The 72089-nt window shown below is 40.9% G+C and overlaps 2 protein-coding genes across 2 annotated transcripts; both read left to right on the top strand.

Moving 5' to 3' along the window:
- The first annotated feature begins 8709 nt into the window (after positions 1-8709).
- Positions 8710-35966, top strand: LOC110686592 (protein DEFECTIVE IN EXINE FORMATION 1-like). The gene is made up of 13 exons (XM_021863197.1): positions 8710-8991; positions 9087-9197; positions 10273-10355; positions 10583-10700; positions 10796-10956; positions 11641-12290; positions 12363-12433; positions 16803-17059; positions 31845-32026; positions 34443-34726; positions 34826-34943; positions 35075-35257; positions 35355-35966. The coding sequence occupies exons 1-13, from the start codon at positions 8846-8848 to the stop codon at positions 35670-35672; spliced, it is 2682 nt and encodes an 893-aa protein (XP_021718889.1). The 5' UTR covers positions 8710-8845; the 3' UTR covers positions 35673-35966.
- A 20297-nt stretch (positions 35967-56263) lies between these two features.
- LOC110686580 lies at positions 56264-57085 on the top strand. Its single transcript, XM_021863190.1, has one exon. The coding sequence runs from the start codon at positions 56264-56266 to the stop codon at positions 57083-57085; it is 822 nt and encodes a 273-aa protein (XP_021718882.1).
- Positions 57086-72089: the final 15004 nt, after the last annotated feature.

Consider the following 72089-nt stretch of genomic DNA (forward strand, 5'->3'; position numbering starts at 1 on the left):
GTGTGGCAGGCTGGCTGGGGCTTGTTGCCTCGTTGCCCAGCAGCACGCACAAGCAACTCCAGCAGCCCTGCCATGCACCTAGCACTACGGCAGCACGCTGCTCCCACTGCCACACAGCAGCCTCTCAAGGCACACCCCTGTGCGCACCATAGGCAGCCACATGTGGGCTGCTAGGCAGCCCGGCTAGCCTTGGTGGCGCTTGGGTGTTTTTGCCTTGATTTGCGTGCCATTTCTCGGGATTTTAATCCCGATTTACGTGTGACATAAAATTAATCTAAATTTATTTTAGAATTAATTTAAGGGCAAAAATGAAAATAAAATAAGTCCAACTTAATTAAATTCAATTTTAACGGTGCACATGCCTAAATTATCCAAAAATTCATTTTTGAAACAATTTAGGTCTTCCTTTATGCTTGAAATTGAAATAGCTATGTCCATAATTAATTTAGCCAATATGTAAATTAATAATGGATTTGACAAATGGGAGTTGGAAAAATAAATTAACCATCTAATGATAAAAAAAAAAATTCCAACTTTCATACTTGTGTAAAATAACAAGATTACATCTTCCAATATGAAGATTAATCAAAATTTTACTCAAAAGTATTTGAACTTCATGGATTTTAATCAACCAAACATGAAAAATCCAAACTTTGTTCAATATGGAATTTAGGGTTAGAGTTCCAATCATTTAAACCTTTAAAGATTAGAACTTTAACATACTTGGGAACTTAAAATTACACATTTACATCAAACATTCACACATTAATGCCATTTATTTGCATAATTGTGAAAAACCAAGTTTGTGTGAAAAATAGCATATCAACTCAAGCACTAATTATAACTCCATAATTATGTTTCAGAATGTCGATTCCACCCAAAAACCACTATTTTTGAGCCAATATCTGGGTTCGACAGCCAAATCGATAAAAATACGAGTTTTAAAATTAATTAAAATGAGCTTCTAATCTAATTAGAAAAGCAAAACCAGAAATTAAATCTTACTTTTAAACACCTTAATTAATAAATAATTAAAAAAATTAAAAGGAGCGTGGCTCCGATACCGCTGTTGGGTTTCGTAGTGACCCACACTACGCGGAAAGAAACCCGCCAAGACCCGCCCCCATAATAAATGCAATTAACAAGCAAAACATAATTAAACACAAGAAAGGATAAAAGATTATACCTTTGACGCGTGCTTCGCTCAACAATGAGCTCTTACTTGAACCCCGAAAATACGAGGTCTCCAACGGGATCGTACCCTCAAACCCGACCCGAGCGTCCTAAGTCTCGAAGGTTAGTCGAGACACGGACAAATAAAACTATGAGTTTTACGAATCAAGGTTTACTCAAATCAAGAGTTACCTTTTAATTCCACTCAAGGTTATTCTTTCCCAAATACCCAAACTTTGGTATTTATAGGGAAATGAACCCTTGAACTTCATTTCCCAACCAATGTGGGAGAATGAATAATTTTGATAATTAATCAAAATAAATTAATAATCAAATCAATCACAATGCAACAAGTGTCAAGGAGAGAAAGAGAGTTAGGTGAGGACCAAAGGCTTGGGGGGGGGGACCATTGCCTTGATCCCCAAGCCATTGCTCCAAGCAATGGTCCCCTCATGCAAAACCGGCATAGGAGGGATGCTGGGCTGGCAGCCAGCGAGGCACACACGCACACGCACATACGCAAGTGCCTAGCCATGCGATAGTGTTGTGCATGGTGTGTGTGGCCTGCGATGGTGCTGTCATGCCATGCGAAGGCTGCGATGGGCTTCCTTGTGCACCTAGCACGCATGGCGCGCCTAGCACACCATGGTGCGCCTAGCACACACATGGTGCGCCTATGCTTGCGATGAGCTAGCCTAGCTTGGCTACGGCTATGCTCGTACTTATTGGTTGTGATTTTGCGACGCTCGGTCTCGACGCCTTAGGCTCGATATCCGACGTCTATATTCGTAAAACTCCGTCGACTCAATAAATCCTTCGGATTAATTCGTCGTCTCGGATCGGTTGTTCGATTGGGTTCGACCCGAAGGGTTCAGTTAAGATTAAGGTGTAATATTAATTATACCTTAATATTACTGATCGGAAGCGGCCTCCACCTAGGCATTCCGATCATTTGACCTTACTGAAGAATTACCTTTGTAATAATTCTGAACCCTCTATCAGAATAATACACTTGTTGGAAGGACACCATTCCTTTCAGGATGAGTATGCTGCAAGGTGTATTAAGTCGATTTTTGCTCTTTGATTTGGGCCCAATATATTACTCTACATCTGATTAGGAGCAACTTTTGGGAGAGTTTGAGTGGAATTAGGTTTTGTTGCTTATATAAACCCAATTCACGATTTTGTAGTGATTAGCTTTTCATTATTATTTTTAGTTCTTTTCTTAGTTTCATATTAATTCTTAGATTATGTAGCTTTTGTGAGACTTAGTAGTTTTAGTCTTAGTTTAGTTTTGTTTATCATTAGTATTAGTTTTAGATTTTAGTTGCAGTTGACTTTTGGTTTGTTATTATGAGTTGATTATTACGGAGTATTATTTTCTTTAAGTTCTTTTTATTATTTTTTCATATTTAGTTTATTATTATTGCTTTTAATCATGCTTTGTTTAATTGTTTTGATTAGTTTAGATTTAAATATATGCAATTAGTTAATTTCTAGGGTTCTTGCGGGATCTATAATTAATATGAAGGGATTAATTATTTTGGTTGATTATTGATATTGCATGATAATTTCTTATTGAATTGTTTTAATTCTTTACAATTGGATTATGAATCGAGCAGATGTGATTTGATTATAAAAGTATAGCAATATTGAATTGATAAATCGAGCAGATGTTAATTTGATATTAAAGGCTATTTTCAATATGAACTTAGATTTAGTAAATTGCGAGAGCCTGTTAGATCTATGTTGATTAATAAATTGAGACAGCCTGTTAATCATGTTATTTGCAATATCGATTGTTGATTATTATGTTTTATCTCGTAGTATTAATTATTGGTGAACCTGTGATCCTAGACTTTTTATTATTGATATCTTAGTTTAATTCATACAAACCCTTATTTATTTCTTGATAATTTATATTATAATAATTAATTAGGAATAAAAGAACGCTGTTTCCCTGTGGATTCGACCCTACTTCCCTATCTATTTTAGTTAGTAGTTTTAGGAATTACTTTTGATTAAGTGATACAACTTTAGCCTGTCATGTGTAGGCTTAATAATATAATTAATTAAGTAGATGATATCATTCGTTGTTTAGATGATATGATTAATTAATTAAATGGTATCATTTATTGTTTAGATGATATGATTAAATGTTTGGATGATATCTTCAAATGTTTAGGTTGGATGTTATGATTAATTGATTGAATGAAATGGTTATTTGTTTAGATGATATGATTAATTGTTTTGGTCATATTGTTAACTGTTTGGATGATATGACTAATATTTTAGATAGTATGAGAAATTATATGGATGATATCATCAATAGGCTGTATGATATCATCTATTGTGTCTATGATATCATCCATCATTGTCTAGATGATATCCTTTATTGTTTCTATAATATCTTCTATAAGCTGGATGATATCATCTATACCATCCATTGCTCGGATGATATCCTCTATAAGCTGCATAATATCATCAATAAGCTATATGACATCATCTACTGTGTATATGATATCATCCATTGCCTGGATGATATCATCCATAGGCTGGATGATATTCTCTATTGATTCTATGATATCATCTATCTATAAGCTAGATGATATATTTATAGGCTAGATGATATAATCTATTATGTCTATAATATCATCCATTGTCTATAGGCTGGGTGATATCCTCTATTAATTATATGATATCAAGGAAGGGTTGTTTTGACGCTTGCCTCACGAAGCTATTGGTGAAGCAAGCCTCACGCAATACCTTCTCATTGATTTATAACCCCTTACAATTCACTTCTTTGTTCGATTTTTCTAAGGTTCCAATTCTTCTTAGGGTCTTTTTTCGGGGTTTTTTGGAATCCCTCAGAATACAGGTCTTGAATATAGCCGGACGATCGCGAACACCTGCAAAAAAATGAATATTTCATTTGACGGAATATTCGCCTCCGACGATCAAGTTAGTGATCGAAAAACGAAGTAATTTAAAGAGAGGAAGTAGAGAGAAGTTGGAGCAATTTAATACTCTTGAATGAGATGTCTCTATCCACCCCTCCCATCATAAATGATTGGGGTATTTATAGGGGTGGGAATGTGTGCCATCTAGGGTTTGATGACCTAGAATGGTGTGCTCTAATAGGCGGCGCAATCAGGTAAGGACAAGTGTCCTTTGGGGGTGTCGTTTTAGCGTTGTTTAGGGTAAAAATACCCTATGCCACGTGGCCCAGTAGTATGATTACACGTGGCAGCCCACTAGAGGCCCAACGGGATCCAATTAGATGCTGACACGTGGCAATATACCCCCAATGGGGGAGCAGATCCTCATCTGCTATAAATAGGGGAAAGATCCTCATTTATTACCCATTTAGAAATACATACACTAAACCCGAGCAATATTAATTGCGGAATCTCCTTGAATCAGGGAGAAATACCTATTTACTATCCGCACTATTACCATCCGGAATCATACTAACTTGATCGTCGGAGGCGGAACTCCACCCAACCGGAGTTTCGTGGTTTTGCAGGTACAGAAGTCAGGCGCGCATACTCAGTATTGTAACTCTCCCGAGGGACTCCAAAAACACCCGAAACATTTGGTGCCGTCTGTGGGGAGAGTACTATTGAGATGGCATCTGATGCTGTACCGAATGCAGAGGGCAGCCGGCCTACAGCTGACCCTGAGGTCCATACGGACCATGAAAGTGGCAGTGGAGATGACTACAATGTCGAAACCTACATGGCCCCAGACGGGTCATTCCGCTCTAGGCGCACCCGTTCCAAGGAAAAGAAGGAACGGGGCCAAGACAAAGCTTGTCCCAACAACCTAGGCGGCAAGCACCCTGGACAACCCCAGGCGGCGGAGGGTGCTGCCTCCGTCACCAGAGAAGTTGGACCAGTTTTTGGTGGTCGAGGAATTGACCGCCTACAACCTTATTCTGGGCCGCCCCACCCTCAACGAGTCCAAAGCTGTCATCATCCCCTCTCTTATGATGATCAAGTTTCAGAGGGATGACAGATCAGTGGGTGCCCTAAGCGGGGACCAGAAGACGGCTAGGGAGTGTTACCTCTCAGACGTCAGGCCGACTGTTACTGCAGCTGTTCATAACGAGGAACCCGCTGACCTCGAGGACTCAGAAGCCGCGCCTGCCCCCAAGGCAGCCGGCAAAAAGCGAAAGGCGGACCAATTGGCCCCCGCTAGAAAAACAAAATAGTAATCACTAGCCAGGGAAAGGCCGGATGACTCCCGACCCCAGCCGGCTGGTGAGAGCATTGATGTCGTCCTGGACGACAGCCGTCCTGACAGAACGGTCAAGAATGGGACGGTAGCTTTTGAAAAGTTGGGGGCAAACCTGCTCCAACCTTTGAGAGAATTCAAAGACATTTTTGCCTTTGAAGTGGAAGAGATGCCAGGCGTCAGCCCGGATCTAGCTGTCCACAAGTTAGCTGTTGATCCCAAAATAAGGCTGGTTAGGCAAAAGAAGAGAGATCATGGCAAGGAGAGGTCTTAGGCGGCAGCCGCCAAGGTCAAAAAGCTCCTCGATGCTGGGTTCATTCGGCAATGCTACTATCCGGATTGGGTAGAAAATGTTGTTCTTGTCAAAAAGCCGAATGAGACCTGGCGGATGTGTGTGGATTACACAGATCTGAACAAGGCGTGTCCGAAGGATAGCTATCCGCTTCCTAAGATTGACAGTCTAGTTGACTCTACAGCCGGTCATGCCTTGATGAGCTTCATGGACGCCTCCTCAGGCTTCCATCAGATTCCCCTGTGGAAGAAGCATCAGGAGCTTTTTGACCTTCGTCACTGATCAGGGGCTCTATTGCTACACGGTGATGTCGTTTGGGTTGAAAAATGCGCCTGCTACCTTCCAACGAATGATAAACACGGTTTTCATCAATCAAATTGGAAGGAATTTAGAGGCGTATATTGATGACATGATAGTCAAATCCAAGCTTCAGGCGGATCACCTAGCCGACCTCCGAGAAACCTTCACCACCCTCAGGCGGCACAAGGTCATGCTTAATCCCAAGAAGTGTGTCTTTGGTGTTGAGTCTGGGAAGTTTCTCGGATTTCTGATTGATCAAAGAGGCATAGAGGCTAACCCGGAGAAGGTACAGGCGGTGATTGACATGAAGTCACCCCGCACAGTCAAAGGAGGCCCAAAAACTTACCGATTGCCTGGCGGCATTAGGAAGATTCCTTAGTCGGTCAGGTGACAAGTGCCTTTACTTTTTCCAAGCAATCAGGAAGAGGTCTAGATTTGAATGGGGAGAAGAAGCTGAGGCGGCATTTCAGAGGTTAAAGCAACACTTGCACTCTTCAAAGGCTGGTAAGCCCCCTGCCTCAGCCATATACTCAGAAATACTGAACTTCGGTACCCACTGATTGAAAAATTTGGGCTGGCCCTTTACAAAGTAGTCAAGCGGTTGAAGCCTTACTTCTTGGCTCATCCGGTGATTGTCTATACTGATTAGTCACTCAAGCGTCCAATGACTATTATAGAGTCATCCGGCAGAATGATCAAGTGGGCTGTTGAAATGTAAAGCCTGGAGATAACTTTTGAACCTAGGCGGGCAGTGAAAGGTCAGGCGTTTGCCGACTTCATTGTTGAAATGACTAGGCCGGCACAGCCGGAGAATACCGATCAGGTTTGGAAGTTATTCGTAGACGGAAGTTCTACCTCGAAACGCTGTGGTGCAGGCGTAATTTGTAAGTCTCCGGAAGCAGACACGTACGAGTATGCACTACGGTTCAAGTTTTAAGCTTCAAATAATGAAGCTGAGTATGAGGCCCTGCTAGCCAGTATACGCATGTGTAAGGCAGCAGGGGCAAGAAAGGTTGACGCCTGCTCTGATTCCCAACTGATCGTTAGCCAATTCAATGGTTACTACGAGGCCACCCATCCGGCAATGATCAAATACCTTTAGGCGGGGACACTTGACGCGTTTCATCTAAGTCAGGTGCCCCGGTCAGAAAACAATTAGGCGGATGCTTTGTCCAAACTGGCCTCATCCGCCACTTGTGATACGCCTAGGTCAGTCTTCTAGGAGGTCATGGAAAAATCACCACCTTCTGCCTCGACTTTTCAAAATTCGAATCCAAGAGAGAGGCGGGAAGCAAATCAACCGTCGCCTCCCCTGTGCTTGACACCTGTCACTGGTGACACGTGGCTACGCCACGTCACACCTGTGAGGGGCAAATGTTTAGGGTAAAAATACCCTATGCCACGTGGCCCAATAGTATGATTACACGTGGCAGCCCACCAGAGGCCCAACGGGATCCAATTGGATGCTGACACGTGGCAATATACCCCCAATGGGGGAGCAGATCCTCATCCGCTATAAATAGGGGAAAGATCCTCATTTATTACCCATTCAGAAATACATACACTAAACCCGAGCAATATTAATTGCGGAATCTCCTTGAATCAGGGAGAAATACCTATTTACTATCCGCACTATTACCATCCGGAATCATACTAACTTGATCGTCGGAGGCGGAACTCCACCCAACCGGAGTTTCGTGGTTTTGCAAGTACAGAAGTCAGGCGCGCATACTCAGTATTGTAACTCTCCCGAGGGACTCCCGAAACAAGCGTCTTTCTCGAGATTTGGGCCTCCTGATGTAAGGAGGCCTTTCTCTCATTCAGGTGCTTCCATGTTTTGCCACGTGTCATCTTCTTATTGGGCCACATGTGACTATTGGATTGGGCCACGTGTCAGGGGTATTTTTACCCTAAACGAGGCCTTCCAAAGGAAGGTTAGTGAGGTATGAGTAAATGCATAAGGGGCATAGGGGTCATTTCATGTAAATGCATATTCTGAATTTAGAGTGTACCACTAGGCGATCAATAGTATCATTGGATGATCAAATAGTAACACTGAACATTCAGTGGTACTACGTATGAATGTAGTGGTACTATATATTCATTCTAATCTTTATACAATGTAATGCAACAGAACATAAATTACAAGAAAGATTAATTCTAATCGTGCATTGTACAAGGATAACCTAATTTTTAATATTACGAATGTTCTTTATAACTGAAATTCAATCATGGTCCCAAAATAATATCGTCATCAACCATAACGATCCTGAATTAAAAAAAACATACATAATTAGTAAACGATACTTAATATTCAAAGAAAAAAATAATTTAAATACGACATGATAATAAACATAGAATTTGTGCGTCACTCATTGTCTCAAAGAACCTACGAGCCAAATTCAAAGAACATTATTTGTATTATTGAAACCCAAAAAAATCTTTAATCAATGTATGTTAAGGAACAAAAGCTATAATGTAAAGAACATAGTTCATAACTAATGAACACTGTGATCAAACTCAAAGAACATATTATCAAACACAGATATATTCTTTCCGCTTTTTTTTTTTAAACGGGTGCACCCGGGTGACCGGGTATACTATCCTATATTCACATACTCCATAGTATTATTGAAAGCAAGTAGCTTTTGTCAAAAAAAAAAAAAAAAAAGAAAGTAAAGTACAGTAGCTGAAGTGGAATTATTTTTAGGCATTACACAAATATAGGTATTTGGGAAGACCTTTAAAATTTCCGCTTTTCCTTAGTTAATTTTTTCCTTCTCTCAAAGTCTACATTCAAAGAGATCACAAGGAAGTAGTGAGGGAGAGTTGAACAAAAGCCGGATGAAATTCTCAGCGATATTATGCTCGCTGAATTTCTTGATTTTGTTCGCTATAATAAATTCGAGTAATGTCACTGCGCAACAAGAATCAAAAAACAAGTTCAGGGAAAGACAAGCCACTGATGATTCAGCCGGTTACCCAAACCTGTAAGCTAAAGAATTGTTTATCGATTTCCTGCTTATTAATTTGAATGTGTTGTGAAAATGGTTGAATTTAACATTTATTTATATTATATTTTTAGGGATGAAGATGAGTTATTGAATACGCAATGCCCCCGGAATTTGGAATTGCGCTGGCAGGCAGAAGTGAGTTCTAGCATATATGCAACTCCATTGATTGCAGATATAAACAGGTTATTTATATCTTATGCTTTCTTTTTATATTGTTAGCTGCAATTGTTTTTTCTAGTATTTTGCACTAAAAGTTTGGATCTATATATTGAGGTAGAATGCTAGGTTTACCCTAAATTGAACATTATTTGGTCCTATTAAATGTATTTTCACGAATTATGCTTGAAAATAGATTTTGTTGGTAGGGCCGTTTGGTTTGATGTAAAACATTTTCAATGAAAAAGGGAAAACCACAATTGCAAATTAGTTTTACTTTGTTTGGTTCCTTACAAGAAAAGTTGTAGAGAAATTAGAAATAGGAGTAGAAAGGTGAGTGTGGGTAAGAGAAAAGTAAAAAGAAGGTAAGGAAGAGGGAGGAAAATGTGGTCTCCCTTGTTATGTAAAGGAAAATGTTTCCACCATCAAAGATGTATTTTCCAGAAATTGGAAAAATCGTTTTCCAACCCTTCACAAACCAAACCAAAGAAAATAGGAAAACATGGAAAAATCATATCCATGAAAACCTTTTACACCCAACCAAACGGGGCCTAAGTTGAAAACTAGGCCTTTTTTTTTTTTTTTTTTTTCCACATTATAAAACAAGTTTAAGGTGTAGTAGGGTATCTAAGCTTACAGAATTTGATTCAGAGCTGTTCAGGATTTATTGATTCAGCTTTGAGCGCTGAATTCAACTTAAGTAATATCAGTTCAAGACTAATAATTTCGAATTTCCAATAAAGTTTAATACCTGATAAGGTCAGGTCGATTCAATTTAGTTTAACGTTAGTAAGTTTAAACTTTAAATACATACTAAATTAGGTGGAAAGATGAAGGCCTTAGAATGGAGTCCAAGGACAGGTAAAATCTGAATTTAGTATAGATAATGTCCAATTACTTTTTTGAGGAATAAACATAGATAACTGACAGTAAAATTCAGGGAAAAATTTGGTTAATCACTCATGGGGGATGTGGTTTCTAATTAGTATGATTTGGCTAATCTATTTAGAGACCCAACTGGAACTTATGGGTCTCTTTTATCGTCAGGATGGTTTCTTTAACAAATAAATTTGACTAATTATCTCTACTTTGCTTATGCAGTGATGGGAAGTTAGATATTGTGGTTCCTTCATTTGTTCATTACCTAGAAGTGTTAGAAGGATCTGATGGGGATAAAATGCCAGGTTTGTGTTTCACTTATTGCAATCCTCTTTTCAATATTATAACTGTACAGTTTTCATAGTTCTACACATGTCTTAAAGCTATATTTATTTATTTATTTAATTATTTATCTTCCTTTTCTTTATTTAGTTATTTTGATTTTGTGTTTGCTGTTTAAAACATCTGGTATTCCTTATATATTTTCTGATTACTCTGACACGCACCCTACTTACTTGGATTAACTTGTCAGGGTGGCCTGCTTACCATCAGTCAACTGTTCATGCCAGCCCTCTTCTTTATGATATTGATAAAGATGGGATTAGAGAAATAGCCTTAGCTACATACAATGGTGAAGTGCTCTTTTTCAGGTGAGTTGTATCATCATTCTAATGAGTTTATCTTTCTATAGTGGAGATCAGAGGATGCAACATTCTTTTATCTCATTTGGGTTTGTTTTCTACAGAGCTTCTGGCTACCTGATGTCGGATAAATTGATTGTACCTCGCAGAAGAGTTCCTAAAAATTGGTATGAGGGATTAAATCCAGATCCCGTTGATCGCTCCCATCCTGATGTTGATGATCAGCAGCTTATCCAGGAGGCTGCTGAAACAAACTTAGTGTCGCGTGAGTTACTGTAACTTCACCAGGATATATTATTGATGCTCTTTTTTTTCGTTTTAATCACCAAACCTCTCACTTACCATCCATTCTAAACTTTCTGCTGATGCTTGTGTTATGGATCTACATATACTTGTATATGTTACTTTATAAACCACTGCAGTGTTGGTCATTTTTTAAATTCTTGATAGTGTAATAATTGTTTGAGATTGCTGTATGGTAAGACGGGTTGTAACATACTTTTTGTGATCATTTAGCGCATTTTGAGGTGATTTTCATCAGTAAATTGAGTGGCATTTTTTGTCTCATGCTAGAATTTTCTTCATCAATATGATATGAAGTTTAATGTATGGTTATACAGAAATTTTGTTTCCCTATAAAACTTTATCACGAAGTGGTCGAAAATTTCACTCAACTTGTTTAGGAACACGGTAGCACATGTTATGATTGATTTCTTATCACTATTATGATTATTTTCTTTGTGGTGCTATATGGTGAGTCTTTTTCTGTCTGGTTACAGTACAGAAATTTGGTGACAGGATGTAAGGACATTATGTTCTATTAGATCTATATATTTATTTATGAATTTAACTACAGTACCTCAACAAGGGGTATCATAGATGTTTTTCTTCTATCTTTTTTCCCCTTATATTACCATTGAAACTGACACATCTATGTTCACAATTGTAGATTTAAACACAACTAAGATGGGATCTAATGTACCTGAAATTTCATCAACTGGTGGGCATCCTGTAATGATCAATGAATCTATGCCTCATAGAGATGGGAAAAATGATAATCAAGGAAATTCATATGTTGATGTTCCGAAGACCATCAATGTATCCCTTGATTCTGGATCAAGTTTGGATGTATTGAATACATCATCTTTGAATGAGGGCAAGTTGAATGAGAGCCAAGAAACAATAAACCTTCTGAACACAGTGACTGATTCTTCTGAAAATACAGGGTCAAATGGTACTGCACTTTTGGAAAATGGAGCAATCAGTTCTTCGTCACCTAATGAGTTGGGTGATAATATGAAGACAGAGAACAGGCAAAACTCTAGGAGACGACTGCTGGAAGATACTGCTTTTAAAGGAGCAGTTGGTGGCAGTGAAAATGTTCAAACTGCAACAGTGGAGAATGACGATGCCCTAGAAGCAGAAGCAGATTCCTCTTTTGAATTATTTCGTGGTAGTGATGAACTGGCAGATGAATATAGCTATGACTATGATGATTATGTGGATGAGAACATGTGGGGGGATGAAGATTGGATTGAATCACAACATGAGACCGTGGAAGACTATGTCGATATTGACTCTCATATTCTCTCTACTCCAGTAAGCGCAATCACTATATATTTTTTAGGTAATTTATCATAATCAGATGTCTTAACAATTAATTCACCTCAGGTCATTGCTGATATTGATAATGACGGGATATTAGAAATGGTGGTGGCTGTGTCGTATTTCTTTGATCGTGAGTAAGTACTATAAAGAATACTTTTTACCATAGCTTTAACATATATGTGTGAGCAGTTGAACTGTTGGTGGTTGGTTGTTGTATGTGTCTGTCCATCTGCATATTGCTATCAATTCAATCTTATGTTTGGCATGGTTAGTGGTTGGTTTTTGTATGTTTCTGTCCATTTGCATATTGTTATCAACTCAATATAAAGGTTGGCATGTGTGTATAAGCCCCTTTATTGGCTAAAAAAACTTGAATAGGAGACAATACAGTTTATAAATAATCATAACCTTGACAAGAAATGAGTTCTTGTTAATCTCTTTCTTCTATTTGCTGTCTGTTGATAGCAGACGGCAGAGTTATTGAATTGTAATTGTTCTGAACATGAGAGTAAAATGGTAAAAGTTTATTAATTTTTGCTGTTGGTATTGGCATTAGTGAGCTGTAACAGCTCATAATTGTCTCTCTTCACAATTTGTTTTTAAAAAAAACCTATGATAACTTTTGTTAGTGAAACTGAACGAATAATAAAAGAGATTTTCCCTTGGGATGTCTGTCGTAAAGAAAAAATGGATGGACATAAACTTTTTGATTGAGAGTTAAGGGCATAGCTCTTCTGGTTTTGGCATACATAAACAATGCCTTTTGTTAATTTACTCTATATTCCAAATGTAATAAAAAAGGTAAGTTTTTTTAGTGAAGGCTGTGACTGTGTAACATCTACTAATTAATTGATACTCCTATTCTTGTGACACTACCAAATAATAAAATGCTAGGGATACCAATCCCCTAAGGCTGGCATGATCTTGCTATCCTAGTAAAATGGTCTTAACATCATCAAATCAAGGGATCCAATATTTGTCGTCCATGGATAGAGATATAAAAAAGGGTGTAAAAATTATCTTATCATATGTTATGTAATACTCCTTTTGTTCCTTTTCGTTTATGTATTCAATTTTGGGTGTGCCCCTTTATACTTTACATTTCCTTTTATAAATATATATCATCTATTCCTTAGAAATATGTGTGCATCATTAATTTTGTATCTATTTAAATCAGTGTTTTTAATTTTTTATTCATCCAATATTCTTGTTACATTTTCCAAGACTCCCATTTAATTAGAATATATTAATTTAAAAAAAAAATAACCGTGCATCATACCAAACGTAAAAAACAAAAAGGAAAGAAAGGAATATTAATTATTAGCTTATAATATGTTATGTAATTTATATATTTAGCTTATCATGTGTCATATAACAAGAGTGCAATCATACGATCTTTATAAGCATCCTCTTCCGAACGACATTTCGTAGAATTCATAAAGACCATACCTTCTTCCATAGGATTTCAAGTGTAAAGAATTATTAGATGTTAGATTTTATCTAAAGTACTCATTTTTATATGTTTCCACACGATCACACTGTTAACAAATACAAACTTTTGAATCAAGTAATTTCTTATAATTTAATGAATATCAATTCTCACTTTGAAACTACATATGTCTATATTTTTCGAGTTATATCAAAATTAGTAGAAATCTCTTCTGGTTAATGTAAGGAACTCATAAGTCTTCCATCAATCATCTTAAATGTCCTAAATAAATTAACTGTCATCTCCTCAAGTACATAATTGGCTTTGGGCAAACACCTGGAGACTACTCACTTTATTTCATAAATACAGTTTAAACTAAAAAAAATAACTATCAATATCAATGTCATCCAATATAATGGATTCAACAATATAGTACAATATGACTATGAAAAGCATATAAGGGATTGAAAAATCAGAAAAAAAGAGGGTAATAACTCATTGAAAATTCCAAATTTGAGGAAAGTTGTCAACAATCCAAGCTACACCCTTCTCTATGGTTTCTCACTCTCACTAGAATTCAGGCCTTAGGGGCAATATTAGGACAATTGAATCGCAAAACTAGGTGGGTGAAAGAAGAAATTTGCACAAGTGCAAACTGCATGGATCATGCAAACGTTGCACATGTGAAACTTTGATTGAGTTGGATATGGAATAAGCCATGGTTCATTTATGGTTGAACACATCATTTTTAAATTTTTTTTTTTAAAAAAAAATTTGTTTTTGTTTTTTATTTTTGTGAAAAATCAACAAGTATAACCCTACCTTTAGCAAGTTTTCTCAAAATAGTCTGAACTTGCAAAAATCCGGAATACCTTTTAAAGCTATCTTCTTAAAATGGTCCAATTGACCTACAACCTAAACTATTGGTAACTTTTTTATTAATACTTTTATTACTCATCTTTTTATTTTCTCTCTCTTCTCTTCAGCCACCTACGCCCCTACACCACTGCACCACCAACCCACCCTGAAACCCAGCCAACCCTCTGCAACACCACCACCCAACACCAACCTTCAACTAATATAACCACCATCTACCAACAGTTCCACCATTAACCACCAAATGCCAACCCTTACCTAACCACAGCACAATCAACAACACTGACCCTTCGTCGCCATTAACAAAACAAACTCTAGCCCCAACCACCATAATGCAATGAACTACACAACCAAATTATTGATTAAACAGAAATAACAGAAATTTATGGAAAGACGAGATTGATTGATAAATTAAAAATGTTCCAAGTTACAAAATTAATGGCTTTAGGCCATTACTCTCTAAATGCCTAAATAGTAATTTCTGAATGATTGTTTCTTTGCTACTCCCCTTCTGTATAAAGGCCTAACTATCAACAGTACACAAATACAGAGCTTTAGTTACAACTTTACAACAACTACTACTACTTGTCTTCATTTCACAGGCCAAAATAACAGCTGGCAACTGCTGCAGCTTTAGGGTGTTGTCATATGTTTTTATGGTGCGTTATGCTTTGCCTTGTGCCTGTTGTAGGTGTGGATGTGTGGATGAAAGGTGGCCCTCCTTGAGTCATTGCACATGAGCACAATCAGCCACGAAACCTCACCCTAAAATTTTAACAAAAACATTGTCCCTTGCCCACCATTAGCAACCTGAACTCCTACCCCAACTACCACGCAACACCACCCACCACAAAACCTCAACTTAACCTTCACTCAACCACCCCAACACAGCCCAAAATCGGACATCCCTGTGGATAAATTTGAATGTGGTGGTATCAAATCTGGAACCACTAGCGAAATCCGACCACCATAGGCCATTTTTGTTGAGTGATTGGTGGTGGTTTCGAATTCCATGTTAGTTTGGGTGGGTTCGGTGGGAGTGGAGAATGTGTTTGGTGGCTTCAGTGAGATTGAAAGGGCTAGGTGGTGGTTTGGGAGAGAATAGAGAAAGTGGATGGTAGTTTCGCTGAGGTTGGTGAGGTTCGGTGGTGGTTTCGATAAGGGTAGAGAGGATGGATGGTGGTTTTAAGGTTGGTGAGGTTAGGTGGTGGTTTCGAGATTTATGGTGGAGGCTTTGGTGACGTATGGTGAGATCAAGTGGACGCTTCAGAGGCGATGATGAGGAGTTGGTGTTTTTGGTCAATGTTCTGGCAAGGCTTTGGAGAGGGAGGAGGAGGAGGAGGAGGAGGAGGTGGGAGGGATGGGATGTTATTTTTATTAAAATCAAAATTAAAAGCTAGACCAATTAGAATGAAACACGTGTCATGTTCCCTGCTATATTGGTTGCAATCAAGTTAAAGACCTTTTAAGAAGATAACCCTAATAGTTGGGATTATTCCCTGATTTTTTGAAAGTTCAGTCCATTTTGAGAAGACTTGCAAAAGGACGAGATTGGGGGGGGGGGGAGGAGGAGGTGTGAGGGACGGGATGTTATTTTAATTAAAATCAAAATTAAAAAAAATGCTAGACCAATTAGAATGAAACACATGTCATGTTCCCTGCTATATTGGTTACAGTCAAGTTAAGGACCTTTTAAGAAGATAGCCCTAACAGCTGGGATTATTCCCCGATTTTTTGAAGTTCGGACCATTTTGAGAAGACTTGCAAAAGGACGAGGTGGGAGGGAGAGGAGGAGGAGGAGGTGGTGGGAAGGGCATGCAAAAGGCGGGATTATTCTTTTGAATTTTTCCTTTTTTTTTTTTTTTTTTTCAATGTTTAAATTTGGCTCTGCTTTAGCTTCTGTTTAAGAGTTTGTTTCTGGTTTTAAGTAGCATTTATAGGGTACAAGAATATTTCAAAGGATGATATATGATTTATATTTGTAAAACCAACTTTATCAGTTTCTGTTTCAATGCAATGGCCGATGCACTTTTTTAGTCATTTGCATTTTTTATCAATTGAAATGTTCTCATGCATCTGGAAGTTTTCAGGATAAGCGAGTTCCAGTAACTTGTCTGTACACATGAGTCTCTTTGTTTATTCACATGATATGTATATCATCTGCTTATATTAGTGCTCTGCTCTGGCTAAGTTGACAGTTATTATGACAAACCGGATAATGCAAAAGATTTGGGTGGTATCGATATTGGAAAATATGTGGCTGGGGGCATCGTTGTCTTCAACCTTGACACAAAACAAGTTAAGTGGACTGCAAACCTGGATCTGAGCACAGATTCAACTAAATTCCGTGCTTACATATATTCTTCACCAACTGTGGTCGATCTGGATAATGATGGGAATCTAGACATCCTCGTTGGAACATCGTTTGGATTATTCTATGTGCTTGACCATCACGGTAAGATCTTCGTTTTACTTTACCTTTGTATGGTTTTTTGTGTTTCCACATATGCGTAATCTGATTTTTTTTGTTATGGAATTTTTGATCAAATTTGCATATTCTTAAATTAAGCACTCTCCTTTTGGAGGATATAGTAGGAATCTTGTGATTGATTTTGGTTAAGTTGATGAGATGGCAATTCTTCAAAGAAACGGTCTTTCTGTGCAATAATTTTTTTTTTTTTTTTTTTTTTTTTTTGAGATCCATTAGCATATCCATGTATCTATAGTTATTAAATGCATATTAAAAATAAAGATCTGATTGTAAGGAGATTTATTAATTAATTATCATTAGAAAATTATTGTTGGTTTAGCTAGTTTGTTAGAACTTAAACTGTGTATTAACTACTTGGTTGTTTTAAGACATTAGTTTGCAACTTCTTATTTTCGTACTTGATTTGTTGTTTGGTCAGTTTGACTAAATTCAGTTCTGCAATTCAATCTTAAATTGAGCTTCTCACCCACTTAGTTTTTCTCTCTCCACTTTTCATGCTCCTTAATCTCCTTGCAAACTGGATAAAAGGAAAGAGGGAGTAGCTGTATACCATAACAAGAGTCCTAATCGAACCTTGGAATTACAACAAGAATTGAAGTAGCTAATATGCTAAACTACTACTCCCTCCGTCTCATAATACAATGCTTCTTTGGATTTTTATACGGGAATTAAGAAAGTTGTTGATTCCTTAAAACTACTGATTAATAGTACATATGTGCATGTGGGGTTAGCGAGAGAGAGAGAAAGAAAAAGTAGGTGGAAATAATTGAAGAGATAGAGAGATAAATTGTTGGAAATTGATGTTAAAAGTACCAAAAAGAGAAGGAAAAAATATGACAACTCATCAAAAAATTGAATTTTATTCTAATTTATATAATTTTAGGCAAATACAATATCCCTGGAATAGTCAGCACCATTGATATTGAGCTTTTCACGCCTTATAAGTTAATTAGTTGGTATCTGTTATGTTTATGAAGGTCAAACAGTCTTCATGAAACCTGGATGTTTATTAGTCTAACAGATTGAACTAAACAATTTTTTCTAATGAACCAAACTAGATACACTCTATTTAGGTGATTTAAGAGTTTCACCTGCCCTCATAAGCTTTATCACAAAATTTTAAATTCCATATATCTCTATACGCATAAATAAATTAACATCCCCAGGTTTTAATTCACATAGAAAATCTTCACCTAGTTTGACTAACACCGCTAACTAGGACTTGGACTAAAAACGAATTAAGATGATGACCTCCCATACTAAAAATGAACACCAATGCCCTGGTGGACAATGTGATGGCAAGAATATCACGTGCCATGTGTGTGAAAATTGAATAACAATGTCCATTACTACTCCACCAAGATAAATCATCTACTCCCTCTATTTCAGAATGACACGGTCAAACTTGGCATTACACGCCAATGCATTGGTTTGGTCATATTATAAAACCTTATATTAATGCCTTTTTAAGAAAATATTTCATGATGAAATTTGTTTTTATTACATTACAAATAAAGTTATGGTCAAAGTTAGTAAATGAATTTTTTTTTTTGGAAAAATTGATAAAAATAATCCCAACTTTTGTCCGTTCGCTCAGAATAATCTAAACTTTGGATTATTTTTAAATAATCCGAACTATAGGGGTCATTCGCTCAAAATGGTCCCAAGGGATAAAAAGGTTTTTCTTTTTTTTCTCTTTTTTTAAGGTTTCAATGACACCTATTAGCACGTTATAGGTTGAAAAAAAATTAAAAACAAAACAGAAAAAATAAAAATCCCACACCCAACACCAGGTTACCGGCAGCCCCCTAGGCGTACGCAACCCCACCGGCTACCACCACGGTTGCGGCGGCAACCCCCTAGGTAGGGATGTCAGTGGGGCGGGTCTAGTAGGAGACCCGCCCCATCCCCGCCCCGATGGGGCGGGGATGGATCTAACTTTGGCGGGTCGCGGGGCGGGATGGGTCTAAAATCCATACTCGCCATGGGTGATGGGGCGGGGGTGGATTTTAAGTAATACCCGCCCCGCCCCGCTTGACCCACCCCATACCCGCCCCGCTCCGCCTGACCCACCCCATACCCGACCCATACCCGCATTATACCCGACCCATATGCAATGTATATAATAACATTCAGCAAAAAAAAAAAAAAAAAAAATTACTGACTAATGAAGTCTCTAGACACTAGACTTTTAGAGCAAAAAAAAAACCCACACTCATTCAGCCATTCTCATTCTCAAATCTCAACCCTAGCCGACACACACTACTCTCTCCTCTCACTTCTCTCCTCTCAACCTCAAATGCCCAGATCTACTAACTAGTAGTACTGCGCCCCACCCCACCGCAACTGCCAACTTTGACAGCGCCGGCCGACCTGATTTTGCTGCCGGTAAAGTTCGTCACCGGCTTCCGACTTCGTTCTAACTTCTCCAAGTCTACACTTGAATTAATTTACAAGGTATATAAATTTTTCCTTATTGTATATAGATCGACGATTCTTCACCAAAACCCCCTCACCACCAGCGTCGACTCCACCTTCGGCTTCGATTTCATCGACGATGGCGGCTCCTGCTAATTTCTATCGTCCAATTTCTTTGCTGAATTTCATGTGTTGTATATCATTGGTAATATTCAGAATTTTCACCTTGAATATTTCCAATTAGCTTTTGAATATTCAAAATTTTAGTGATTGTTTCACTGATGTATTGTTCAAAATTAGTTCATATTTTCGGTAATTTTATCTTCTTTTCAATCTAATTTTTCTGTTTTTATCCATGTATGATCAATTTATTTTGATTAGTTGATTTTAGAAAAATTAGATTCTCCAATTAGTTGGTTTTTAGGATATTACGTTCATAGATGATGTTCAGTATATTTTGATTAGTTTGATTTTATAAAAATTAGATTATCCAATTAGTTTATTGTTAGGATTTTGGGTTCAATTTGGCGGGTATGGGGCGGGGATTTGGCGGGTATGGGGCTGAGACGGGGATGGGGCGGGGGTGGTTTTGGAGTTAGACCCGCCAGGGCGGGGATGGGGATAATTTTCGGACCCGCCGTGGGGAAGGGGGTGGGGATGAAAATGTGAGGCGGGGATGGGGATGGGAATGCCAAAACCCGCCCCGCCCCGTTGACATCCTTACCCCTAGGCCTAGCCAGGTCCCCCCGCGGCGCCCAACCCCTGCTCCGGCGCCGTCGACGCCCCTCCCCCAATTCTTCATGCCAATTCCTCACTTTTTGCTATCAACCCTAACAATTTTCCCCCAATTTTAGAGTAATTTCTGAATTAATCTTCGTTGAATCATCAATGGCTTCGTGGTCGTTATCCTTCATATGAGTCGCCGTCGTCTAGATCGCCGCTGAGAATTTCTCGATCTCACCTCAACGATATTCTCATCGTCGCTGCTTGTGGGGACGATTTGGGTGATTGGGTGGTTGTGTTGGAGGAGGCGCGACAAGCTTCTTGTGGTGGCGATTTGGGTGGGCTGTTAAAGGTTGGGCGACAGTAGATTGTTGCGGGGCTGCTGCAAGGTGGTTTCATGGTGGTTGTGGTTGATGCGCGTTTGTGTGTTTGTGGGCTGCACGACGGAGCTGGCGGTGTACATGGGTGATTGGGTGTCTGGTTGCCGGTGGGGATGGAGGTTCCGGGAAAGGGTTCTGGTCGTGAGTGGTGGAGAGGGTGGTCGTGAGTAGGGTTAGGTTTATTTATTTATTTATTTTTTAATTTTTAAAGTTTTTTTTTAGTTTTTTTCCCAACCAATTACGTGATGACACGTGTCACCTTAACTTGTTATAACAATTTAGGAGACTGGTTGGGACCATTTTGAGCGAATGAGTGTCAAAGTTCGGATTATTTAAAAATAATCCAAAGTTGGGATGGGATTATTTTGAGCAAACGACTCAAAGTTGGGATTAATTTTATCAATTTTTTCAAAAAAAAAAAGTAAATCTAACATGTCAATTATTAGGGAGTATATCTTCTTCCTCCGCCCTTAATTGTTCATTTAGGTACTTATCAAGCTCACTCCTCACATACCTACGTGTCTCTTTGAATCTTTAAGCTTTATCCTTTACATTTTTCATGTAGTCGCCACCCTTTCTAATATAATCATCATCATGCTCTTTATTAATTTGGTCATCAGTTTATTAAAAAAGCTCTATTCATCAATATAAGTGAACTCTTTCACGTCATTGGAAAGCTTACCCTTTTCTTTCCTTATACATGTCTTCTAGTGTCGATTCAACAATTGAATTTTTTGAGTGAAGATCAAGAATAACGACGTTCTAAATTAACAATTTCATTTTCTACACACTCCCTTAGTGTTTATCGAACTTATTTTTTATTGCAATAGCCTTAGCATAAATATCTAAATCCAGAATTTTCTATATCTATGTCATGAATAGAAGTAAACTTAAATTAACCTATATTTTTTATATTTATGACTAACCTCCCAATCCTTAGAAGATTTAGGAGTCGTTTCATGCTTCTTCAAATCCCCTCCACTAGGAAGAGATATACTACTAAAAATATGCTAGAATTTCAAAGTCGTATCTAACATTGTGTAGGTTCACCGAGGAGGAACATCAAAAGGCAAAGAAGCTTTGCCATCTATATTACCCTTTTTCAGGAGAATTCTTAATGTATTTCACAATATTTCTAACTCTATTAATGCATACCCTATATTCTCTATTGCCATCCCATGCGATAAGATAGGCGATACATCTAATGTGAATATATTGTCCGTTACTATCACATCCATTACTTTAAACCATTTTTTTCAAGTGTACACAAGCAAGATCATTAGAGCTGATGTGGATTTAAACCCCTTAACTTAATAAAGAATCTAAAATCACACAAGTAACACAAGCCTTCCGAATTTCCTAAGAAAATCGAACAATTTAAGAACAACGAACCGGATATGACTTTGAAAACGACCACTCCTGGAACGAATTCAATGCCTATTCAAACTACCTAGACCACTCCTGGAACTAAGTATTTTGATGAACAAAACTTACACTACTCCTAGAACTAAGAATTGAACGTTCTAGTTATCAAAACAACTCCTTGAATTGAAAACTAGCAAAGAAAAGTTTAAACAAAGTTAAACAATTTGTATTGAAATTAATCTGAATTTCTTATCTATCTAAAGCCACGAAAATTACCCCCTATTTATAGACATAGGAGGCAACTAATTCTACTCCTACAAGGATTAGGACAAACCCCTAACCTTGTTCCCCAAGTATCCTAACTAGAATGTCTAGGCATGAGTTTGTTCTTCCTTTTGCTTGGAAATCTTTCTTTCCTCGAGTGTAACCAAACAAAATCTCTCGTGAATGTAGGCTGCTTGCGCTTCTTATTAGACTGAGCTTTGTACAAGTTATTCATCTTCTCAATTTTTGCCCTAACTTGTTCACATGTCTTATTGAAAACTTTAAGCCGCTTCTTAGTATCAATATGAATGTCTTCGTTGTTTAATGGTAGAAAATCAATAGGCAAGAATGGTAACACCATAAACAATTTCAAAAGGTGATTGTTGAGTAGTAGATGAAGGAGAACGATTATAAGCAAACTTCGCATGGCAAATCGCATATCCTAATCCTTTTGAGTCTTACTAACCAATCCTCTTAGCAAAGTACCTAAGGTTTGATTTGTGACCTCGGTCTGACCATCGTTTTGTGGATGATGAGTAGTACTTAACATTAGCTTTGTTCCAAGAAGCCGCCACAAACACTTCCAAAAGTGACTAAGGAACTTTGAATCTCGATTCGAAACTATGGTTCTAGGAACTCCATGAAGACGAACAATTTCCTTGAAGTATAAATCTGCTACACGTTTTGTGCATTGGAATAAAGGGAGCCATCTTCGAAAATCTATCAACTACAACCATAATAGCATCCTTTCCCCTTTGGGTTCGTGATAGTCCAATGATGAAATCCATGCTAACACTATCCCAAGGACAATCAGCTACCGGAAGAGGAGTATATAAACTCTTAGAAAAAGAACTCTTCGCCTTTTGACAAGTAGCACATCTCGAGATCACACTTTGAACATCTTTAATCATCTTTCGCCAATAGAAATACTTACTAAGCATGTCAACTGTTTTGTGAACACCAAAGTGACTCGTAATTGCACCATTATGTACTTCTCTAATAAGTAACTCACGCACACCACATTCTGGAATACAAAGTTTATTTCCTCGAAACAAGAATCCATCTTGTAGAACAAAGTTGCGTGAGAGATCCTTGTATTCTTGCGCAAAATCCGGGCAGGTTGTGTATAAATCAAGTATGTGATCAAAACCAATAATTCTAGCATCCACCATAGCTTACAAATAAGATCTTCTTGACAATGCATCGGCAACAATATTTGCCTTACCTTCCTTGTATTTCGAAGAAAAGATAAAGGATTGTAGAAACTCAACCCATTTAGCATGTCTATAATTCAACTTTTGTTGTCCATGAATAAACTTCAAAGCTTCATGATCCGAATGTAGCACAAAAGGCTTTGGTCTTAAGTAATGAGACCAATGATCCAAGGCACGAACACTAGCATAGAACTCATGATCGTAGTTAGAATAATTCAACTTTGCGCCACTTAGCTTCTCACTAAAATAAGAGATGGGCCGTTTTTCTTGGATTAAAACCGCACCTATACCCCACTTGCATCACATTCAACTTCAAACAATTTATCAAAATTTGGCAAAGCTAAAACTGGAGTATGACACAATTTTTCTTTGATGGTTTCAAAGGCTTGCTGTGCCGCATTAGTCCACAAAAATTCCCCTTTCTTCATCAATTCCGTGAAAGGTGCCATAATAGTAGAGAAGTTTTGAATGAACCTTCTATAAAATGATGCAAGACCATGAAAACTACGTGCTTCACGAATGTTTCTAGGCACCACCCAAGTAGAAATAACAGCTACCTTTTCGGGATCCACTGAAATACCCTTCCCCGAAATAATATATCCAAGAAAAGAAATACTAGGGACCATGAATGAGTATTTTTCAAGTTTACCATATAGTTGTTGTTCTCGTAAGGTCTCAAATAATTTTCTAAGATGAGAAATATGCTCAATTCTATCTCTACTATAGACTAATATATCAATGTAAACGACAATAAATTTGTTTAAGAAGGGTTGAAGTACCTCTTTCATGAGCCTCATAAAAGAGCTAGGCGCATTGCAAAGACCAAAGGGCATAACCATCCACTCATATAGACCTTGCTTAATCTTGAAAGCCGTCTTCCATTCATCTCCTTCTCGGATCCTCATTTGATGATAGCCACTTCTAAGATCAATCTTTGAAAATATGGTAGAACCATGTAACTCATCAAGCATGTCCTCAAAATAGGCATAGGAAAACGATACTTGATAGTAATATTGTTGACCGCTCTTGAATCAATACACATTCGCCATGTACCATCTTTTTTTGGAACTAGTAAGGCTTAGGCTTGAACTGCACAAGGGCTCATGCTTTCATGAACATAACCTCTTTCAATCAACTCTTCTATAGCACACCTATATGCTGGCTTATTAGGTAGAAGAGCTCCGGGAATAAGATCAATAGCATGCTCTATTTCACGCAAAGGAGGTAAACCCTTAGGTAATTCATCCGGGAAGAAAACATCCTTGAACTCTTTTAGTAATTCCCCTACATGCTTATCCGTTGAAGAACTAGTAGGTTGCATCTCTTTCACCACCAAAACAAAAACCGTAGCTCGCTTTTAAACTTCTTTTTCAAAGTCCTTAGCATTCAAGAACACATTCAAGACTTGCTTCCCCTTTTCTTTATCTTTAACGCGGCATGGAATAGGAGTTAAAGGAAGAAGTTTGATCCTCTTGTTTCCCACCTTGACCGAATATGTGTTGGACACACCATCATGTGTCACTTGTCGATCAAATTGCCATGGTCTTCCTAAGAGAAGGTGACAAACGCTCATAGGGATAACATCACACCATTACTTTTCTTTGTAATTGCCAATGGAAAAGCTCACCAAGGCTTGTTTCTTCACATGAAGTCCCTTCGAATCATCAAGCCAACTCAACTTGTATGGTTTTGTATGATCTCTTGTAGGAAGTTGGAGTTTAGTAACCATCTCTGTAGACGCTACATTGGTACACGAACCACTATCAATGATCACCCTACATCACCTACTTTGCAACGAGTATGAAACAAACTTTCACGTTGAGATTTGTTGGGGGTAGCTTCGACATGAAGGATCTTCCTTACTACAAGTATATTATCATCACTTTCGGGAGAAGCCTCCTCCTCTTCTTCTTCATTAGTGTGCATTACCTTATCTCCGAATTCTTCATCTTCACACTCGAAGGTTATGTGTTCCTCTTCTTCTTCCATTTGTCGATATTGCTTTATTGTAAGAGCCTTCTTCGTAGGACATTAATCCGACCTATGTCCCTTTCCTTGACACTTAGAAACACCTAATTCGGCTTTCAAATTCTTCTTTGGACACCTTGACGACCTTCTTGTCTCCATTTTTCGAACTTTCTCCTTTGTACACGTTGGAACTAGTTTTGATAGGTTTGTTGAAAATATTGTTTGTCTCGGTTCCTTGTGAGATCTTGGTACTAAAACGTTTTGCACAAGTGTTCTTATCTTCGAGCCAATGACTTTCAATCTTCAAAGCTAGTTTGCACACATCATTGAATGACTCGTAAGTACTCAATTCAATCTTCTTAGCAATAGGTCGATTAAGACCCTTGAGGAATCAAGCAATCCGCAATGGTTCTTTCTCCTCTAAATCACAAAGAGAGGTTAGTTTATCAAATTCAGCAATATATTCATTAACACTCTTAGTATCTTGTGACAACATAGTAAGTTTCACGTATAAGATTTGTTCGAAATCATGTGGAAGGTATTTAGAACGAATCTTCTTCTTCAAAACCGTCCATGTCTTGATCTTATCCTTCCCTGCTTTAGCACGTCGAGCCTTTAAATTATCGAATCAAAGTCCCGCATTCTTTGTGAGTCGATATAAGCAATTTTGAAACATTTAGTATCATCAAAACCCTTATAACATGAAATTTTCTCTAATTGTCTCGCACTCTCACCCACTCAAGAAAATCTTCGGGGCTTCCTAGACCCGTAAAATCATCAAGATACCTTTATCATCGATCTTATGCTTATTATTATCATCATCATCACTACTAGAAGCATCACTATCACTATCATCATGTTTTTTCTTCTTTTTCTTGTTATCAAGCGATAATCGTGAGAAAGCATTAAAACATTCTTCCGTACTATCTTGTAACCTTGCGAAATCATCCGCGAGTTTTTTTGAAACTTCCTCTATAATTATGTGAAACAAACAGACTTAAAAGACCCCAAAACACACAGGAATAACCCACAAAAATCACAGCACAACTTGGAACAAAATTGCACACAAAGAGCAATAAGTATCAAATAGGACCAAAACTGACAGAGTTGCAGAAAACAGTCCAGTTTAATAGCAAAAAAACTCGAAAAATTCTGAAATTTTACAGGTAGAATTAGACAAAATTTCACCCAAATTCAAAAAAAGAATCACCTAAAAAGACCTCATAATGAAGGAGAACGAGCCTTGACGGAAAAACTGTTTTTCCGAGAACAAGTGCGATTTGAATGAGCTATAAAACGATCAAAAACCCTACCAATTTGATGTGGATTCAAACCCCTTAACTTAATAAAGAATCTAAAATGACACAAGTAACACAAGCCTTCGAATTTTCTAAGAAAATCGAACAATATAAGAACAACGAACCGGATATGAATTTGAAAACGACCACTCCCGGAACGAATTCAATGCCTATTCAAACTACCTAAACCACTCCTGGAACTAAGTATTTTGATGAACAAAACTTAGACTACTCCTAGAACTAAGAATTGAACGTTCTAATTATCTAAACAACTCCTTGAATTGAAAACTAGCAAAGAAAAGTTTAAACAAAGTTAGACAATTTGTATTGAAACTAATCTGATTTTCTTATCTATCTAAAGCCACGAAAATTACCCCTATTTATAGACATAGGAGCAACTAATTCTACTCCTACAAGGATTCCTAACCTTGTTCCCCAAGTATCCTAACTAGAATAGAATTACTACTTCTAACTAGAATAGGAAAACTTATCCTAATCCAACTCTAATTAACTAACTAAAAACTTTCCTAATAACCTTAGGAAGTTTATAACAACTAAATAACAGAAATTTAATCTTATCCTAAGTGCTTAAACCAAGAAAAACCTTTTCAAGTTAAAGGTAAAATCTTGCAAGCAAAACTCTAGAGAAAACTAAGGATGGAATTTCTTCCATTTCGTATCGCCGCTGTCAGACCACCGCACGCGCCGCCACTAAGGACACGCGCCCTTACCGGCGTGTAGCTGGGCTCATGCCGGAGCCAAGGAGCCGGCGCGTGGCACCCTGGTAACAACTCCCTTACTTCTTCCTTGATAACCAAGCAAGTGACCCATCCTTGACTATTGGACTCAAAATCAATGTAATTGGTTCTTCAAAAGAATTCCCCTTTTGATTCACATCAAGAGCTAGCATTGTCAACCGTGATAATACGAGCTTATCGTGAATATCCCAATTTTTTGTACATGCCTTAATTGCTCTTCCAATGGGCAATGGCCTCCCATTTGTGACTATCGTTGAAAAAATTATTATTATTTATTTATAGGAAAAATTGCCATGATTAATCCCAATTTTGCCTCATCCGCCTAAATTAATCCCAACTTTGGATTATTTTTTATTAATCTGAACTTTATACTTCTTCCACTCATAATGTAGGTAATTTTTTTTTTTTAAAGTTTAATATACACATGTCATGTGATTAGACAAAAAAAAAAAAAAAAAAAAAAAACCAAAACCAAAACCAAAAGGTTCAAAACCACGTTCACCCCCACTTCACAACCACCTCCCCTTTCCCCTTAACCAAAACCACCTTCACCCCCACCGCACAGCCACCTGCCCCCTCCCCCCTCCCCTGACTACGACAACCCATCGGCGACTGCAGCACCCTCCTTCCCTGACTAGAGCGATTCTGACCCTTCCTTCACCGGCCGTAGCGATCCCTCGACCCCTCCCTAAACCCTAACCCCCCACCGCCGCCGGATGAATCTAGCAAAATCCCCAAAATCCCAACCCCCAAATCCCAAACACTTACCCTAATATTATAGGCAGCAAAATCCCCAAACAATTCCTTGAGGCTTCGTTGTCACCGCCAGCAATTCCCCAAAATCCAGCAACCGTCGTCCTCGAGGCTTCGCCGTCACCAGCGACGATGGTAAAGGGAGGAGAGAGAGAAAAGGAAAAGGAGGTTGATCTATGCGGCAACGATGGTCAAAGGGAAAGAGGAGGGTGGTTTGGCAGCGCCGGAACAGAGGGAGGGGAAGGGGGTTTGGGCGGCGGCCGGAAGGGGGTCGGGCTGGCCTTGGGCGGCAGCAAGCAAGCCATGGGTGGTTTTGGTTTGTTTGTTTGATTTTTTTTTTTTTTTTAAAATTTTTGACTTTTATCTATTTCTTTTTAATTTTTTTTAAACCAATCATATGCTGACACGTGTCTTGTAACCTGTAATATTAGATTGGATGACCGGTTGTGACTGTTATTGGCGGACAGGGTATTAAGTTTGGATTAATATAAAATAATCCAAAGTTGGGATTAATCATGACAATTTATCCATATTTATATTATTTATTTATTTTTTAGCCAAACCAATCACTAGCAATCAAACGGTTTGTATGACATGTGCCTTTTGAATTGACATCCAAGTCAACATTGGTCACATAAATTCTCTCAAACCTAGAGAAGGGCGTTATGGGTAGTCTAGTATTATTATATTATTAATTATTAGATTTTTTATAAATAGAGAGAGTTGCCACCTGTGCACATAAGACAAAAGCTAATGTAAAATTATCCTAAGGATTGAATTGGTGTATATAAATAAAGAGAGATGAGAAAGGAGGTTAACATATTATGAGATACTCCATCCGTTTCAAAATGATCTTCTCACTTGGAATCTTTTGTGTAAATTAAGGTAAGGGAAAAATCATGAAAAAAGTACATTTAGACCATTCAAGTACAATGAGACCATCCTTTTTTGGGATAAAGTACATTTAGACCACTTATTATTTTAGAATAAAGTACGCTGGGTCCATTTTTTGGATTAGGACCATTAAAATGAGGTAAATATGGGAAAATAATAAGGTTAAGTGAGGAACTAAAATCGAAAGTGGGAAGATCATTTTGAAACAAACAAAATGGAAAGTGAGAAGATTATTTTGAAACGGATGGAATATTTCCTTGGAGAATTGTGACTCTAAGTCACTATTTGGAGAGTTGTAGCCTAAAGTACCTTTGTAAGAAATCTTTTGGTTTGATGTCAACCATATTCAATCTTTCTTTGCAACTCTCCTTTTTTTTTTTTTTTATTATTATTTATTACAAATGGTATCAAAAAGTTATTTCCTTGAGATTAGGTTGCTGAGTTTTTGTGCGCAAGCCAAAAAATAAAATGGAGGTGGCTGGAAGAAGTATGAGGTAGCAGATGTAAAGATGGATCTAAGAGGAGTTTGCATGCTTCTTAAGCAAAAGAGATCTTCGCATTTTTTATCGCGTTGAAGAGCTTAGAATCCAGCGAGAGCTTCTACTTCCAATATTTAATGGAAGAAATTACTAAAAGTTGGAAGACTGGATTCTTCAATTAGACGATTCCTTCAATTTTTTCCAGTTGAATGAGGAGGCGAAATTGAAGGCTACCATCATCGGATGTGACAAAAGACGTGTTGCAGTGGTTCAAATGTGAACATCAGCGATGCCCGTTTAATTAGTGGCATAACATTGTGGTTTGTTACCAGCGACTCCTTGCAGGTGCGACCAACTACTCCAGTGGTTCAGTCACATTCATTTGAGCAGAAAATGATAAGATATTTCAGAGATTCTCACGGATGAAGGAATTCACAAAGAAAACGATCGAAAACCTTGAAAGAGATTTGGGATTTTCTACAATGAAGACTGAGAAAGAAGATCGTCAAGCCGATTTGGGGGTGGTTTAGGAAAAGAAATAGGTAGCAGAAACAAACGAGGTGCAAACAACTCACTGACTATCAAGCTTCCGATGATGAGGGAATTGAGCTAGAGAAATTGGAGTTATAACCACCAAGCATGATGCCACCAGATGTGGAGGAGGAAATCAGGTATGTTGTTGCAGGTGATGAAATTGCTGGTGGAAATCGAGGTGGTATCACCGGAGATGATGGTGGACCTCATTGACTTGCTGGTGGTGTTCACAGCAATTTTGAGGGTAGTAGATTGGGAAATAAATTTGATGGTGTCTTAAGTGGTTCACCTGGAAGAATTTTGAGAGAGGTGGTGCCAATGGTAGTGGATCCGGCGGTGATCCAAGTTTCTTGGCCAGAAGATGTAAGTATGGAGGTGGAACTACCAGAATTTGTTGCCAGATTAGAGGAGGGGGATTCATGAAAGGCGTATCAGGAGCAAGTGGGTCAGGTGCAGACTTGGATAAAACTCCGGTGCAGTACCGGTGTGGTTCACCCTTCTTTGTCGGCAAAAAATCTGGTGAAGTATGGTTGCCTGGTTAATCATCAAAGAAGCTTTGTAGAAGGTTCTAGATAGAGAGACTGAAGAAAAGATGAATAGGACAAACCTTGCTCAGTCTTATGTTGGCCAGGGAGCAAGATAAATTCAGAAAATATCATAAGAGGGCAAGAGGCCAGATGGTAAAAGGCCAAAGGTATGACATCACTAAATAAAAGTCAGCTGCAGCTTAAAAGGATGAAATGCTTGCCAAACTAATTATTCATGGAGAGAATGAGAACACCAACCTATTTGTAATCCACTTCATTTTATGAGAAGAGCCTTCCCAATGGGCTTAGTAAACTCAGGTCACTTCATCCCAATTTACCACCCGATTTTCTCAATACCATTGTTACCCTATTCTTCCTTATCTACTCTCACTACTTCAGTATAAGCTGTGACCCCAAAACCACCCAAAACATCCTTCAGTTTATATGCCCAAAGATTAAACCAAATTGTCCAATGTATTTTTTCCAACCCACAATTTTTCAATCCCAAGTAAAAAGACTAACTCCACCCAAACCTTACTTCCACCTCCTGATGAGCTTTATAGGCATTGGAAACCAGGCATCAAAGGGGGAATTACTCATTACCTTAGAGGCTGGAAGTTGAACTTCAATTACTACTATCCATTTACCTTGAGGGTGAGGCGGATGTTTGGGTGGCTGGTAAAGTTATGAACTGACCTAAAGAAGGGCATTATGGGTAGTATAGTAATTTTTTTTAGTAATATTATTAAAAATATAAAGAGTTGCCACCAATGGACATGAGACAAAAGCTAGTCAGGAATCATCCTAGGGATTTAAATGGTGTATAAGTAGAGAGAGATGAGAAGGGAGGAGGCAGCCAGATTGTGAGAGAGTTCGTAGGAAAGTTGTGACCTCAAGTCACTCTTTGGAGAGTGGTAACCTTATTATTATTATTTTTTGAATCATGGACAGTGGTAACCTAAAGCTACTGTTGTAAGAAATCTTTTGGCTTCAAAGACTCAATCTTCTAAGTGCAGTAATAATTTGTATATCATATATAGTACAAGCTCACATGGCTAGATTATTGATTCTTAGTTCTGAAATAGAGAGTTACTGGCTGCAAAGCTTTTTGTTTGAATTGCTTGTCTATGTGCCATTTTTGTTCATTTTTCATTTTTTCTGCTATTCTATCCAGGTAAGGTAAGAGACAATTTCCCTCTTGAAATGGCCGAAATTCAAGGAGCTGTGGTGGCAGGAGATATTAATGACGATGGAAAAATCGAATTAGTGACTTCTGATGTACATGGAAATGTTGCTGCTTGGAATGCTGAAGGAAAGGAAATATGGGAAACACATGTCAAAAGTCTAATTCCTCAGGTAGGCCTCAATTTAACTCCAATTGGCAAATGGTCAGTTAATGATGGGTGAGAGACATCAGAAAGCCAAAATAGGTGGTTGTTTCGGAATTGAGAGGCTTTTATGTAGTATCATTTTTAGGTTCTCCAATTTTTAAAGAAACATTTTAGATTCAATCTTTGATTGGATATACTCCCTCTGCCCCAAATTAAAATTCTATTTTTTCCAAAAATCTCTTCCCTACATAATAGTGTCATTTTAACTTTATTACTACATAATAGTCTCATTTTAATTGTATACACATGTCATAAAGATAAAATAGTACATCAAATTTTTAATTATTTTTAAAAATATTAATTTTATTATATTATATTTGTTATATTTCTAATGTTATGTATCTAGTAGCTCAATGATATGTAACTTTTATCATTTGTGGTACCTTAATTTTTTACTAGCACTTTATTATTTAATAAATAAGAAAACTTATTTACTACTTTTTTTTATTCTTTGACCTAATTTTTTTTTAAATGTTCCTTTTTGAAAAATATATTATTATTTTTTTTCCCTCATATTTTTTAATCCAATGTATCTTGTAGCTCAATGATACTTACCTTTTATGTACCTTATAGACTTATTACTAGTACTTTAAAATTAAAAAAAAAAAGAAAAACATAATTCCAATTTTGTAGATTTTATATTTTTTTTGATGTACCTTATAATTTAATGACATTTACCTTTTAGGTTTTGGACATGTACCTTATAAAATAATAACACGTACCTTTAATTGTTGTAAAAAACAAAGAAACAAAGAAGATACTAATTTTTTTCAAATAAGATGGGTTTGTACGTATCTCTTTATGATATGTACCTTATATCTTTAGAATATGTGCTTTTTAGATGTAAGACATGTACCCTAGATCCTTAGCAATTTTTGATTTTTATGCAAAAATTTAATGAGACTTATATTTGGGGATGGAGTGAGTACAAGATGTAGAATGCCATAATGCACCGACCACATAAAACAAGGGAAGTGGATTTGCCACTGAAACTATGACTCATGACATTATGGCTATTATCGACTCAATGAAAGACCACACTTGGTAATTATATATTTTTCCCTTTGCCTAGTGCTTGTTTTGAAATTTTCACAGGAATTAAGAAATGTGAATTCTAAGAGTAGATTTATTAATTTGCAATTAATAATGATACATAACTATGGGATAAGGAAATTTTAAAGGTTAGAAAATAAATGTGGTTACACATTTCAATCCATATATCTGTTTTCAAGGATTAATAAAATTGACGTGGGTGCAAATTTCATAGAGTAATAAATATTTAAATCAACTTTATTATCAATTTTCTTGTTACACAAACTTTACTATCATTAGAATATACTTCCTCCGCTTTTTAAATTGCAACGTTAGAGTTTTCACACTTGTCAATACACAGTTTTTACATGTAATATCTTTAGTTATAGTAAAAATTATATAAAGTTTATATTTTGAAATTATTTATCGAGACGAATCCAACAAGATCTTACATGACTATGTTTTAATTGTGTATCCCAATGTATAAATCCCAAAAGACGATCAAAGTAGCTTTAGTTCTAGTGTATAATATCTAATGTTGCGATTGAAAAAGAATGAAGTACATTAAAATTAATGTAGCAACATCTTACATGATAATGTTTGTTTTACATCTTAATATAAATACAACTCAATATGAGTAATTGCAAAAACTCAACAATGCTAATTATTTTGAAATGGATGAAGTTTACTATTGTTATTTATTCATTACTTTGTTTAAAATTGATAAAAATATTATTTAAGCAAGTTGTGAAGACTATTCCTCTTAAATTAATTACCTGATTGTATGAATATCTACATGCAACTGAGTAAATAATTGCGTATCTGCTTTTATTATGTTGTATTTTATGTTCATTATGTTATTATAATAAGGTACCAATGTGTTTCTATGATAAGATTAGTGCTTTTATTATAGTATTATAATGATATGTGCTTTTATTAGAAGAAAAAATGCCAAAAGTATCCGTGTTACAATAAAAAAAAAAATGTAGCATGGTATATATATTCTACTGTTTCCTCTTTTTGTATTTTGGGTGGGTTGAGTGGGGCGGGGGTGTGGCTAACTATCAGAGGTGAATGAGGTATAGATGATGATTTGAATTGTCTATGAGATGTCATTTCCTGTTTGCTTCTAATTATCAATAGACTTGAACTTTTCCTTTTTGTGGTGGCAATTTTTTAAGGTTGGTGGTAATAGGTTAAAAACCCAGATCTTGTGGCCAGTATCAGTTTAATTGCATAAGAATGGTGCAATTACCAAACTTGGTTTATGTTAGGCTTTGTAGGTTCTTGAAGGTATCAATTTGAATGAGTTATTCAAAACCTCATGTCTTGACACTTTTCTAAACCAGGGTCCTGTTATCGGTGATGTGGATGGGGATGGCCATACAGATATTGTGGTTCCGACTATATCTGGAAATATATATGTACTTAGTGGCAAAGATGGGAAACATGTTCGTCCATATCCTTATAGAGCAAATGGAAGAATTATGAATCAGGCTCTTCTTGTTGATATGAGCAAACGGGGAGAGAAAAAGAAGGGACTCACCATTGTCACAACTTCATTTGACGGTTATTTATATCTCATTGATGGACCAACATCTTGTGCAGATGTTGTTGATATTGGTGAAACTTCGTAAGATTTATATGAACTGCTTGTTTCATGTTTCCTAAATCTTTGCTATTTAATAATTATATTCTTAATCGTCAAGGGCATCAACTGGTTCGATGACAGGTACAGCATGGTTTTGGCTGATAATGTTGATGGTGGTGATGATCTTGATCTTATTGTAACAACTATGAATGGAAATGTATTTTGCTTCTCTACTCCATCTCCGCATCATGTGCTGAAGGTGAGAAGATATTGAGACACACATTTGAAGCTACTGGGAATTTTACATTGCTGGAACTCTAACAATTAGTACCTTTAGCTTTTTATTAAACATTATTATTATTATTTTTCTAATTTAGTTTGCTTTTATAGTCATGGAGATCAGCTTATCAAGGAAGGAACAATGTTGCTAGTCGATTCAACCGGGAGGGGATTTATGTCTTGCCTTCACATAGAAATTTCCGCGATGAAGAAGGGAAGAACTTTTGGATCGAGTTTGAAATTGTTGATGCCTATAGACATCCATCTGGTACACAAGCACCATATAATGTCACGGTAAGTTTGCTTCTTTTTTTATTTGTATTTTTAAGTTTTTGGTATACTTGATCCTGTATAAATGTTTTCTGTACCTGATGATGCTCTACTAATGTAGGTTACCTTACTTGTTCCTGGTAATTTTCAAGGAGAGAGGAGCATAAAACAAAATCAGATGTATGATAAGCCAGGAAAATATCGTATGAAGTTGCCAACAGTCAGTGTAAGGACGACCGGTACAGTAATAATTGAAATGGTGGACTCCCATGGTCTCTATTTCTCGGATGAATTCTCGCTTACATTTCACATGTATTACTACAAACTATTGAAATGGCTTGTGATCCTCCCTATGTTTGGAATGTTTGTTGTTCTTGTGATCCTTCGACCACAAGAAGCAGTGCCATTGCCCTCATTTTCAAGGAATACTGACTTGTAAGAGCGGCATTAAAGCTGTTGCGACAAATTATACATCGAATTCGAAAGCCTATACAAAAACTGTGGTTCGATAACTGTTGGTCATTTCCTGGCAGAGTTTGCCATTGAAGTAGGTTTTTGGGTCTACTGAATTTGGAATTAAGTGATACATCTTTAACCTTTTCTGAAAGGTCTCACAGTTGAGTTTTGAAATCTGTAAACTGCCATCTTAACGAAGAGAAAAAAGCATATTGTCCCTTTGGGGTTATTGACTTGGCTTCAAATTGTTTACTGGCTTTGGAACTAAGTGGATGCATCATTATTCGTTTCTGATAAGTTTTAAAGACTCAATTTCAAATTTAGGGATGAAAAATTTAGTAACGGCAAAACAAGTACTTCAGTTTGGAGACATATGAAGTACTCCCTCTGTCCTTTAATGATAGTCCTTTATGGGCAATTTTTACGGGAATTAATAAACATAAATAAGCAGTAAAAGTAAATTGGAAAAATAAATTTACATTGGGTATGCAAAAAAGTAGAGAGAGAAAGTAATGGAAAAGCAAAATTTACATGGGAAAATTAAATTTGCATAAATATTGATGCAAATTGGAGGGAATTTTGATAAAAAATTAATATTAATGGTACTTGAAAAAAGCAAATGGGACTATAATTTTGGGACTTAAAATTGGCCATACGGGACTATCAGTAACGGACGGAGGGAGTATTATTTTATATACCACAAATTGACTTTCCCTGTTACCAACTTTATATTAGTCATTTTAAAATATAAATTCTGTTGAAAATAAGTAAGGATTTTGACATACATAACTCTAAGGGCTGTATTTAGGGCAAAAGTTACCCTACCTATGTGGTTTAAGGAAAAGGTCACTCGTGTCTTATAGCTCAACGATATTTATGCCAATCAGAGTTTGGCACGTGACACTAGAAGATTTGCTAATGAAAAGCACACAAAGGCCATAGGGGTCGAAATCTTGAGAAGCCTCGGATAATGGCGAAGTGTTAGACATGTGTCATGCATATAGTGGGCACCTAATTAAATCATACCTTTTTAGGTCATAATACCAAGGAAAATACGTTTCTTAAGAGCTATAAATATCAAATAATATAACAATGGGACATAATCATTTGATACAAGGCTAGGAATAAATATTAGCGTATAGCACCTATGTGCTTAGAAAATGTATAGGATGGCATTGGTTTTCTAGTGGTACAATATAAAGTGCAAAACGTATGTACCACCTTCATTAAATGTACCCATGTGATTTCAGTGGTACATTTTCGGAGTATTAAATGTACCACTAGCACAGTTAAGTGGAATATTCAAGTTTTCTAATGCCTGGTAAATTACGCTTCTGCCCTCTTATACACTTCGTTTGTCAATAGGTGCTATGCGCTGATATGCACTCCAAGGCTAGTGTCTAAAAAGAGCTTCAACTTGTAGGCGTTGTAAGAAGTGTACCTAACGGAAGAAGATGCGAAAATGATATTAGACTGAAAGGACAACAAACAAGTACACAACCGCCAACCAGTTTGTAAGTAGCTTGTAAGTTGCTTTGGACTTTATTCACTTTAATGAAAAGGACAAAGGCAACTACGATTTTTAATTCATAAAGGTATCCTATTTACAATTCATGAGATCGCTAATTACATGTTGTCACAAAACATGACTAGAGGGTGCGAGGATGATGGAACTAAATTGAACCTGAATGACAATACTGCCTGAATTGGCCTTTCTTCAGTTCTTATAGTGACATGTATAAATTGCAACTGAAAAGACATATAAACAAGAGTTGAATTCGCTTCAAATTAGATTATGCTAAGTCAGTTGAATATTAAATGCACATGTAATTGTTAATATTGTGATTAGTTGATTACACAACATAACAATACAAGAAAACAACTAATCACTGATGGCCGAAAATAGTAGATGAATCATCAAAAACTGTCAGTGATGGTAACACCGACAACCAACTACCGATAAGTGGTTGTCTGTACACATTTTGTCGAACAAGTGTATTTTTCCCATACAGGGTTCAAAATTAATAAATAAAGCTAATTATTTAGTTATGCCAAGTGATCAGAATGCATAGCTAGAGGCCACTTCCGATCAGTGAGATTAATATTGTTAATCTCACAACTTGTTGTTGACTGAGCCTAATGGGTCACACCTAATCGCGTAACCAAACTATGGAGCATATTAAGCCAAAAGGCGCAAATACATCGATAAATATTTTTCCGAACTCAAACGTCGGATTTCAAGCTCGACGCGATGCAAGGACTAGGTAGGCCAATGGGGGATCCAAGAATTATGGGGCTTGTTTTTGAAAGGAATGGTGCCTGATGTGATTTTTAGTCCGAAAACTAAGCCTCACAAAGATATGAATCTAACCTAATTCTATACAGAAAATTCACCAAGAATTAAGCAAGAAACTTAGATTAATTAATCAAGAATCCACCTAATTAATCAACCTAGGTGATTGTTTTAACTAAAACAAACAAAACAGCAAATTGGAATCCACCAATCAAGAATTTAAGTAATCCAACTTAAACAAAAGCAATAAGAAATATTATTATGAATGTATGATTAAACTTGTATATTATTCGAAGATTACAACCCTATATTTATAAACTCAATCAATTATCCTAATCCCACTTGAATTAGAATTCTAATCCCCTAACAAAAACCCACGGATTGCATAACTTAATCAAGTTTAGATAACTTTGATTTAGTTATTTAATCCTACTTAAACTCTAACTACTCTTAAGATAAAACTTGCTTATTTTATCCTAACTCAAGCTTGCACTCCAAGCTATTATTGACGCCTACTAGACTAAAACAATTCCTAATGCAATTAGAAATCCTAAGTGCTTAAAACAAGAAAAACCCTTTCAAGTGAAAGGTAAAAACTTGTAAGCAAAAACCTAAGAAAGCTTTTAAAGAAACCTTAAAGAACTATCAAGAAGCTTCAAGAACTCCCAAGAACGCCACCATACAAAGCGTGGCTTTGTCTTGATGCCCCCGATAGTAAGTTTGACCTATTGAAGAAGCTTCCAAGTATAGATTCATGCTTTCTTGACTTTCTTGGAATAATTCTTCAACATGCTCATCGTTCACATTGATGCACGCATCATCCTCCCCTTCTTCAAAAGAATTTGCCCTCAAATCTTCAATAGCACCATCTGGCAAATACTTCACCAAATCCCCAATATTAAATGTTGCGCTTACACCATATTCTCCCGGCAATTCAAGCTTATATGCATTCTCATTGATCTTCTCAATAATCTTGAACGGCCCTCACTTCTTGGCATCAATTTATTCTTTCGTTTGTTAGGAAATCTCTCTTTTCTCAAGTGTAGCCACACCAAGTCGCCAACTTCAAAACTTTGTGGCTTTTTGTTCTTGTTAGCTCGTGCTTTGTAGAGTTCATTGACACGTTCAATCCTAGCTCTAACTTGTGCGTGTAGCTTTATCATGTACTTGATTTTAGTCTTGAAAGCCGTCTTCCATTCATCTCCTTCCCTCATGCGTATTTGATGATAGCCACTCATAAGATCAATCTTGGAAAATAGCTTTGAACCATGCAATTCGTCTAACAAATCATCAAGTCTAGGTATAGGAAATCTATACTTGATGGTTATGTTGTTCACACTCCTACTATCAATGCACATACGCCAACTCCCATCTTTTTTTGGAACTAACAATGTAGGCACGGCACATGGGCTCATACTCTCTTTCACGTAGCCTCTTTGCATCAATTCCTCTATTTGACGTTGCATTTCCTTTGTTTCTTCCGGATTACTTCTATATGCTGCCTTGTTAGGTAGTGGAGCTCCCGGAATAAGATCAATTTGATGTTCAATACCACGAATTGGTGGTAATCCCGGTGGTAATTCACTAGGAAAAACATCACAATACTCTTGCAATACTACTTCTAATTCCACGGGCCTCTTTTCTTGTTTACTTTCATTCACTTGCACATTGTTAGCCACCATAATATATACTATATTGTTGTTGTTGATCTCTTTCTCCAACTCCTTTTCCCCAATTAAATATGCACCTTTTGAACTAGGGTTAATTCTATGATCAACAAGTGGTTTCAATGCATATGATTTTTCCCCCTTTCCTTTACGAATTATATACACATTTGTCCTACCATTAAACTTGACAAATCTATCATATTGCCATGGTCTACCCAATAAGATATGACAAGCATCCATAGGGCATACATCACATAAAACTTTATCATGATATTTGCCAATTGAAAAGGTGATTAGGGCTCGTTTCGTTACCTTCACGTCACTAGCATCATTGAGCCAATGTAGCTTGTAAGGTTTTGGGTGATCGGTTGTAGGCCACTCTAATTTGTTGATCAAAGTTGTAGACACCACATTTGTGCAACTTCCCGAGTCTATTATTACGTCACACAATCGATCTTCCACCTTGCACCTTGTTAAAAAGATTTTCTCTCTTTGATTCTCTTCAACGGGCATAGGTTTAGAGTGAAGAGCTCTCCTTAGAACCAAGCTCTTTCCTTGCGTTTCACCATCAACCTCTTCGGCACTACCCTCCTCTTCTTCAAAATCACGTTCTTTCTCGACCACAACCTCCATGTCACTATTTCCCTCGCACCTAGCTTTCTCTTCTTCCCATTCTTGAGCCGTCATAGTGCGTTTTGAGTAGCAATTGCTTGCTATGTGGCCAACACTCCACATTTGAAACATTTTCTATCTTCGGTCACCTTCTTGCTAGCTTCGTTTCTGGGTTTATTATCTTTAGCATACGGATTAGGAGAAGTCCTATCAAAGGTAGGCTTGTCACTAGCCTTTGTGAACGTGCGTGTGAACGGTTTCACACTTGAGGTCTTCTTGGCCTTGAATTGTCTTTCAACCTTAATGGCCGCCTTGCATACTTCTTCAAACGAATAGTATTCGTGCAATTCAATCTTCTCTTGAACATTTTCGTTCAAACCTGCAATAAAACGTGCTATTTTGTGCCCTAGAATTTCTTCTAAATCACACAATAAACATAGTTTCTCAAACTCACACAAATAAGCCTCCACGGATTGATTTCCTTGCTTAAAAGTCTGCATCTTGAGATACACTTCTTGCACGTACTCATGGGGCACAAATTGACGCTTCATATATTTCTGCAATTGTGTCCAAGTAGTGATCTTGGATCGTCCCTCCTTGCGTCTCTTTTTCTTGAGATTATCATACCATAAACTCGCATAACCTGTGAGTTTTAATTCAGCAAGTTTGCACCTCTTTCGTTCATCATACTCCTTGTAATCAAAGAGTGTTTCGGCTCTTCTAACCCACTCAAAATATTTTTCGGGGTCTAGCATACTACCATTGAATTCCGGAAAATCTAACCTTATATTTCGGTCATCATCTTTGGCCTTGTTCTTCCGTCTATGCCTTCTAGGTTCATCACTCGAAGATGAATCTTTATGGCGTGATCTACTTGCTTTTCTCCTTTCATATTCGTCTTCACTTGAACTAGAAATTGCAACTGATTTGTTCTTCCTTGAAGATGAAGTTTTGTCACGTTCGTCAAGCCTAGCCAATACTTCTTGCAATTGTTGTGACAATCGCTCTATTTGACGATCCCTCCGCAAGTTATGCGCTTGATCAAGGTTCAAACCCCTTGGAATCCCTGGGATTTCTTCGTCACTCATTGCTCCTACACAAACCAGGTTTAGTTTATGCAAAATCTTGATTAAAAGATCAAATCTTGAAGGAATCTTGAAGCAAACAAAAACCGGACTCCCAACCACAACCCAGTGCAACAACACCAAAAGTTTAAGGCTGTACAGAGTTCGTTACTCAACCAAAAGCTACGAAATTTTATATGGTGATAGCTAGACGTTTTTAGAGACTAATGCAAAAAGAATCACTCAAAAATTCCCAGCCAAACGTTACCAGTTTATTTTCTACCGAAACTGTGCTCTGATACCAAGATGATGTGATTTTTAGTCCGAAAACTAAGCCTCACAAAGATATGAATCTAACCTAATTCTATACAGAAAATTCACCAAGAATTAAGCAAGAAACTTAGATTAATTAATCAAGAATCCACCTAATTAATCAACCTAGGTGATTGTTTTAACTAAAACAAACAAAACAGCAAATTGGAATCCACCAATCAAGAATTTAAGTAATCCAACTTAAACAAAAGCAATAAGAAATATTATTATGAATGTATGATTAAACTTGTATATTATTCGAAGATTACAACCCTATATTTATAAACTCAATCAATTATCCTAATCCCACTTGAATTAGAATTCTAATCCCCTAACAAAAACCCACGGATTGCATAACTTAATCAAGTTTAGATAACTTTGATTTAGTTATTTAATCCTACTTAAACTCTAACTACTCTTAAGATAAAACTTGCTTATTTTATCCTAACTCAAGCTTGCACTCCAAGCTATTATTGACGCCTACTAGACTAAAACAATTCCTAATGCAATTAGAAATCCTAAGTGCTTAAAACAAGAAAAACCCTTTCAAGTGAAAGGTAAAAACTTGTAAGCAAAAACCTAAGAAAGCTTTTAAAGAAACCTTAAAGAACTATCAAGAAGCTTCAAGAACTCCCAAGAACGCCACCATACAAAGCGTGGCTTTGTCTTGATGCCCCGATAGTAAGTTTGACCTATTGAAGAAGCTTCCAAGTATAGATTCATGCTTTCTTGACTTTCTTGGAATAATTCTTCAACATGCTCATCGTTCACATTGATGCACGCATCAGTGCCCTTCAACAAGTGTATTATTCCGAGAAGGTTTGGAATTATTAGAAAGCTAATTCTTCAGTGAGGTCAAGTGACCGGAATGCCTAGGTGGAGGCCGCTTCCGATTAGTAATATTAATGTATAATTAATATTAGGCCAAATTAGAAAATAACACCCAATAAAAACCCCGTTTTTGATAATAACACCTGTAAAAAAAAAGTTTTATTATAACACCACCAAAAATCCCAAAATTTTGGTTTCACCACCCACTAACGGATTTTTAGATGGAAACTGTTTAGGGGATTTTTCCCCGCCACGTGGACCAGTCAGCACCCGCCACGTGTTAGCCACTCAGGGGCTGCCACGTGTCATGCTCCAAGAGGTCCAGCATGGACCAATCGCACCACGCCACGTGGCCCACTATCTGCCAACCTGGAAAACGGCTAACTGGGCCCGAATCCCGAGGCAAGCTCAATCAGTCCTAGGTTTTCCATTTAACCTAGTATTAGGCGCGTATTTCTAGGCTATAAATACAGTAATTAGCCTTCATTAAACACATTTAGAATTAATTAATCATCTCACCAAGAGAAAAGCCTAAACACCCGTGCATACTAAATTGCTAGACCAGACTTAGCATTAATTGCACGCCTTGATCATTCCTCCCCTTAGAGGAACCAGATCACCTTTACTTTCCGCACCTATTACTCCTAAAACACTTTCTAACTTGATCGTCGGAGGCGGAGCTACCACCAACCGGAGTTTCCGTTGTTTTGCATGTACAGGCGCACAGATCGAATCTCGAATTTGTAACTCTCCCGTAGGACATCAAAAAACCCCGAAACATTTTGGCGCCGTCTGTGGGGAGAGTACTTTCGAGATGGAATCACAGTCTGTACCGATTCTAAGTGAGAAGCGTCCCACGAACGACCCTCTGGTTCAGACGGACCAGGATACTGACAATGAAATTGAAGTCGAGACTCATACGACCTCTGATGGGACCTTAAGAGCTCGACGCACCCGTCCACCGAAAGGAGGGAATGGGAGGACTACCTGCCTGGATCTAGTAAACCAGGCGGCCAGCCGCTTGATCATCAACAGGCGGCCGAGGGATCTGCCCCATAACTAGAAACGAACTCATGACCTTCATGAATAGTTTCAAGGGGGAGATCTAAGAGCTTATCAACAAAAGGGCGACCGTTTCACCAAAGGAACAGTCGGCCAGAAGACCCTCCCAATCTGGGAGGAAGAAGCTTGTAAAGGATCGGGAGGCGACTCCTTACCCTAAGCTTAGGGAGAGGGAGGCGCCAGTGATCGACCTAACTAAGTACCGCTTCCCCTCACCAGGGAAGAGAAAGCCCATCCGTCATATTCAGCCGGACGGGTCAAAGAGAACATACTCTGATGCTCGAATGTTGCTCGAGCAGAAGAAGAATGACCGACTGTCAGAGTCGGCCTCTACGTCTGATATCCAAGACAGTCAACATAATACCTCCTTGATGGCACTACCAACCCAGAAGACCACTTGATGGCATACATCAACCTTATGTACCTCCAAGGGTTGGATGACGCCACATGGTGCAAGTGTTTCCCGACCACATTGAAGGGCGTCGCCCAGCAATGGTTCGGCAACTTGCCGACCGGGAGTATTAACAATTTCAAGACCTTCGCCTACTTGTTCACATCAAACTTCGCAATGAACATTCCTGCTAAGAAGACCACCCTTGATCTGGGGGGAATACATCAGGGAGAGAAAGAGGGACTGCGCTTTTATATCAAGAGGTTCAATCTGATGAGAATTCAGATACAAGGACTACCTGATAAAGTAGCTTATACAGACTTTTTCAAAGGTCTGAAGGACGAGTCGAACTTCAAATTCGACCTCGTCAGAAAAAGGGTGACCACCCTCCAAGAAGCAATGATGGAGGCGGACGCCTACATTCAGGCGACTGACCTCTGGAATGTTGGAAAGCAGTCGGACCACAAAAAGTCCGACAGAAGAGAGAGCCGGCCAAAGCAGTCGGCCAATAAAGAAGAGAAAAAGAGAAAAGAAGTCTGGGCGGCCGACTCCTTTGAACAGCCATCCCAGAAGAAGAAGAAGGAATTTAAACCATACTCCCCCAAGTATGAGTTTAACAAGGATAACTATGCCATCCTCAAGGAAATCAAGGACCGACTCTCAATTGAGAAGCCGGCCGCCATGAAGAGTTCCGTCAACAATCGGAACAAAGATAAATATTGCTATTACCATGAGGACATTGGTCATGACACCAATGAGTGCATCAGCCTCAAGCGCCTCTTGGACCGCCTGTAGACAAAGGAGATCTCAACTCCTATGTCAAGAAATCAAAGGGTACCCAACACCCCAAACAGAAACAGGCGGACCGGAAGAGGGCGACACCTGCTGAAAAGCTCTGATACTGACGAAGCGCTAGTCTATACAATAGCAGGCGGCTTCGCAGAGGGAGGCCCAACTATCCGGGGCAATAAGGACAACATCAGGCGTCTGGATGTTAACTCCGTCGACCAGGGACGGACCTCCAAAAGTTCATTTCTAGAAGTTGTTATCACTGAGGAAGACTTCGGGGAATCAAGGGGCCGCATGACGACCTCATTGTAATTGAATGCAAGGTGGCCAACCAGAGAGTTGGTCGGATTCTCATAGATACCGGGAGTTCATCTGATCTCATCAGCAACAAGTACTTGGCAAAGCTCAAGTACAAGCCCGACAGCATACACTCGGTCTCCCATCGCTTAGTGGGATTTGGAGGAGGGGTCGTACACCCAGTTGGACGGGTGGATCTGCCTATCTGCCTAGGTGAGAAAGGGGAGGACCGTCACATGGTGGTCCGATTCTTGGTGGTCGAAGAACTGTCGGCCTACAACATGATCTTAGGGCGACCCACCCTGAATAATTCAAAAGCTGTTATCATTCCATCTCTCATGCTTCTCAAGTTTGAGAAAGATGATGGAACAGTCGGCTCCCTAAAGGGAGACCAGAAGATGGCCAGGGAATGTTACTTCTCTGATATTAAGCCCACTGTGTAGCATCCGGCCCCAGTGAAGAGACTACGGACCTTGAGAAAGTGAAAGGAGCCGAGCCTACCCCAATAGCAGCCGACAAGAAAAGAAAGGCCACCCATATGGAGGCCGAGAGAAAAGAAAAACAATAGAAATTTTTGGCCGAGGAGCGGTCAGATGAGTTTCGCCCTCAGCCGGCTGGTGAACACGTAGACCTAGTCTTGGATGATTCTCGCCCTGAGCGAATTATTAAGTTGGGACGATTGCTTTTGCTGAACTTGGTACTGACCTCCACCAATTGTTAAGAGAATTCAAAGATATATTTGCATTTGAAGTTCAAGAGATGCCAGGCATAAGCCCGGATCTGGCCGTACATAAACTCGTTGTGGATCCAGAAAAGAAGCCGGTCATGCAAAAGAAGAGGAACCATGGCGAAGAACGAAGCCAGGCGGCAGCCGTTGAGGTTAAGAAATTTCTAGACGCAGGATTCATTCGACAATGTTACTTCCCAGAATTGGTAGCGAATGTAGTACTTGTCAAAAAGTCGAATGGGACCTGGCGCATGTCTGTAGACTACACAGACTTAAAAAAGGCATGTCCCAAAGACAGTTACCCGCTCGCAAAGATCGACCACTTGGTCGACTCTACAGCCGGCCATGCTTTGATGAGCTTCATAGACGCCTACTCAGGCTTCCATCAGATACCCCAGTGGAAGAAGGATCAAGAGAAGACGGCCTTTGTCACAGATCAAGGGTTGTTTTGCTATACTGTCATGCCGTTCAGACTAAAGAATGCGCCTGCAACCTTCCAAAGAATGATAACTACGGTCTTCTTCAACCAGATTGGAAGGAATGTGGAGGCATACATAGATGATATGATTGTTAAATCTAAAACTCCGGACGGACCATCTAGCTCATCTCGGAGAAAATATTCACCACACTCAGGCGGCACCAGGTCATGCTCAATCCCAAGAAATGTGTTTTTTGGTGTTGAGTCTGGTAAGTTCCTCGGATTTCTAATCAATCAAAGGGGATAGAGGCTAACCCTGAGAAGGTACAAGTGGACATAGATATGCAGTCGCCCCGCGCTGTCCGAGAAGTTCAAAGGCTTACAAGGTGCCTGGCGGCATTGGGGAGATTCCTCAGCCGGTCGGGCGACAAGTGTCTTTACTTTTTTCAAGCTATCAAGAAGAAGACCATGTTTGAATGGGGGCCGGATGTAGAGGCGGCCTTCCGAAAACTAAAGCAACATTTACACTCCTTGCCAAGGCTGGTCAGCCCTCTACCCAAGGAAGTACTATACATGTATTTAGCAATCTTTGACCATGCTCTTAGTGCCGTCCTCCTTGCTAAGAGGGACGACTGCCAGCTCCTGGTCTACTTTATCAGTTACGTCCTAAAGAATTCCGAGTTACGGTATCCAATGGTGGAGAAGTTTGGCCTTGCCCTCTTCATGGTAGTTAAAAAATTGAAGACTTATAGTTTTGGCACATCCGGTTGTGGTCTACACTGACCAACCAGTTAAGCGGCCACTGACAACCATGGAGTCGTCAGGCCGGATGATCAAATAGGCCATCGAGATCCAAAGTCTAGAGATCACTTTTGAGCCAAGGAAAGAAGTGAAGGGGCAAGCATTCGCTGACTTCATAGTAGAATTAACCAGGCCGACTAATCCAGAGAACTTTGAGCAAGTCTGGAAAGTCTATGTGGACGGGAGCTCTACAATGAACGGTTGTGGAGCAGGCGTCATATGTCAGTCCCCTGAAGGGAACAGGTACGAGTACGCCCTACGGTTTAAGTTCCAAGCCTCGAACAATGAGGCGGAATATGAAGCCCTTTTGGCTGGCATCCGCATGTGTAAGGCGGCCGGGGCAAGAAAGATAGTCGCCTATTCTGACTCACAACTGATCGTAAGTCAATACCATGGTGACTATGAAGCAACACATCCGACTATGATCAAGTACCTACAAGCGGTAAAGCAGGAGGCCGGGACACTTGAAGAATTTCACCTAAATCAAGTGCCCGGGTCCGAGAATAACCAGGCGGACGCCCTCTCTAAACTGGCATCATCAGCTTCCTGCGACACACCAAGGATGGTTTTCTGGGAAGTAATGGAGAAGCGAAGCATCGAGGAGGAACCTATTGGGATCCTAGATAGAAGCTCCACCTGGTTGGATGACATCCGCGCATACTTAACAGACGGCACCCTACCGGCTACTCACTCAGAGGCGGTCTTACTGAAAAAACGGGCGTCCAACTTTGAAATGCATAAAGGGGAACTCTTCAAAAAGGGCTATCTCCAACCTTTCTTCAAATGTGTTACCCCGGAAAAGGGGCGAGAGATCTTAGAAGACTTGCACTCGGGATACTGCGCCTCCCACGTAGGCGGCAGGTCCCTAGCTCGTAGAACCAGGCGACAGGGATATTTCTGGCCAACCTTGGAAGCAGACGCTATGGAGATGGTGAAAAAATGCGACAAGTGTCAGAGGTTTGGCAAGATAATTCATTGTCCGACCACTAATCTGACGGCCATACATAGCCCCTTACCATTCGCCAAGTGGGGCATGGACGTCTTGGGTCTGTATACACCTGCAACAGGCAGCCGGAGATACATCCTGGTAGCAGTCGACTACTTTACCAAAGGTATAAAGACCAAGGACGTTATCTCATTCATTTGGAGGAACGTCATTACACGATTTGGGGTGCCTATGTCAATGGTCTTTGATAATGGTCCTCCGTTCGAGACGCCTGTTCTCAAGAACTGGCTGGGGGATCAAGGAATTGCATACAACTTTGCATCAGTTGGCTGACCCCAAACAAACGGCCAGGTAGAAGCGTTCAACAAGATTATCTCTCACGGTATCAAGAAAAAGATTGAAAAAGCAGGCGGCCTATGGGCAGACGAACTACCACATGTTCTCTGGCCATAAGGACGACTGAAAAAGGGGCGACTGGGGAAACCCCATTCCTCCTGACCTATGGGGCAGAAGCTGTTCTACCCATTGAGCATTATGAGTCGACTCTTCGTGTCATGCTGTATGACGAGGCGGCCAATTAGGAATCCATGCGCCTAGCATTGGACTCACTCCCCGAGCGTAGGGGCAACGCAACCTTACGCCATGAGATCTACCGTCTGAGAATGACAAGTATAACAAGAGAGTACACAGGCGTCCACTAAAAGTAGGGGACTTTGTACTACGAAAAATGGAAGCAGTCGGTAGGGCTAATGAGTTGGGAAAGCTAACTCCCAACTAGGAAGGACCCTACCGGATCTTTGATGAGGTTAAAGACGGCACCTATCGCCTGGAAACACCAGACGACCGGCTCCTACCTAGGACATGGAATATAGATAATTTGAAGAAGTATTACTTCTGAATGATGTAATTGTACAAGGGTTATTAATAAAACTTGCAATTATTTCAATACTTTGTACTTTTATCAGAGGGGTATGCCGCCTGTACATTTGCAGTCGGCTACTCTCCATAGAAGAGGACCGCCTGAACCTAAAACAGACGGCTACTCTCCTATACTCCAAAGTCTGAGGTAACTTAGCATCTAAGTTCACCATGAACTAAACAAGGCCTATGGCCGGATGATCAGCCCAGTCGCAAGCTGTAGGGTTTCGTAGTGACCCGACACTACGCGGAAGGAAACCCAGCAAGACCCGCCCCTTAATTAAAGCAATTAACAAGCATAATAAACTTAATCAAACAAGATTAAGAACAAGAATTATACCTTTGACGCATGCTTCGCTCCCATAGAGCTCTTACATCAAAATCCCGAAAAGACGAGATCTCCGACGGATCATACCCTCGACCCGACCTGAGCGTCCTAAGTCTTGAAGGTTAGTCAAGACCCGGACAAAATAACTATGAGTTTTACGAATCAAAGGTTTACTCTTTCTTAGAGTTGCCTTTTTAATTACACTCAAGGTTGTTTATTTCCCAATACCCTAGCTTGGTATTTATAGGGAAATGAACCCTTGAACTTCATTCCTCAACCAATGTGGGAGAATGAATAATTTGCTAATTAATTTATTTCTTAAATAAATTAATAAATAAATCCAATCACAATGCAACAGGTGTCAAAGGGAGAGAGAGGGTTAGGTGAGGACCATGAACCTTGGGGGGGACCATTGCCTTGCTCCCCAAGGCATGCTCCAAGCCTATTGGTCCACACTCCCTCAAACCCCCACTCACAAAGGGGTGCTGGGCTGCTGCCAGCTAGCATGCCAGCTAGCCCAGCCAGCCAGCACCAGCCCAGCCTCGCATCCCAGCTAGGCAGTGCTGGTTGATGCTTGGCGCTGGTGCGTGCCAGTGCTAGGCGCTGGTGCATGATGGTGCTAGGCGCTGGTGCGTGCTGGTGCTGGCCCTAGCACTCCCACGCACTGCCTCGCACACTCACACACTCCCACACTACGCGCACCCACGCATCCAGCCCCATGCTCGCAATGCCTAGCATGCGTGCTGATACCGAGCCACGCATGCTGGGCTTGACGCTGCTTGCTAGCTCTTCCTCGCATGCACTCGCACATCCACACGCACCATCCTCGCAGCATCCCTATTGCACGCACACACGCACCAGCCCACACGCATCATTGCTGCTGCTGTGCAAGGCTGCGAGGCACAGACGCACACGCACGCAAGCCCCTGGCATTGCGATGGTGCTGTGCGTGGTGCCATGCCTTGCGATGGTGCCTGGCCTGGGCTGCGTGCTGCGATAGCCTGCCACATGCACCCAGGCACCCAGGCTAGCACGCTGCTAGCTGCGATGGGCTGCCTGGTGCTTGTGGCACTTGCGATGGCTTGCCATTCGCACCCAGGCACCCAAGCTAGCACGCTACTAGCTGCGATGGGCTGCCTGGGGCTTGTGGTGCTTTGCGATAGGCTGCCATGCGCATGCGTAGGCTGCGATGGTGCACCTAGGCTGCGATGGTGCGCCTTGAGCTTGCGATGGTGCGCCTAGCCATTCTAGGTGCATGCTAGCTCGATCTAGCCTATCATCCACATGGTTAGACCATTGTGGTGCTACAGCTACACTCGTACTTGTCGCTTGTGATTTTGCGACGCTCGGTCTCGACGCCCTAGGCTCGATTTCTGACGTCTGTATTCGTAAAACTCTGCTGACTCATTAAATCCTTTCGGATTAATTCGTCGTCTCGGATCGGTGATTCGATTGGGTTCGACCCGAAGGGTTCAGTTAAGATTAAGTTGTAACATCAATTGCACATTGATATTACTGATCGGAAGCGGCCTCCACCTAGGCATTCTGATCACTTGACCTTGCTGAAGAATTAGCTCTGTAGTAATTTTGAACCCTCTATCGGAAGAATACACTTGTTGGAAGGACACCATTCCTTTCAATCTCCCACTTGTCCTTCCGGACAAGTGTGCATACAGTGTATAGCCTATTTCTTATGTCACTTAATGTTTTTTCGTGAACTATAAGGTAAGATTCTTTGTCATCCTTATTACGTTCAGAAGTGTTTCTCGATCTCCGAGTTCGACTGTCAATAAGCAGATGATTTCTAAAATCCATCTGAGCACGGCCATGCATTTTCACAGTCTCGCTCTTCGAGCGGCCTTGTAAACAACAAAACATTTTTCCCTATTGTTAGTAGGGGGACAATCCCAGTCTTGTATTGTAAGTTCTTTTTACTAAGAGGACATAGTCTCCTGAGTGTTCCCGTTATGATCCCCAGTTACGGCAGACGTTTGGAAACATCAAAGAGTCTAGTACTCAAACAAGAAAACTTCACAGTACTCATGGTCGGAGGAAACAAGTTCCAATAGTCATAGTGAGAAATGTACTTATGACAAAATTTAAATTTTCTTAAAGTACTCTCATAGGTCTTATCCAGTACAGTTCCAAACTGTGCCTGTGCAAATGATTTATGACTGTCACGTCCTCGTAGCACAAGAAACGGTGCTGTAAATCATACTACACACTAATCTATGGCGGTCATCAATCGTCCATCTGTTAGATGACCTCGGTTAGGGACACTTTTCGATTTAATATTCAATGTTCACTTAACAAGTGTTTCTTTATCCAAGACATGGTCTTGATACCCTGTTTTGAATATTTCTGTAAATCGAATGGACTCATTATTTAATTCTAAACCACAATTAAATAGTAATGGAGTGAATGATAATTTTGCACAAAAATTAATTACTCCATTAATGAATGGTTTTAATACAGTGTCTTACATTAAATATCCTATTTAATTAAAACACATGTACAGGGAATTTCAAAGCCAGTCTCCAACATGCTTGATTCCCATTGCCTCAATGTGCGTGTTGTGTTTCACTTGAGGCAGCGGTTTAGTCAAAGGATCGGCTACATTATCATCCATGCCAATCTTACAAATTCTGATTTCACCTTCAGATTTCCATTCCCTTATCATGTGAAATCGCCTTTGCACGTGTTTGACCTTTTGGTGCTCTTTTCGCTCCTTAGCCTGAGTGATAGCTCCATTGTTATCACAATAGAGATCTATCGGCCCCTTGATTGAGGGTACAACACCAAGTTCGCTAATGAACTTGCGAATCCAAACAACTTCCTTGGCAGCTTCTGAAGCGGCCAAGTACTCGGCTTCAGTTGTAGAGTCTGCTGTGGTGCTCTGCTTGACACTCTTCCAGCTAAACGCTCCTCCATTTAGACAGAATATGTACCCCGACTGTGACTTGAAGTCGTCTCTATCAGTCTGGAAGCTAGCGTCGGTGTAACCTTCAACAACCAGTTCTTTGTGGCCTCCATACACCAGGAATTTATCCTTGTTCCTTTTCAGGTACTTAAGGATGTTCTTGGCCGCAGTCCAATGCGCCTCTCCTGGGTTCGATTGGTATCGACTCGTTGCACTCAGGGCATACGATACATCTGGCCTTGTACATATTATGACATACATGATCGATCCGATTAGCGAAGCATATGGGATCTGATTCATTCTTTCTCGCTCAACAGATGTCTGTGGACACTGTTTCTTGCTGAGAGTTATGCCATGGGACATGGGTAAATGCCCTCTTTTGGCATTCTCCATGTTGAATCGAGCCAGTACCTTATCAATGTAAGTATTCTGGCTTAATCCAATCATCCTCTTAGATCTATCCCTGTAGATCTTGATGCCCAATATGTACTGTGCCTCTCCTTAGTCCTTCATTGAAAAGCACTTGCCCAACCAGCCTTTTACGGACTCCAACAATTTTGTGCTGTTTCCAATGAGAAGTATGTCATCGACATACAAGACTAGGAGTGCAATATCACTCCCACTGACCTTCTTGTATACACAAGAATCATCTGGATTCTTGATAAAACTAAACTTGCTAATGGCTTCATCAAATCGCAGATTCCAACTTCTACTGGCTTGCTTCAGTCCATAAATGGACTTCTTCAGCTTGCAAACCTTTCCAGCGTTGCCTGGATCGACAAAACCTTCTGGCTGTGTCATATACACAGTTTCTTCCAAAATTCCATTAAGGAAGGCGGTTTTGACATCCATTTGCCATATTTCTTAATCGTAATATGCAGCAATCGCTAGGATGATCCGGACGGATTTTAGCATTGCAACTGGTGAAAACGTTTCGTCATAGTCAATCCCGTGGACTTGTCTATAACCTTTTGCCACCAGTCTAGCTTTGTATATCGATACATTTCCATCCTTGTCTGTCTTCACTTTGAAGATCCATTTGCAACCAATGGGTGTATAACCCTCGGCCAAATTCACCAAGTCCTAGACTTGATTTTCAGACATGGAGTCCATCTCGGATTTCATGGCCTCTTGCCATTTTGCAGAGTCGGGGCTCGTCATAGCTTTCTTGTATGTCTCCGGCTCATCACCATCCATAACTAGGATGTCCTGATCATCGGTTAAAACGATACCGAGGTATCTGTCTGGTTGAGATCTTTGTGTTGCGACCTACGTAGGGTAATCGGTTGAGCATTTACATTGTCTGTTTGATTCTGACCAATCTTCTTAGATGCTTCCAAAGTATCTAGATTGTCAGTTTTGTCAGGTTGACATTGTTGCTCGTCCTCTCGAATTTCATCGAGTTCGATTTTCCTCCCACTTGTCATTTTGGAAAGGTGTTCCTTCTCCAAAAAGACACCATCACGAGCAACAAAAACTTTGTTCTCGGATTTATTGTAGAAGTAATACCCGTTGGTTTCTTTTGGATATCCCACAAAGAAACACTTATCCATTTGGGGTGAAGTTTGTCCGAAATTAATCGCTTGACATATGCTTCGCATCCCCAAATCTTGAGAAAAGACAACCTAGGAGGTTTCTTAGTCCATAATTCATATGGAGTCTTTTCAACAGCTTTTGACGGAGCTTTATTCAGTGTTAGAGCTGCTGTTTGTAGCGCATGTCCCTAGAAAGAGATAGGGAGTTCACTAAGACCCATCATTGATCGAACCATGTCTAACAAGGTTCGATTCCTCCGTTCAGACACTCCGTTCCATTGAGGAGTTCCGGGAGGTGTCAACTCTGAAAGAATGCCATTTTCTTTCAAGTGATCGTCGAATTCATGGCTTAAATATTCGCCACCTCGATCCGATCGAAGTGCTTTGATTTTCTTGCCAAGTTGATTTTCAAATTCTTTCTGAAATTCTTTGAATTTCTCAAAGGATTCAGATTTATTCGACATTAAGTAGACATAGCTGATTACGGGGATTCTCCCTTAATCACCCCTCGCCATGTGGACCAATCAGGGCCTGACAAGTGTCACCCAGTTGGGCTTATTAGGACCAGCCACGTGGCACGCTTCCATTGGTCCACCATGGACCTCCAATGCCATGCCATGTGGCCCTCTCAGCCTTTCCTAAACAGGTAATAGATTGGGCCCAAATCCCAAGAAAGCCCAGTCAGTCTTAGGGTTGGCCAAAACCCTAGAGCCTGGCACGCTTCCCAAGGCTATCAATACGGTCATAAGTGCTCATTTATGACAGGGACTGTTCACAAGAAACACTCGGATTACACAAATCCCAAAGAGAATCACACACCACTTGGTTCCGCCTGCTAGACCCATCCTAGCATCCGGCACCTATTTACATTCTGCTTTACTACTCCTTCATCTACTAACTTGATCGTTGGAGGCGGAGCTCCCTACCCAAGGAGTCTCCGTTATCTTTCAGGTACAGGCGCGTGGTTCCAGTCTCGAAGTTGTATCTCTCTTAAGGGACGCAGAAAACCCCGGAACATTTTGGCGTCGTCTGTGGGGAGAGTACCTTTGAGATGGCATCGCAATCTGTACCGACTAATAGTGACAAGCGTCCAGAGGACGACTACCAAGAAGACGAGCCTCACGTTTCTTCTGATCAGGACACTAAGCCTGAAGTTGAGACTCGCACGGCCCCAGACGGGTCCTTGAAAGCTCGATGCACTACCCCTCGTGAAAGGCAGGAACGACAAGACCAGACTAGTACAGGCCAAACAGTCGGACCTTCGGCCGACTCTCACCAAGCGGCCGACTGGACAGCTCCTGTCTCGAGGAATGATCTTATGACCATCATGAGAAGTTTCAAGGGTGAGATTAAAGACCTCATCAAGAAAAAGACGGCTGTCCCCCAAAAAGGGCAGTCGAGCAAAAAGCCTTCCCATTCAGGAAAGAAGAAGTCATTGAAGGACCGTGAGACAACCCCCCACCCTCGCCAAGAGGAGAGGCGGGTACCTCTACTCAATCTGTCCAAGCACCGTATCCCTGCCTCATCGGGAAGGAAACCAATCTGCCTAGTCCAACCAGACGGCTCAAAGAAATCCTACTCAGACGCCCGGCTGTTGATTCAGCAGAAAAGGAGCCAACAGTAGTCTGAGTCGGCCTCCACTTCTGATTTTTTTGACAGTATACAAAACACTTCTATGAATCATTCAAGGTCAAACTATGAGATCCGGACAGGCAGTACACGCTCCGGTTCTAGCTCTCACCAACAACAGTCGGCACCATATGCCTCTCAGCCGCCATATGTGCCGCAAACTCACTACCTTTTGCCACCTCCTTCTTTTGGAGGTCAGATGGCCAAGATTGTCCAGCCTTTGGATTGGCAGTTACGGTTGCTCCAACTAGGAGAACAACCAACCGCCTTCTCAAAGGAAATTTTACAAGCCGCCCAGCCGACTAAAGTGAAAAATGTGTTAATAGGCGCCTACGATGGCACTGCTAACCCAGAGGATCACCTTATGGCCTTCAATAATCTAATGTACCTTCAAGGGTTGGACGATGCCACATGGTGCAAGTGTTTTCCTGCCACTCTGAAGGGAGTCGCTCAGCAGTGGTTTGGCAATCTGCCGGCCGGCTGTGTCAACAACTTCAGAACATTGGCCTATTTGTTTGCATCAAACTTTTCCATGAACATACCTGCCAGGAAGACGTCTCTTGATCTAGGAGCCGTCCAGAAGGGAGAAAAGGAGGGGTTACGCTCCTACATAAAGAGATTCAATCTGATGGGGATACAAATGCCCAACTTGCCGGATGAAGTAGCCTATATCGATTTCTTTAAGGGATTGAAGGACGGGTCGAACTTCAAGTTCGATTTAGTCAGAAAAAGAGTGGCTACCCTCCAAGAGGCAATGATGGAGGCCGAGGCCTACATACAGGCAGTCGACCTCTGTCACATGGGAAAGAAAGGGGACCAGAAAAGGTCCGAGAAAAAGGAGAGTCGCTCACAGAAAGCGGCCCCCAAGGGAGAGAAGAAGAGAAGATGTTTGGATGGCCGACTCCACTAGTCAGCCGTCCAGTAAGAAGAGAAAATAGTTCACTCCATACTCCCCCATGTATGAGTTCAACAAAGATAATCATACCATTTTCAAAGAAGTTAAGGGCCGACTCTTACTCGAGAAGCCGGCACCTATGAAGGGTGATCCTAGCAAGCGCAACCAAGGCAAACACTGCCATTTTCAGGATGACGTTGGGCATGAGACCAACGAATGCATTAGCCTCAAGCGCCTGCTGGATCAGTTGGCTGAAAAGGGTGATCTGGACTCTTATGTCAAGAAACCTGAAGGAAAACAACCCCCCAAACAAAATCAGTCGGCCAGGCAAAAAAGACAGAAGCCTGCCGACAGCTCTGACACTGATGAAGCTGCCATCTATATAATAGCAGGCAACTATGCAGGGGGAGGCCCGACTGTTCGGGGAAACAAGGGTAGCATCAGGCAATTGGATGTTAACTCTGTTAATCGGGGTGAGACCTCTGGTACCTCGTTTCCTGAGGTTATTAATTCTGAGAAAGATTCTGGTGGTGTCCGACGGCCGCATGACGACCCAATTGTCATCGAGTGTAAAGTGGCCAACCAAAGAGTCGGCAAGATACTTATTGATACAGGGAGTTCGTCGGACCTCATCAGCCATAAGTGCTTGACCAAGCTCAAGTACAGGCCTGAGAGTATACAGCCTGTCTCCCATCCTCTAGTAGGATTTGGAGGGGGAGTCGTCCATCCGATTGGTCAGGTTGAGTTGCCCGTCCGTCTGGGTGAGAGAGGTGAGGGCCGCCACATGGTCATTCGTTTTCTGGTTGTGGAAGAACTTACTGTCTACAACATGATCCTTGGGCGCCCCACCCTTAATGACTCCAAAGCAAGTATCATTCCATCCCTTATGTTGCTCAAGTTTGAGAAGGACGACAAAACAGTCGGCTCCATAAGGGGGGACCAGAGAATGTTACCTCACTGACATCAAAACAACGATAACTTCAGACGGCCAAACTGGCAAAGCCATAGAAGAAGCGTCTGCTCAAGAGGCAGGCGACAGGAAGAGAAAAGCCTCCTAGACGGAGGTCCTGAAAAAACATAAGCAATAGCAATCACTGGCTGAGGAGCGACCAGATGAATTTCGCCCTCAGCCAGCTGGGGAACACGTAGATGTCGCCCTCGATGACAGTCGTCTAGACCAAACTGTCAAGGTAGGGACGACTGCTCTGACTGAACTTGGCAATGACCTTCGCCAGCTGCTGAAAGAGTTCCTAGATATTTTTGCATTTGAGGTGCATGAGATGCCAGGTATTAGTCCAGACCTGGCGGTACACAAGCTAGATGTCGACCCAAAAAAGAAACCGATACGACAGAAGAAAAGGCATCATGGTGAAGAAAGAAATCAGGCGGCCGCCGCCGAGGTAAAGAAGTTACTTGATGCGGATACATTCGACAGTGTTTCTACCCAGAATGGGTTGCAAATGTTGTGCTAGTCAAGAAGCCGAATGGTTCATGGCGCATGTGTGTGGACTACAATGATTTAAAAAAGGCATGTCCAAAAGACAGCTATCCTTTGCCAAAAATCGACAGCTTGGTCGACTCAACAGCCGGCCATGCCTTGTTGGTTTCATGGACGCCTATTCAGGCTTTCACCAGATCCCTCTATGGAAAAAAGATCAAGAGAAAACTGCCTTTGTCACAGAACAGGGGCTCTATTGTTACACGGTCATGCCGTTTGGTCTGAAGAACGCCTCCAACCTTCCAAAGAATGATCAACACTGTGTTTTTTGAACAAATTGGAAGAAATGTTGAGGCGTATATTGATGATATGATTGTAAAGTCAAAACTTCAAACGTACCATCTGGCAGACCTCCGAGAAACATTCGCCACACTCAGGCGCCACCGAGTCATGCTTAATCCAAAAAAGTGTGTCTTTGGAGTTGAGTCTGGGAAGTTTCTCGGGTTCCTCATAAATCAAAGGGAAATAGAGGCAAATCTTGACAAGGTGCAGGCGGTCATCGACATGTAGTCGTCTCGCACCGTCCGAGAGGTACAAAAGCTAACAGGCTACCTGGCAGCCCTTAGAAGGTTTCTCAGTCGGTAAGCGACAAGTGCCTCTACTTTTTTCAGGCAATCAGAAAGAAAGTAAAGTTTGAATGGGGACTGGATGCTGAGTCGGCCCTCCAAAAGCTGAAAGAACATCTGCATTCCCTATCGAGACTCGTCAGTCCTTTGCCAAAAGAAGTGCTTTACATGTATCTCGCAGTATCAGATCATGCTTTGAGTGCCGTCCTCTTAGCCGAAAGAGACGACTGCTAACTCCCAGTCTATTTTGTCAGTCATGTTTTAAAGAATGCAGAGTTGAGGTACCCACTGGTGGAGAAGTTTGGACTCGCCCTGTACATGGCAGTGAAAAAATTGAAGCCTTATTTCCTGGCACATCCGGTGATCGTCTACACAGACCAGCCAATCAAGCGGCCCCTGACGACCATGGAGTCGTCCGGGCGGATGATAAAGTGGGCAATTTAGATCCAAAGTCTTGAGGTCACGTTCGAGCCCAGAAAAGTTGTGAAGGGGCAAGCCTTTGCAAATTTCATAGTTGAGATGACCCGACCACCCGAATGTGAAAAAATTGACCAACTCTGGAAAGTCTATGTTGATGGGAGTTCCACAGCAAATGGTTGTGGGGCAGGTATTGTATGTCAGTCGCCAGAGGGCGACAGGTACAAATATGCTCTTCGTTTCAAGTTTCAGACCTCAAACAATGAAGCTGAGTATGAAGCCCTTTTGGCTTATATCCGTATGTGCAAAGCAGCCGGGGAAAGAAAGATAGCCGCCTGTTCTGATTCACAACTTATAGTCAGCCAGTACAATGGGGATTATGAAGCCACTCATCCGGCTATGGTCAAGTACCTAGAAGCCGTGAAACAGGCGGAAAGCTCGCTTGAAGATTTCCAGTTAACTCAGGTCCCAAGGTCCGAGAATAACCAGGCGGACGCCTTGTCCAAACTGGCATCCTCGGCCTTATGCGACACTCATAGAACTGTATTTTGGGAAGAAATGGAAAAGCGGAGTATTGAGGAAAACAACGTTGCAGTTCTTGATAGAAGCTCAACATGGATGGACCCAATCAGGACATACCTGACAGACGGCACCTTGCCGAATGATTACCATCAAGCGGCCTCACTAAAGAAGCGAGCGTCCAGTTTTGAAATGATAAAGGGAGAACTCTACAAGAGAGGGTACCTTAGACCCTTCTTGAAATGTGTTACCCCAGAAAAAGGGCGAGAGGTCCTGGAAGACCTACACTCTGGATATTGTGCCTCTCACATACGCGGTAGGTCGCTTGCTCAAAGAGTGAGGCGGCAAGGGTACTTCTGGCCGACTTAGGAGGCAGACGCCATGGATCTGGTTAAAAAGTGCGACAAATGCCAGAGGTTTGGTATATTGATTCATTGTCCAGCTACAGATCTAACGGCTATCCACAGCCCAATACCATTTGCTAACTGGGGCATGGATATTCTAGGACCCTATACGTCTGCATCAGGCAGCAGGAGATACATCCTGGTAGCAGTCGACTACTTCACCAAATGGGTGGAGGCCGAAGCAGTTAGGGGCATCAAGACCAAGGATGTCATCTCCTTCATTTTGAGGAATGTGATCACTCGTTTTGGGGTGCCTATGTCTATGGTTTTTGACAACGGTCCCTAGTTTGAGACGCCCGTTCTCAAAACTTGGTTGAGAGATCAAGGCATTGCTTACTGCTTTGCATCAGTCGGACGACCGCAAGAAAAAGGCCAGGTCGAAGCATTTAACAAAATCATCTCAGACGGTATAAAGAAGAAGATTGAGAAAGCAGGCGACCTATGGGCAGACGAACTACCACATGTTCTTTGGGCCATAAGGACGATTGAAAAAGGAGCGACTGGAGAAACACCTTTCCTCCTAACCTATGGGGCAGAAGCTGTCCTACCCATTGAGCACTATGAGCAGACTCTCCGAGTTATGCTGTATGATGAAGATGCGAACTGGGAAGAAATGCGCCTAGCATTGGATTCCCTTCCAGAACGTAGGGGCAATGCTGCCCTACGCCATGAAATATACCGCCTGAGGATGACTCGAATCTACAATAGAAGAGTACACAAGCGCCCACTCAAAGTAGGGGACTTTCTACTAAGGAAGATGGAATCAGTCGGCAGGGCCAATGAGTATTGAAAGCTAACTCCTAATTGGGAAGGACCCTACTGAATCTATGAGGAGGTCAGGAACGACACCTACCGTCTGGAAACTCCAGAGGGCCGATCCTTACCTAGGACATGGAATGTAGACAATCTGAAAAAATATTACTTTTGATGTAATCAATTAAAGTTTATTAATGAAAGTTCCAAGTTTATCCTCTTTTTATATGTTTCTAAAAGGAGTACACTCCGTCTGTCTCAAGACAGGCGGATACCCTCCAGCACATACATACTAAAGGGCACGCCTGTTTGCCCACCATACGGCTAATCAACCCAGGCACCAAGCCGCTTGATTACGCTTAATTTTTAAATTAATACGACCTGTCCCAATAAATAGCAGGCGTCCGACGACATGCCATTTGGATGAGATTTGTCGCAGAGAGCAGCTCCCATTTGGGTGGAATAATGCTCTATAAACTACTTACACGGCCCCTATACGACTGTCCACAAGGACAACCTATCCGTTTTGAGACAAGGATAACTCGACACTTTCATAAGTGTCAGCAGTTGAAATCTGCGTCGGATGGCCGCCTGTATTACTTGGGATAAATACAGGAGGCGCCTTCTGAGTTAATAGTCAACAAAAATTGACGAATCAAGGGGATAAGTCGGCCATTGACGATTGATACCTCTACTACTCAGGATTAGAAGCAGGCACAATTGGTTAACGCCATAGTTAAACCATAGTTGTTCTCCCATTCTTGGTCCGGAATCCTAAAGAGTTTGAGCAGTCCGCCTGGTCTTTGGAAAAAAGGCACTCAAACAAACATTCCCACTAAGAAATACTAAATGAATCTGAGCAATCTAGAAGGACCTCTTGGTGTCCGACTAGATGTGATAATGACTGATACACACATCTGAATTGACATTAGTCCAAACAACAAACACCCTACTATGTTCCTCGTAAACATACCAAGGGACTTATGACAATCGACAAAACAGTGACTAGCCGACTGTTCTCTAAGAACTAGGCGACCCCTGTGCCTTGAAATGCATTAAGTTGGTTAATTCAGTCGGTACCTTACCACTGTGACTAAGTGCATTCCAATCAAGGCTGGTTATGTTTGCTACTAGGGTCCGACTGTCTATGGCCGACTAATTACTCTCTTTAAAAGAAGTAACCTAGTCGTCCAGGGGCAAGGGCAGTCGGCATCAAGGTTCAACATTTTAGCTGGAAAGTTTAACATAGATGTGCCATACAAGCGGTTATGAAGTTGCAAAGTGCAAAATGTTTTGCAAATTCAACTAAAACAAAAAAATCAAAAAACAGCATATGTAACAGCAAAAGACGACTTAACAGTCGCCAATTCATGTCAAATTAAAGCCAGACAAGCTGAAAAAGTTAAGTTAAAACCAGACAAGCTGGCGAATATTCAGAAGCCTCGGCCCCCTGGCCGGGTAAAGATACACAAATACACGGCACGCAGGCCGGATCAAGAATGAATATAAAAAGCTTTAAGTTTGGGGTAGAGTCTCGGTATTGAGTGCCGCCTGATCAGTAAGGGACGCCTGGTTCTGAGGGGAATCCTTCTTACTAGTCTCGGCATTAGGGGCAGCTTCCTTAGATGTCTCCTCCCCAATCGGCTGCAGGGCCACCTCCGCTCCCTCCTCTTCTGAGCTGGATTCGGCTGCCTGGTCCTCCTCAGCCGCCTGCTGCATGATCTGTTGGTTGTACTTTTCAGTACAAGCAGCGAATTTCTTCTCCCAAGCGGCGCAGTGAGCTTTTGGAAAGAGAGCCATCCAAGTCTGGCTCTGAAGGGCCACCTGTATCAAAAAAGAGAAACATCAGAAACATGAAGAGAGTGAAAGAAAATGAGCAAGTCTAGCAGAGAAGGCTATACCTCTCGGCGGCTGTGTCACAACAGGAGGTTGGTTCCCCACACTCTGTCGGGTGGCCGGTTGTTTGTCAGCCGATTGCTTCCTGGTAGATCCAGGCGTACACTCACCAGTTAGCTTCCGAACTTTCGAGTCCGGCTGGTGGGAGGATGAGGGTTTAGAAGTGCCCGCCTGCAAAAGAGACGAGTAGTCAACATTCACCAAGCAGCCTTTCAAAGATAAGTTTTAAGGATCGACACTCACTGTGGGCGTCCCCTTAGCAGAAGAGACAGAAGCGGTGCGCTGCTAGTGCATTATGGAGGCTCGCAACATGGCAACCGCCTTCTTTGAAGCAGTAATCTGGTCCATAGCCTCGCTTACAAGTGAGAACCATAAAAGTTAGAAAATATTCAAACAAATCAAGTTATAGGTACATATTTTCAAATGGCTGGCTACCTTTGGAGGACCGACTGCTAAGGCCACAAGCGGCCAGGAAAAACTCGTCATAGAGCTATTGAAACTCTAGGACGCATTTTAAGGGTACCTGCTGTCGTACCCCAGTGGTAGAGTTTGCCCTAATTTCTACCTTGAACAGCCCTCGGTCCAGGATCTCTTCCCTGGCCTTGAGGGGAACAAGCGGCATACTGCGACCGCCTTCTAGAAGAAGCGGATCCTTGTTCCACCTATTGTAACGTTTGTTCAACAGGCGGTCGGGGCTGGAAATGATGAGGAAGGTGTTTCTCCAATCCTTCCATTTATTCTCTTTGCCTATGGTGATAAGATAGCCCTTATGACTTGTTATTTGGTACCATCCGGTACCGCTTGCTTTGGGGGTTTGGCTGAGGTAGTTCATATGGGTGAACGCCTCGAAATTTGGCTCCACCCTGTGCATCTCACATTCGGCTACATAGCCAAGAATGTTGAACCAAGAGTTGGGGGCTAACTGCCAAAGCCCCACCTCGTACCCATCGAGGATTTGCTGGACGGCCGGATGCAATGGGAACCGCAATCCAGCCTTGATGGCCGCCTCGTAACAGCCAAAACAGGCGTCCCCGTAACTAGCGCCCTCTGTCTAGACGACTGTGTCCTCGTTATCCGGCACGAATACTCGATAGTTCGAACCCATTGTATGGTTCGAAAGAAAGGTGTCGATGCGCTCTCGCATTGCCTTGATTCGGCCCTTGGGTACATGGCAGTAATAAGGAGTGTTCAACTCCCTATGAGAGGCGGATGGTTCCGATTGACCTTCCCTCTCTTCAGCCGCATGAGGATCTCTCTCCTCATGATTTTGTCCTTCTTCCGAGCTTATAGAAGGACGACTCGATGAGCTAGAGCCAGACTCGCCGTCAGAAGAGTCCGACCCCTACTCTTCTTCAGGGGCCGTCTTTTGACTGGCCAGGTCAACAGTGAAATGAGAAGGAACTACCTTAGGTCCCTCCTCAGAGATTTCGGCTAAAGGGCCGCCTTGGGTCCCCGCGGTATTAGGCGGCAGGTCCGATATATCACTAATCGAAACCCGAAAAGAGGAGCCATCAGAGTTTTCTATTCTCTTGGTCTTTTTTGTTCTCGCCATACTGTCCTGCATAGATACAAAGATAGTTGGATTCCGGGACTTGCGCAAAGGTTGAAGTACCGCAGGGCAGTCGGCACCCCTAGTCCTAGACTCAGCCGTCCCCGGTGACCGGCTGATTGCTAACCTAGGTCGTGCCAGATGCTTTTGAGGTCTCATTTTCGAAAAAGAAAGGGGCGCGAAAGCAAAAAGTTAAAGAGAAGACGATTACCTGAAACTTAAGTTCTGAAACAGCTTGATCAAAGTAGGCGCCCCGTACAGCAGTCGTCCTGGCAAGTCAGTAGTAGCGAAGGGTCAGAGCTCAAGTTCAAGGGTCCGAGAGATCTCTTTCTGAAAATAAAGTGAACAAATGTGAACAAAAGACTTGTTGACCAACCCTATTTATAGGGAGAGAATGAGCAGAAGAGCATTCAAATTCAAAAACTTGGGTGGGAAAATTCTCGGCCAAGCTATCCGTCGACACCTGTCGCCTCCTCATTGGACGACGCTTTTCACAGGTCACACGTGCCAGGTCACGTGCCACTTGTGAGGGGCAAATGATTAGGGGGATTCTCCCTTAATCACCCCTCGCCATGTGGACCAATCAGGGCCTGACAAGTGTCACCTAGTTGGGCTTATCAGGACCTGCCACGTGGCACGCTTCTATTGGTCCACCATGGACCTCCAATGCCATGCCATGTGGCCCTCTTAGCCTTTCCTAAACAGGTAATAGATTGGGCCCAAATCCCAAGAAAGCCCAGTCAGTCTTAGGGTTGGCCAAAACCCTAGAGCCTAGCACGCTTCCCAAGGCTATAAATACGGTCATAAGTGCTCATTTATGACAGGGAATGTTAACAAGAAACACTCGGATTACACAAATCCCAAAGAGAATCACACACCACTCGGTACCGCCTGCTAGACCCGTCCTAGTATCCGGCACTTATTTACATTCTGCTTTACAACTCCTTCATCTACTAACTTGATCGTTGGAGGCGGAGCTCCCTACCCAAGGAGTCTCCGTTATCTTGCAGGTATAGGCGCGTGGTTCCAGTGTCGAAGTTGTAACTCTCCCAAGGGACGCAGAAAACCCCGGAACAATATCCATATCTACTATAATCGTCGGTGAAAGTGATGAAATATCGGTAACATTGTCTTGCGGGTGTGCTCATTGGTCCACATACATCCGTGTGTATTAGACCTAATAAGTCACTTGCCCTTTCTCCCAACTTGGAGAATGGATGTTTTATCATCTTGCCTAATAAGCATCCTTCGCAATTTTTAAATGACTCTAAGTCGAATGAGTCAAGAACACCTTCTTGAAGAAGTTTCTTGATGCGCTTGATGTTAATATGGCCAAGACGACAATGCCACAAGTAGGTTTGATTCGACTCGATGGTATTAGCTAGTGTTATCAACTTTTGTCTAATCATATGTAAAAACATGCAATTTAATTGAACATAAGTTTGTAAGACAAACTTGAAACAACTATTGTCAAAGTCTTACACTCAAAATTCCTAGGTGTCCAACACCATGGATCATAGTATGTTCAAAGGCATGATGAAAAACTAGAATTAGTTTAATTACATGTCATAGACAAAATAGTGCATGCAAGCACGACCGAAAAACCATCTTCGTCGTCTTCTTGCTCTTGCACCAACACTTGATAAGCTTCTCACTTGGTTCCTGAAAAGGCAACATAGAGTGAGTCATACCTGGTATCTAATACCTATGATAAGCTTAATTCACAAGTGTTAAGGAAGATACCTGAGGCGGATGCTCCATTTCTCTCCTCCTCTTCCCGAAAGAGCTTGCATTCTCTCTTGAAGTGGCCTTGCCCGCCACAGTAGAACCAACGCATCTTAGCCTTAACCTTAAGATCCCTCCTTCTTGACGGTCTTTTGGTTGCCCCAAATGAGTTGGCCCGGTGAATTAGCTTCACCACATTCTTCAAGGAATGTGTCTCCTTTGATTCAGAAATATATGCCTTTAGCGCATCATATCCTGAGTGGAGTGAAGTGAGCAAAATATGACCAGCCATTCCATCTTCTAGTGGAATTTCGAGGAGTTCCATGTGCTTGAAGAGCTTAGTCATTCTTGCCACATGGGGTCGGAGGGGCATACCCGGTCTCAACTTAGTGTTGCAGACTGTAGACCAAAGATGGTACCTCTCTTTCGCAAGACAACCTTGATTCGATGGCTTTACATTCATGTCCGTAAGTGACCTAGTCACTTCAAACAAGAGTCCATCATTGTTGTCATTGAAACTCTTAGAGAATCTCACACCGACTACATCCCTTAGTCCTCCAAGGAACAAGTCCGGGAAAGAGAATTGAAGTTTTTCTTTCCATTCTTCCGGGATGGAGTTAGCCATGAGTTGTGACACTAATTTGCTGTCTTTCGACCATGCACAAGAAGTTTCGTCACTCAAGAGGGTCTTGGAAAAGAGGGTTGGGAGGGAAGTATCTAGAACATACTCTTTAGAACAACTCCGGAGAGTTCTCCTGAGTTCTTCTTCCCATTCATCAAGGTTTGTTAAGTTAAGCTTGATAGCTAACTTTTCGGGGAGCGTCGGGCACAATTGGTTGTTGTTTGAGTTACTTGCAGACATTTTTCTACAATTTGAAAGAATTTGAAGTGAAAAACCATTCATACATCAATAAGTTGAAATCTAAAACGTTCATGCATATATTCAATCTTATTGAGCATTTTATCCACGCATTTAAAATTGTCCCTTATGGGCTAGAATAAAATGATTCTGAGATCCCAAAGATCAAGAAATGGTTAAGCATGCTTTGGCTTGTCTTAATCATTAAATATCTTAAGATAAGCAATCCAATTGCTAATAGCTCCAAGCTACTCTCGGTTTGATAAAATGTCGCATCTAATGCATTCTTGACATTTTATCTCTTTTGCCACGACATCTAAGGACTCCTTACTGATATCGTTGAGCTTAACCAAGACAACTTGTATACCTAGTATACCTTACGTTCCTAGGGAATTAGTGATGCCTCGCTTTGGCGTAATCCATCACGTATGCGCATTAGTTCGGTAAGTGTTGTTCTTGGAACGACAAATTTTAGCTGAATATTATTAAGGGACCTAGGGTTTCTATGTTGGTTGATTTAAGGGAACTTAACTAATCGTTGCAACATAATAGAAATCCTAGACATGCATCTAGCAATCATATATAATAACAATATATAAGGCATAAAAATAGATGCATTTGGCAACTAGCATGACCCCTTGAAATCTTCAATTTCCATGGGTCTTCATCTTGGCTCGTCTTCGTTAAAACGCCGTCTTGAGACATCTTGGCCAAAATGAAATAAAATGAGCTAGCTAGAACGACTAAGATTAATATAGTAGTACAAAAACACTTAATAATTCGCAGACCGTATTTAGATTTACAAAAATACATAACGGAACGCAGTCCGTATTTTCTATCCTAGTCGGGCCCCACTAGTTGCCATTTTCAAAGAACCTGTTTTGAAAACAATCTTCCATTTACCCATTCACTATTTGTGAATGGCCCATGCAATTTTACGAAATACATAATTAAACACGCAAAACTAGTAACTAACTTAGGTAGTTAATCCAATTAACGTGCCTAATTAAAACTAGTCAAAGTGGTTCAATCCATTATTTCTAAACGCAAAATGCTTACGCACTTAATTAAGCTCCCACTAAATTCCGCATCCGTACTTAATTAATCCGATTAATTAAGTCGGCATAACCCATAATTTGTCAAAATTTTGCAAAACCGAATACCGAGGTCCTAACCTCTTTAATATAATTATTAAAATATTTTAAAACGGGATAATCGCAAAATTACATAGCTCATGCATCAAAATGGCCCACATACAAAACCGGATGCCTAGCATCAATGCTGCAGCAGTGCAGTGCTTAGGCGCAAGCATCTGGCCCAGCAAGCCTTGCTGCGCCTGCTAGCCCTAGCACGCACAGCGCTTCGCATGTTGGCATGCGAGTGTGGGCGCTGGCAGGTGTGGCTGGCCTGCTGTGGCTGGCTGCCTCGCGCTGCTTGGCAGCATATGCGAGCAGTGCCCAGCAGCCACGCACCACATTGCAGCGCGTCATACGTGCACTACTGGCTCCCCACACACAGCAGCCACACAACGAGGCAAGGCCAGCACCATGTGCACCAAGGCAGCCATATGTGGGCTGCGATACCAGCCTGGCTAGCCTAGGTGTTGCTTGGGTGCCCTTTGCCTCGATTTGTGTGCTTTTGACTCGGGATTTTAATCCCGATATTTGTGTGTTAAAAATTAATTCTAAATTTATTTTAGAACCAATTTGGAGCAAAAATAAAATAACAAGTCTAACTTAAAAATAATAATTTCAATAGTGCACAAGCCTAAATTATTCAAGAATGATTCTTTGAATTAATTTTAGGTCTAACTTGATGCAACCATATTGAATGAGCTATGCCCATAATTAATTTTGCCAATATGCAAATTAATAATGGGTATGACAAATGGGAGTTGGAAAAATTAACCATCCAATGATAAATTTTTCCAACTTGCATACTTGTGTAAAATACCAAGATTACATCTTCCAATATGAAGATTAATCAAATTTTACTCACAAGTAATTGAACTTAATGGATTTTAATCAACTAGACATGAAAAAATCCAAACTTTGTTCAACATGGAATTTAGGGTTAGGGTTCCAATCATTTAAAACTTTAAAGATTAGAAATTTAACATACTTGGGAACTTAAAATTACAAGTTCACATCAAGTTTTCACATTTTATCGCAATTTATTTGCTAAATTTGTGAAAAACAAGTTTATGTGAAAAATTGGTATATCAACTTAAGCACTAATAAAAACTCCATTATTATGCTCAAGGATATTTTAAAACCAGTAGATTAGTGATGCAAATGTGCATTTAATCTAACCTTGTAATGCTTGCATTAATCAAGGCTTAAAAAGAATTAAAATTTTCGTTGAAAAACGAAAAGCCCCAGAAAAATTGGGTTTCTGGTTCGAATTTGGCTTCTGGACAACCCTTAAGGGTTGAAACAGTTCCAGAATGTCGATTCCACCCAAAAATAACTATTTTTGAGCCAAAATCTGGGTTCGACAACTAAATCGAAAATAAAATCGAGTTTTAAAAATAATTAAAACGAGCATCTAATCTAATTAGATGAACATGAACCAGAAAATTAAATTCTTTTAAAACACCTTAATTAAAAAATAATTGCAAAAATTAAAAGGAGCGTGACTCCGATACCGCTGTAGGGTTTCGTAGTGACCCGACACTACGCGGAAGGAAACCCACCAAGACCCGCCCCTTAATTAAAGAAATTAACAAGCATAATAAACTTAATCAAACAAGATTTAGAACAAAAATTATACCTTTGACGCGTACTTCGCTCCCAAAGAGCTCTTACTTCAAAATCCCGAAAAGACGAGATCTCTGACGGATCGTACCCTCGACCTGACCCGAGCATCCTAAGTCTTGATGGTTAGTCAAGACCCGGACAAAATAACTATGAGTTTAACGAATCAAAGGTTTACTCTTTCTTAGAATTGCCTTTTTAATTCCACTCAAGGTTGTTCATTTCCCAATACCCTAGCTTGGTATTTATAGGGAAATGAACCCTTGAACTTCATTCCCCAACCAATGTGGGAGAATGAATAATTTGCTAATTAATTTATTTCTAAAATAAATTAATAAATAAATCCAATCACAATACAACAAGTGTCAAAGCGAGAGAGAGGGTTAGGTGAGGACCATGAACCTTGGGGGGGGGGGACCATTGCCTTGCTCCCCAAGGCCTGCTCCAAGCCTATTGGTCCCCACTCCCTCAAACCGCCACTCACAAAGGTGTGCTGGGCTGCTGCAAGCTAGCATGCCAGCTAGCAGTGCCAGCTAGCCCAGCCAGCCAGCACCAGCCCAGCCTCGCATCACAGCTAGGTAGTGCTGGTTGATGCTTGGCGCTGGTGCGTGCCAGTGCTAGGCGCTGGTGTGTGCTGGTGCTATGCGCTGGTGCGTACTGGTGCTAGGCGCTGGTGCGTGCTGGTGCTGGCCCTAGCAATCCCACGCACTGCCTCGCACACTCACACACTCCCACACTACGCGCACCCACGCATCCAGCCCCATGCTAGCCATGCCTAGCATGCGTGCTGCTAGCGAGCCACGCATGCTGGGCTTGACACTGCTTGCTAGCTCTTCCTCGCATGCACTCGCACATCCACACGCACCATCCTCGCAGCATCCCTATTACACGCACACACGCACCAGCCCACACGCATCATTGCTGCTGCTTTGCGAGGCTGCGAGGCACACACACACACACACGCAAGCCCCTTGCATTGCGATGGTGCCTGGCCTGGGCTGCGTGCTGCGATAGCCTGCCACATGCACCCAGGCACCCAGGCTAGCACGCTGCTAGCTGCGATGGGCTGCCTGGTGCTTGTGGCACTTGCGATGGCTTGCCATGCGCACCCAGGCACCTAGGCTAGTACGCTGCTAGCGGCGATGGGCTGCCTGGGGCTTGTGGTGCTTTACGATAGGTTGCCATGTGCATGCTTAGGCTGCAATGGTGCACCTAGGCTACGATGGTGCGCCTAGCCATTCTAGGTGCATGCTAGATCGAACTGCCTAGCATCCACATGGTTAGACCATTATGGTGCTACGGCTACACTCGTACTTGTCGCTTGTGATTTTGCGACGCTCGATATCAACGCCCTAGGCTCGATTTCCGACGTCTGTATTCGTAAAACTCTACTGAGTCATTGAATCCTTTCGGATTAATTCGTTGTCTCGGATCGGTAATTCGATTGGGTTCCATCTAGGCATTCCGATCACTTGACCTTGCTGAAGAATTAGCTCTGTAATAATTCTGAACCCTCTATCGGAAAAATACACTTGTTGGAAGGACACCATTCCTTTCACAAGCCCGACTGATCCTACCTAAAAATTAAACTAATACGACCTGTCCTAACATCATAGAAGCCGTCCGACGACATCCCTCCGGATGAGATTCGTCGTAGAGAGCAGCTCCCTTTTGGGTGGAATATGTTGTATAAACTATAAGCAAACGGACCTGAACGACTGTCCCAAAGGACAACCCCGTTGCCGTTTACGCTTAAGACAAAGATAGCTACTACCACTAATCGAACCAGTGGTAGTTAGTTTACATTTGAGTCGGATGACCGCCTGTCGTTACTTGGGATAAATGTAGACGGTACCTTTTGAGTTAATAGACAAGCAAAACTTGGCGAATCAAGGGGGCCAGCTGGTCTACGCCGCCTGGTACCTCTACTACTCAAATCAGTCTAGTTTGGAACCTAAAAGGTACAAGAACATTTGTTTTTTTGGCAAAGGGTATTTGGCCACTATTCCAACTAGGTCTACCAATACAGGCGCAGTTGTACAAACCAGACGCCTCGTTCACTTGAACATGCGGCCTGTCTCTACCAAACATCAACGCCCTGTAAACTGCCGAAACATTTTGGCATAATTTGGGTTAATAGCTAACGAAAATTGGTGAATAAAGGAAGTCAAGCGGCCTCCGCTGCCTGACCCTCCTACTACTCAAGCAAAAGAGGTGGTGACTGGATAACCAGTCACCCTCCCTTGAATAGAATCAAAAGGATTAAAGGACCACCTGTTCTTGAAAACAGGCGGTTGTTTAATACCGTTCCCTCTAGATCTTGTAAGAGAACGTCTGTAGCAAATACAAGCAGATCCCATCAGAGAAGGCGTCCCGTTTACAGACGGCCTAGGTGGCGCACATATAAGAACAACGCCAGGCCTACTGAAATAGGACGATTGTTCCTCAACTAGGTGGCTACCCACAATGGACCAAGTCAAACGCCGACTACCATTGTGCAACCTGAACTAAAGCTTGGGGAACCCTGCTAAGATCTTAGTACTTAGCCCCTCAACTATGCCTACTACGACCTTTGCTCAAAACCCTCAAGACAGCCGCCTGTGACCAAGTGCGACCAACAGGCGGCCTATGTAATGTTCCTGAAATAATCCAATTCTGGAAAGTGTGCTATCCCAAGCTTTCAAGTGAAGGCCGACTGAACTCAGGATCGACTAACTGATAAAGAAACAATCAGTCGGCCAGGGGCAACAATATCAGTCGGTTGCGACACCCACTAAGATGTCTTCTATACTTAGCAACATTCAAACATTCAAATGGCAAATTTTAACATTCAAATGGCAAATTTTGATGCAAAAAGGAAGACAACAAGCAAGAACAGTCGGTATGGTAAACAGGCGGCTATTGAAGACATTCTATACATGGCAAAAAGATTTAAGAAATTGAAATAACAAAGATTGATGGACAAGACGAAAAAACAGTCGTCACAATCGTATATACACAGCCGGCCAATAAGACCTTTACTT

This window comes from Chenopodium quinoa, unplaced genomic scaffold (assembly GCF_001683475.1).
Source record: "Chenopodium quinoa cultivar QQ74 unplaced genomic scaffold, ASM168347v1, whole genome shotgun sequence".
NCBI classification, from domain to species: domain Eukaryota; kingdom Viridiplantae; phylum Streptophyta; class Magnoliopsida; order Caryophyllales; family Amaranthaceae; genus Chenopodium; species Chenopodium quinoa.

Excerpts from the sequence above, each read along its gene's own strand:
- LOC110686580 (XM_021863190.1), top strand. The coding sequence starts at position 56,264 with ATGAAGGGTGATCCTAGCAAGCGCAACCAAGGCAAACACTGCCATTTT.
- LOC110686592 (XM_021863197.1), top strand. The coding sequence starts at position 8,846 with ATGAAATTCTCAGCGATATTATGCTCGCTGAATTTCTTGATTTTGTTC. Across the intron at positions 17,060-31,844 it reads CTATGTGCTTGACCATCACG|GTAAGGTAAGAGACAATTTC; the intron begins GTAAGATCTTCG and ends TATTCTATCCAG. Across the intron at positions 35,258-35,354 it reads AAGCACCATATAATGTCACG|GTTACCTTACTTGTTCCTGG; the intron begins GTAAGTTTGCTT and ends CTACTAATGTAG.